The 72,089-nt window shown below is 38.3% G+C and overlaps 2 pseudogenes; both read right to left on the reverse strand.

Annotated features, from left to right (window-relative positions):
- Window positions 1–30,789: 30,789 nt before the first annotated feature.
- LOC118650437 lies at window positions 30,790–31,665 on the reverse strand (annotated as a pseudogene).
- Window positions 31,666–41,376: 9,711 nt separating this feature from the next.
- On the reverse strand, window positions 41,377–41,975 carry LOC118651529 (annotated as a pseudogene).
- Window positions 41,976–72,089: the final 30,114 nt, after the last annotated feature.

Here is a 72,089-nt window from a genome sequence, read left to right on the forward strand (position 1 = left end):
ACCACTGAGCTATGCTAGCAGGCTGAATGTAGTGTTTTAAAACTCCAAGCATTATTTGAAGATTTTCAACAAATGTTAAAGGTGAAATGGTAATTGAAAAGATAAAACAATAGATATTCTTTGGCTATTTTCCTTTCCTATTAATAGCAAAACCAAAAAGTTTTATTATACTGGTGAAAAAAGATTCTAATAAAAAACTAAAAGGAATGGATCATGCCTAGATTTTATATCAGCTCTACCTGTGCTATAGTTTGTGACTTTGATTAAGGTACTGTAATTTCTCTATATTAGTCTCTCTCTCCAATGTCTTTATCAAAATATACAGTATTGTGAAGAAATGCCAATAACTCTTTGGAAAATGTCTTTAACTACATTTAATTCCTCATATCTGCCTTGGCAGAAATATTATTTTTCAAAATAATATTTTATTTAAATATTGCCTGCCTCTAAAAACCAATGTTAAGCTTTATTTACTCATGAATTATACAATATTATGTTAAAGAATTAGATCCATGCTTTAGTCCCTAATTTTCAGTAATGTTTAAGTTGGAAGACTCTGTAGTTTACAATTCAATATGTTGCCACATGGAAATAAAATGATATCAATCCTTTATCCTCACAAATTGTGATACTAAGTAGAAATATGTCTGAAAGTTTTAAATGTCTAATTAACTATTTATATTTACCTGCCACAAAGATTAAAGTCTTTGGGTGCATGTAGGTGAGAAGAATGATTGTCTCTGGATTCATAATTTATTAACTATAGAATGACTTTCAATTTTACTCTATTCCCTTCATTTTCAACCTAATATTTTAAATAACATGTTAACCTTTTCTTCAAAATGAGAAAGAAACATTACTAGTCTGAACTCATTAGGCCATTATCTTCTGATATATTTTAGTCACAAATGACAGGGTATTTGTGACCAAGTTGAATGAGTCCTAAGAAATTCTGCAAAAGATTTTATTCAAGATAAAAACACATGGGGAAAAAAGAAGGTGAGTCTTATATAAAAAAAGAAAATTTCATTTTTGTCTATATCCCCCTTTTGGATAGAATTCTATGATTTGATGTTAGGGACTCCAATCTTCTAACTAGTATTAATTTAGTAATAAATTAAAATATTAAATTATTTTAGCAGCTATATTCAACATTTCTTAAAACAAGAAAATATTGGTTTACAGAGCTAAAACAGTCTCACAAATATACACGTACATATAGGGTATGCAACATATTCAAAATAGCAATTTACTGAATTGGTCTAGCAGAAATTTATTGAAGAAGGAGTAATAATGTCATTACAGATTTCAGTCTATTTTCCCTTTAAATAGTAACTATCATCTCATTACATGAATTGATATTACAGGTCAATAGGACATACACACATTTTAAAGATATAAATCCAGGGCACCCAAAGGACTAATTTTTATTTATTTGGATATGTAGCTATTCACATAGAAAAATGATTGTTTGGATGATACAGTAGGAGACTTGCAAATCAAATGCATATAGAAAAAAATTTCTCCATCTCTGTTAAAAGTGTTGTCTCTTTATCATTATTGAAAACTATGGCCACAAAGTGTCTATATGTATGTATCAATACATCCATTTGAACAAACATATATACTAGAGGCCTGGTGCATGAAAATTTATGCACTGGAGGGGGGGCCCTCAGCCAGGCCTACCCCCTCTCACAGTCCAGGAGCCTCAGGGTTGGGAGATGACCCAGCGATCAGGGGAAAGTGATGCTCAATCACACCTCTGCTGCCGCCACTGCTGGCAGTGAAAGCCTCGGCTGGCCCTGGTTACCTGAGCCTCGGGCCAGCCCTAGGAGGCTGGGCAGCCGCCATCCAAGGCTTGCCTGTGCATAGGGCCAGCGTGGGCAGCTAGGCAGCTGCCATCCGAGGCTTTCCTGCACCTTGGGCCAGCCCTGGACAGCTCCTTCCACCATCTGCGATTTGCCTGAGCCTCAGTCAGTGGGGGGTGCAGGAGGACCCAAGGCCTCTGGCGGGGCTGAGGGGACTCCAGCTGCAGGTATGCAGAGCAGCCAGCCCCGGCTGAGAAATGGAGGATACCCTCAATGACCTGGGTTATAACTTCCAATTTGTTGGACACCACAGTCAGGCTTCAGCTTTGGGGGAAGGAGGAAGAGAGGGATGGGCAGCTCATTGGAGGAATCTGGGCGAGCTGTCAGTCAGTGGGGGTGCAGGAGTACCCAGGTCCCCTGGCAGGGCTGAGGGGACTTCATCGCAGACATGTGGAGCAGCTGGTCCCACCCCTGCTGTGGGTGCCTGCCATCTTGTGATGGACTGATGGTCAATTTGCATATTACCTCTTTATTACATTATATATATGGAGAGATAAATATCATTCTTTTTCAGTTAACATAAAATCCTATAAGAATATTATTTCACTTTATCACAATTGTCAATATCTTTCACAAAGAGAAATTATATACTGAGTGGCCAGATTATTATGACCACCCCATTAGTACTTCGTTGGGCCACCTTTTGCCTTCAATACTGCGGTGATTCTTCTTGGCATTGACTCCACGAGATGTTGAAAGGTGATGTGAGGAATCTGACACCATGCCTGATGAATAGCACTGTCCAGTTCTGTGAGATTTGATGGTTGTGGAACCAGCTGCCTGATGGCTCTTTTAACTTCGTCCCACAAATGCTCAATTGGATTGAGATCTGGTGATTGTGGGGGCCACCTAAGCAAGGTAAAGTCTCCCTCATGTTCTTGAAACCACTCCTGCACAATATGGGCACCGTGGCATGGCGCATTGTCTTGTTAGAAGAAGCCATCTCCATTGGGATACGCCATCAACACTATAGGATGAACTTGATCAGCAACAATATTTAGGTATGTTGTGCTATTCAGACGTTTATAATGGTCTGGCCTTCTAGCAACTTCAGTGTGAAATTATAGCTAGTTTGCCTACAAATGTCAGGTGGTCATAATAATCTGGCTACTCAGTATATATGTGCTATTAATAAAAGCATGTAAACTTGCGACTAATAGATTCAACAGTTCTGGATATGAAATGCACAGCATAGTGATTATAGTAAATAATACTATATTATAAATTTCAAAGTTAATAATGGAAGGATTTTAGAGACAGGAGAGGGATTTTAGGGAAGGGGGGAGGAATGCATAGGTGAAGGGCAAGGACAGCCCCAAGTGGCCAGATTGTTTTCGAGAATGTTACAAGATAAGGGGAAGAAGAAGAGGGGGGGCACCAGGTGAGCTTTGAAACTTTGAAACTGATACCATACAGGGAAAAAGGGGAAAGTGGCCAATTAGGAAAACACAGCAGACATAAAATAAGGAAGTGTCTAATTAGAAAGTGGGGTGGACAGACAACAGCTGCTAGTATTTATAAACAAAGAGACTTGAGGGACTAGGTTTTTCCCAATTTAGAGAGAGAGCAGGTTTTTCCCATTTGGGGATTCCTTCCCAGGGCGAGTTTGTATATGCTTGCAATAAACATCAACACTTTTGCTTAAAATCTTTTAGTCCACATATTTTATTCTTCAAACTTCATAGGACAAGAACCTGCAAGGAGAATCTGAGCTTGTCATTCAGTGTATCAGTAGGGTAGATCTTAAATGTCCTCACCACCAAAAAAAAAAAAAAAAAAAAAAGGTAATTCTGTGACATGCTAGATGTATTAGGTAACACTAAGATAATAATAATATTGGAATATATAAGCATATCAAGTCAACATGTTGCACATCTTAAGGATGATTTTAAATGGCTGAAAAACAGAAAAATAAAATAATATTTTCTGGCAGGTAGAAATTATATGATATTCAAATTTCAGTAGCAATAAATAATTTTTTTTTGGAACACAGCCAAGTTCTTTTTTCCTTTTTTAAATTGTGGTAAGCACACTTAATATAATATAAGATCTTAACAGAGTAGAAGTGTGCAATAAAGTATATGCATACAATGTAGAAGACAGACCTCTAGACATTATTCACCTGGATTAAATGAAATTCTGTACCAGCTGAATAGGAACTCCACACTTCCTATTAACATCCAGCCACCATTCTACATTCTATTTCTATGAGCGTGTTTTCATACGTCTCTTGGCTTTCCTTATGTCTTCTTTCGAAAAGTATCTATCTCTGTCCATTGCCCATTTTTTGATTGGGTTGTTTATGTTCCTTTTTTTTTTATTCCTCTGGGTCTCGACATTCATTCCTTCTCCTTGATCTTTTTCTTTTTTTTTTTTTGTTTAAAGTATTACAGGTAGTAGTACATATGTCTTCTTTTTTTTCTCCATTGACCTTCCCCCGGCTTCCCCTATCCCCAGGCACATGCTCTCACCACCCCCACCCCCCAGTGTCTCTGTCTGTTGGTTATGTTTATATGCATGCATACAAGTCCTTCAGTTAATCTCTTACCTCCCCCCACCCCACCCCTAACACTCCCCAGACTTCCCACTGTAATTTGACAGTCTGTTCCATGCTTCTCTGCCTCTGTATCTATCTTTTTGTTCATCAGGTTATAATGTTCTTTATTATCCATAAATGAGTGAGATCATGTGGTGTTTTTCTTTCATTTCCTGGCTTACTTCACTTAGCATAATGCTCTCCAGTTCCATCCATGCTGCTGCAAATGGTAAGAATTCCTTTTTTATAGCAGCATAGTATTCCATCGTGTAGATGTACCACAGTTTTCTAATCCACTCATCTGCTGATGGGCATTTAAGCTGTTTCCAAATCTTGGCTATTGTAAACTGTACTGCTATGAACATAGGGATGCATATATCCTTTCTGATTGGTGTTTCCGTTTTCTTGGGGTATATTCCTAGAAGTGATATTACTGGATCAAATGGCAGTTCCATTTTTAAATTTTTGAGGAAATGCCATACTGTTTTCCACAATGGCTGCACCAGTCTGCATTCCCACCAGCAGTGAAGGAGGGTTCCTTTTTCTCCACATTTTTTTTGGTGGTTTTTGTTGTAGTTTATTTCTAATATTATGCCATTGTGGTTTGAGAAGATGCTTGATATGATTTCAATCTTCTTGAATTTGAAGAGACTTTACCTGTGACCCAAAATGTGGTCTATCTTTGAAAATGTCCCATGTGCACTTGAGAAGAACGTATATTCTGTGGCTTTGGGGTGAAATGTTCTGAAGATGTCAATTAATTCCATCTGATCTTGTTAGTCATTTAGGATTGCTGTTTCTTTGCTGATTTTTTGTCTAGACGATTTATCCAGTGATGCCAGTGGGGTATTAAAGTCCCCTACTATGATTATATTGTTGTCAATCTCTCCCTTGATATCCTCCAGGAGTTATTTTATGTATTGGGGTGCTCCTGCATTGGGTGTATATGTGTTTACCAGGGTTGTATCCTCTTGTATTAATCTCTTTAGTATTATGAAGTGGCCTTCCTTATCTCTCTTTATGACCTTCACTTTGAGGTCTATTTTGTCAGATAAAAGTATAAGCTTTTCTTTTTCATTTCCATTTGCCTGAAAGATATTTTTCCATCCCTTCACTTTCATTTTGTGTCCATACCTATTCCTGAGGTGGGTCTCTTGTAGACAGCGTATATATTAGTCATGTTTTTTTTAACTATTCAGCCACTTGATATCTTTTTATTGGAGCATTTAGTCCATTTATGTTTAAAGTTATTATTGATAGGTACTTGTTTGTAGCGATTTTTATTTTTTGTGCCTGTGTTCCTTCTTCCCTTTTTATTTCTTCTTTTTACACCAGTCCCTTTAGCATTTCTTACATTGCTGGCTTGGTAGTGATAAACTCCCTTAGCCTTTTTTTGTCTGTGAAGCTCCTTATTTCCCTTCAGTTTTGAATGATAGCCTTGCTTGAATTCCATCCCTTGCTTTGCATCACTTTGTAAATTTCCTTCCATTCCTTTCTGGCCTGATGTGTTTCTGTTGAGAAATCATTTGATAACCTAATGGGTAAAGTATATATTTTTAACAATTAAATGTTAACTAAATAATCAAGATTGCAATATTTTTAGCTCTGGCTGGTGTGACTCAGTGGATAGAGCATAGGCCCTGTGCCTGAAGAGTCAAAGGTTTGATTCTCAATCAAGGGCACATACCTGAATTACAACTTCAATCCCAGGCCCCTGGTCAGGGCACTTGAGAGAGGCAACCAATGGATGTGTCTCTGTCACATTTCTCTCTCTCTCTCTCTCTCTCTCTCTCTCTCTCTCTCTCTCTCTCCCTCTCTCTCTCTCCTCTTCGCCTTTTTCCCTTAAACTATTGCTAAAAGTCAATAGAAAAATATATCCTCAGGTGAGGATTAACAAAAAACAAATAAACAAAAAGATGGTGATATTTCATATGTGCCGGGGTCCAACCCCAGCAGGTCCAGGGGTCCCCAAAGGTGTGGACGGAGTTGGCGAAGAAGGAATGACACGGAGACAGCGTTCAGTTGATCAGCAGCCTATCCAGGATCTCTAGCCAGGATCTCCAGCCAAGTTCTGGTCTGGATCTCCAGCGAAGTTCTGGTTAGGACCTCCAGCCAGGTTCTGTGTCCATGTTCTCTTGCTAGGTTCTCCAGGTTCTCCAGCCAGGTTCTGTAGCCATGTTCTCCAGCCAGGTTCAGTTACCAGGTTCTAGTCAGGTTCTTCTGCCAATTTCTGTAGTCAGGTTCAGTCCAGGATCTTTTGCCATGTTCTCTCGCTAGGTTCTGTCTCTAGATTCTGTGTAGGTTCTGTGTCTAGGTTCTGAGTGTAGGTTCTGTCTTCTTAGTTCTGTCTTCTAAGTTCTGGCTCTTGCTGTCTTGTTGCATCTGTATTTATACCAGTTGATTCAATCCTATCAATCTCTATTACAAAGGTTAGGGCGTTTCTTATCTTCATTCCAGGGAGTAAAGATTATGTAGCTTAAGCATGATTGTTCGTAGTTAAAGTGATTAATTACCCACCTGGCACTTAGTTAAGAGGTTTTATTCCCTCCCTAACTTCAGGGGAAAATCCCTACCTGGGGAAACAACCTTTCTCAGAGAGGAGACCTTGGTTAAAACACATAGTGCCAAGAAGGTGAGCAAACATATTAAGAACAATATGCCATATATGCCAGGTCCCTTGAAACAGCAAGGATGGACCGGCTCCCAGCAAATTCCCCCTTTTTTATTTTTTAAAAGCAGGCATTAAAAAGAAAAAACCCAAATGCTCTCTTGTATCCATTTTAAGAGTAGGATTGGCGCTTTCCGCTATTACCTGAGTCCTGATCTATCACCCCAGGGAGAGCTTGCCAATCCTGCACTTTCCCAGGGTGGAAAGGCTGCAGTGGGGTTAAGGATAAGGCTCCTTGGGCCTACCTTCTCCCATGCCTTTACATTTACCTTTCCTTCCTCAGAAAAGCATGGACATACTTCTTGTATAAAACGTTCTGTCTGACTGGGAGTAACCTTAATTCCTCTGCTAGCAAGCATATGTGTTAAAAGATCAATACAGAGTCTTTTTTCTTTAGACTCAGTATGACACATCTTCTTAATCTAAAGATCAATACAGAGTCATCTTTCTTTGGACTCAGTATGGCACATCTTCTCAATCTAAGAATCAATACAGAGTCTTCTTTCTTTGGACTCAGTATGGAACATCTGCTCAATCTAAGTTCTGTACTATCCACCTTCTTACCCTACTTATCCTCTATAGGAGGGTCTGCAGTACCCTGGTGGAGTCCTATCCGTCCAGAGTGTGGGGGTTCTCAATGGGGGGGGGGGGGGGGCTTACCTAGGGGAATCCTGTTCCAGGGCTTCCCAAAGGTGGGGACGGAGTCGGCGAAGACTATCCACCCTCTCCTATGGTGGAGTCCTATCCATCCCGAGGGTGGGGCGCTTACCTAGGGGTCCCTGTTCGGGCACCAGATGCCAGGGTCCAACCCCAGCAGGTCCAGGGGTCCCCAAAGGTGTGGATGGAGTCGGCGAAGAAGGAATGACACAGAGACAGCGTTCAGTTGATCAGCAGCCTAGCCAGGATCTCTAGCCAGGATCTCCAGCCAAGTTCTGGTCTGGATCTCCAGCGAAGTTCTGCCGTTTATTGTCTTGTTGCATCCGTATTTATCCCAGTTGATTTTAATCCTGTCAATTTCTATTACAAAGGTTAGGGCGTTTCTTATCTCCATTCCAAGGAGTAAAGATTATGTAGCTTAAGCATGATTGTTTGTAGTGATTAACTGCCCGCCTGGCACTTAGTTAAGGAGTTTCATCCCCTCCCTGACTTCAGGGAAAAATTCCTACCTGGGGAAACAACCTTTCTAGGAGAGGCATCCCCTCCCTGACTTCAGGGAAAAATTCCTACCTGGGGAAACAACCTTCTCGGAGAGGTGACCTTGGTTAAAACACACAGTGCTAAGGGGAGCAAACATATTAAGAACAGTATGCTATATACGCCAGGTCCCTTGAAACATATGCTGTGCAGATGTTTCTTTCCTGCAGCGACTGTGTCAAGCAGCAAGGATGGACCGGCTTCCGGCACATATGCAAATTCCAAAATCATTCTGCTAGGAAATATCTTCAATGTGAAAATGCATTTGAATTTGCCAAGCATTTGCAATTATAAAACTATCTATCCTATGTTTATTTATTATTGAATATAGTTTTTTAAATATATTTTTATTGATTTCAGAGAGGACGGGAGAGGGAGAGAGAGATAGAAACATCAATGATGAGAGAGAGTCATTGATCAACTGCCTCCTGCACACCGCCTACTGGGGATCAAGCTTGCAACCCAGGCATATGCCCTTGACTGGGACCAAACCAGTAACCCTTTAGTCCTCAGGCCAATGCTCTATCCACTGAGCAAACTGGCTAGGGCTGTTAAATATATATATTTTTTAATATTTGAAGGACTTGAGTGATATGGCCTAGGCCAAAGGATACCCCATTCCAGTTCTCTAAATTCTTCTTCAATTCCTCTAACATTCTACTCTGTAGCAACTACTGTGTAGGTTGCACAGTTGTAGAAGAATTAATATAGTAGATTAATATATCTGTGCTTTGAGTTGCTATGCTGTGATAAGATCTCTAGAAAAAAGTTGACTTGTCAATTTGCAATATCTCTATGGGAATTTTTCAGTTCATAGAAAGTCAAACTAGTAAGTGGTAATGTCCATGAATAACCAAGTTTAAATAAAGCTAACAATATAAGCATCTGGTGTATTTCAAATGATATTATAATAGTATTGCTGTTTGATTTAAAATCTTAAAATTTTAACATAAAAATTCACTTTCTCTTTGATAAAAATAAAAGCTTATATGAAGATCTGAATATAGTTGAAAAAATTTAGTTTCTCTGCCATTTCCATAATTTGATTTTCTCTTTTATTCTTGGATATATGATACAAATGTATCTTAAAATGTGTATAGTCCATCTCTTTTGTCTCCTGAAGTATTCAAGAATATAAATATGAAGTCAGCCAATAAAAATATGTTGCTCTAGGTCAGTATATGGGGAAAAGAGAGTAGAAAAGCAAATTAGAAAAGTGTACATATTTTGAACAATACTTAAGAGAGTTCTGTGTTTATTCATTTTAATACTACCACAGACTACGTGACAACTGATGTTATAACTGTGAAATGAATATTTAGTTTTCTTCTACTTTGAAATGGATATATTACAAAAGGCACTGTTTTTGTCACAGCTAAAATTTCATTCCCCCTCCCACCGCCACACACACACACTCATTAAGTAAGCACTAATTGATTTAACAATATGCTGACTTTAAGAAAACAGTGATGATGAACCCTTAAGCCTTTCCCTCCAGGAAAATATTGCATAGTGTAGTACTAGTACAGTAGTGGATACAGAAACTGGTGCAAATAAGTAAATTTATGAAATGATCAAAGCAGCCATTATAAAAGTTTGCATAGTGTCTAGATGAAGTCAATAACAATAAGCAGTTAAGTTTATCTATGAGTAAGAATAGTTGTCTTTTCTATGACAACTATTCAGTGTTGTATATATACTGAGCATTTGTTACTCAAGGCATGCGTAAATATAAATAAACCACATGAAGGTAGAATTCTCTAAGGGAATATTAGGTACTATTTCACAACAGAGCTTTTTGGATTCTGACAACATGGGTAACAAACTAGCTATCATTTCCCATACTGGCATTATTTTTTAATCACTTATGCTAAATTAAATGCCAAGGTAGATCTCCAAAAACATAAACAGATATGCTTTTTAATCAAAATCATAATATAATTTTAATGTATTTCCTCATTGATCTGTTTTATCTTTTTTTCTATAAAGTAATAAGTATGTTTATCTTGCATGCTACCTATGATCTCTTCTATCATAATTATTTTTCCTGCTCATACTCAACTTGATATTTCCCTAATCCTTAATTCATCCTCTACAAATATATATTTTTGCTTGTGATGATGTCTTCCTTAGTCTGATATTTTTCCAAAGCCAAAGGGAAGAAATAAGTTAAATTCAAAGCTTAGAAATAATTCTACCAATACTATAAACAAATTTGAGTAGCATTGGCTATATTTCTATTAGAAAAAAAAAATACTTTAAATCAAAAACTGCCACAAGAGACAAAGAATAACTTTATCTATAATAATAAAAGGCCAGGCATCACGACCAGAACAACCAATCGACCAGTCGCTATGAGGTGCATTGACCACCTCTTGGTTCCTCTCCCTATCCTGCAGGCTCCCATCGCTGGATGGCCAACAGGGAACCATAGGAACCGGGCTGGGTGGCAGCAGAGTGGGACTAAGGACTGGACTCACAGGGCAGCAGCAAGCATCACAGAGCGTCCCGGGGCAGCAGACATGGCCGTGATTGCAGGCTAGGCCTAAGGACCCTACAAGCGCACAATTTCGTGAGCTGGGCCTCTAGTATAATGATAAAAATCAATTTTCTATGAATATATAAGATATGTATGCACCCAATCTCAGAGCATTTAAATATATAAAGTAGATATTGCCAAACTTGAGGAGAGAGAAACAGCAACACAAGAATAGTGTATAGGAGACTTATACTACTTTCAATAATGGATAGAACTTCAAGACAGAAAGTCAATAAGGAAATGTTGGATTTAACATTATAGACCAAATGTACTTAACCAGACATAGTCAATACATTCCACCCAATGGTCAGGGAATATAAATTCCTTTGAAGAACTGACAGAACATTCTCCAGTAAAGATCACATATTAGCTTTTAAAAAAGTCTTAACAAATTTAAGATTGAAACAGTAAGAAGAATCTTTTCCAGCCATCATAGAATGAACTAGAAATCAATAGTAGAAGGAAAACTTAAATATTCTCTAATTAGAAAATTAAATCACATGCTGTTGAACAACCAATGGGTGAAAAAGATATCATAGGAAAATTAAAAGTATCTTGAGACAAATAAAAACAAAACCCTACATACAACTGTCAGGGCCAGCCTGACAGGGTTGAGCTGGGCTGAGGCAGGGAGGTGGGAATTGAGAAAAGAAAGAAAGACAGGAAAGCGGGGTCGGGAGGACCCCAGTTCTCTCGATGAACTGAAGCGAGTTTATTAGCTATACAATCCTATTTATACACAACACACTGAATCGGAGGTCTGTCAAGAGGAATGTATTCTTTGTTCCTCTTAATCTCTAAGGGAGAGATACAGCAGAAGGACAAGTTCTCAGTACAGCATATCTCAGTAAATAGTTACAGACTTCTTGGCAAGCTATGAAAGGCTGTTCTCATTCTACAAATGTTACTCCCATTCTACTGATAATCGCCATCCAAACAAGTCTGGGAAAACTGTGTGGGTAAGGGTCCTAGCCTTGCTAGCCCCTACAGGTGCAAGGACCTTGCCAGCTTACATCTGGCCCCCAACAGATACCCCTTCTTTGTTTTTTAGGCGAAGTTCATGTTTCAGTGTCCGACAGTTTTTTATGTGTACATGTCAGCAGTAATATTTCAGTTCTGGATGGTGGACAAATGGTGGCAATGTAGGTTCGACCCTTTCTGGTTTGGTGCTGGGCAACCTGCAGCGATGCACAGCTGCTGACTGCTAGCATGATAAAGCATTGTCACCGTCTTCATTTCTGGACTGCTTCTCTTCTTGTTGTCTCACGGGGCCACTGCTATTCTGTGGCTGGAGCAGTCCTGATAATTCCTCTCTGTTGCAGGAATCCACATGGTCTTAGAGTTGTTTTCTGAAAATATACAAATGTATTCTCGACCAAAGGTTAATAAAGGAATCATATCTATAATTTAGACTTGGGATTCTTTTAATTTTTGTCCAAATGATTTTCCTTTGGCTTATTTTGACATCACGTATGTTTTTCATGGGTGTCTTGCTATTAGCATTATAAATGAAAAAATTAATTTTCAAGTAAAAATATTAAAGCAATTAAAGCATTTACTGAACAGGTTATTATTCCACTATCCCCCCTTTTTTATTTTTTAATATTAGGAGGTTTTAGGGAATTTTTTAGTGTAGTCTTGATAACTTTTAATTTTAATTTTTTGTATAAAAATATGACTGCTTTAGGTTTATAGTATGTCAAGCAATTTGTCTATGAAATGAAAATTTTGGTTAATACTTCTTGAGCTAGTTTTAATTAATCTGAAAACTTGACTATTATTTTACTGTTAAATTTAATACTTTAATAACAATCTCTTTAAAGTTTATACTGTAAATATTAATGGAAAGGATTATTTTGTATCCTTGAGAAGGCCCCGAGCATTCCTGGTGTTAAGCTGGATTTAGATATAGGGTAGTTGCTGTTAGCCAAGTCTCTGTTATCTGGGTACCGATTTCGGCTGGGCTAAGTCTCTTTCTGTTATCTGGGTCCCGATCTGAGCTGGGCATGGGAAGCGCAGCAGCCATGGGGGCAGGAGACCTCCCTCAGAAGGGGCGAGTGTTCAAGCCCCTGCATAGTTGGGGGGGTGAGGATCTGTGCCCCACCTCTGTTGACCCCCATGTTTTCCCCTAAGGCCCCCCTGCGACTGTGCCTGTCTTAGGTTGCCCCTCCCAGAGGGGTCTTACCCGTCGTTGACTAACCAGCCATCCTCTGGGGCCAAGCAGGGTGATGTGAGATTTAGTTTTGTCTCCTTGGTAGCATATGCCCCTGTGGCCTCCATGCCCAGTAACTGCCTTGGGATCCCCTCACCAGCTGGCAGGGCCCTGGCATTGATCATGGGGAACCCAGGTTTGTTCTCCAGAGAGGGCCCAGCTTACGCCATTGGGCAAGAGACAGATCCATGGTACCAGCTACCATGAGGCTTCAACCTCAGTATGAACAGAGAGCTTAGGTAACAGCTGTGGGCAATCGGAAGAGAGACCCCCTTTGGTAAAAAGGGTCAAGAGAGGTCAATATAGAATGCTTAAGTGCCTTCCCAGGGGGCCTTCCACACAGTGGAAGGGATAAAATCCTTTTATGTTCTTATTAAATTCCTGCCAAACAATTAGTTTGTAAGCTCGTTTGGAATAAATGTTAGTATGCTGTTGTAAAATATTAAAAATTATTAATGAGCTTTTGTTATTTTAAATTATATCTTAAAATTCTACTGCTGTATTTTAAGAAATATTAAATAAGATAACTTGTTTTGCCCTTTCTTAGAGGCAAAAACTTAAAATATATATTTATTAATATTTATTTGATAAAGCTTTCTATGTGATTTCAAGTATATTAAATTGGCTTTATTAAAAAATCCTTTAAGAAAAGAGAATAAACTTTTGAAAACATTTCAGGGCCCATGAAATGTCCTAAAGTCATTCCTTGATTATAGTTTTGAAATCTAACTTAAAAGACTATTAAATATATATGTGTATATATGATTTAAAGATTATATACTATTTATAATTATTAAGAGATATCAATTAAATTAAAACTGATCTTTGTATTTAACAATTTCGGTTGGGATTATAGAATTTATCCTCTTTTTTTAATTAGATAAATGTTGAAATTTTATTATAATTATATGATTTCTCCCAATTTATTTAACCAGAACTTTAAACTCTTAGCTGGAAAGTTAAATATTTAGCATTTTTTAATCAGTAACATTTTTAAGAATAAACTTTAAAAATACAAGACATAATCAATAGATTTAATTCTGTCCTCTAGATTTTTTGTGAGGGACATTTAGATTAATATTTTAGCATTTTGTTATTTCAGAATATCTAATATAATTTAGCAAATTCCTAAGCCTTGGGGTGCCATTGACTGAAAACAGGTAACCATTAAAATGCAAATTAGTTAGATTCTTTCTATCAAGGATGGAAAACTGAGAAGCAAGCCTCTCTTTAAAAGTTGTCACTGGTAGGAAATTTTTGGCCTACCTGCTCTGTTGGGGAAAGGGAGGCTAGCCCTTCCTCTATTAGAAACTGCTTTGGGAAGCCAGCCTTAATTAAAGGGAGTAGCCGTCTTTTACCTGGGCTACTTAGATTTTTATAATTAATATATTTTAATAATTTTTGAGATTTAAATCCAATTTATTATTTTAAGGCATATTCTTTAGCAAATTTTCCTAACAGAGATAATTTTACTGAATTTCCTTTTTAGCCTTGAAATTAACTTTTTAATATTCTTTATTAGTATTTAAAAACTGTCCTTTATTATGGAAATGCCAATCCTGCTGCTAGAATCTAGCCAGCATCTTTTTTTCTTTGGGTTAAATTTCCCATTTTTCTTAGGAAATAATCAGTCTTGGGTTTTATTTTGTATATTTGTAAAGAGATTTCAGCTTGAAACTGTATCTAAATGTCCAAAATCAGACAATGCGTGCCTTAGTTCCAAGCCAGTTTTCTCTTTACACGTGCACAGAAATCCAAGACGCATTTTTAAATTTCAGATCTGGTGGCATCTGCTGTAGCTGTATCAGAAATGCAAGGAAATCATCATTTCTTCTCTATGTGGGAGGTTTTAAATCTAATGATATTTTGTTTATTTCAGTAGGCAAGGCAGCACCCAGGGCAGACAGAATGTCTTATTCCTATGGATCCAAGGTCCAGCCCGGCACTTCCAGGGGTTGATCTGAATAGCTCTTGTATCTATTTTGCTCTCTGGGGCGGGCTGGGTGCTGTGCAGCCTGCTGGCCTTGAGACGGCACAGGGACAGGAGGGTAAATAGGCAATGCCCCTGTTATTTGCCATGGCTGGGCTGGTCCCTTTTGGTAGTTTCCCAACTGGTGTCGAGGCAAAGAATTTCCCTGAATATCTGTCTTAGATTTACACTCATTTGCCCAATGTTTTCCTTTTTTACATTTAGGGCATAGTCCAGGTTGTTTGGGACCTCTGCCATTTCCTTTATTAACCCCTTTATTAGAAGGACACTGTTTTGCCATGTGTCCTGTTCCTCCACAAGTGTAACACTTGTATGTTTGACTTTTCCCTGTGCTAAATTGTTGCTGAAGAATTCCCTCAATGGTGGTTCCCTTTAATGCAGCCACAATGGCTACTCCTTGTATATGAGGGACCAATATCTGCGCAAATGCGGATATAATCTGAGAGAGTCCCCTTTCTTTGATAGGGCCGCAGTGCAGCTGGACAGGCAGTGTTGGCGTTTTCATATGCCAACTGTTTAACTATCAACATGCCAGCCTCTCCATCCACCACTACTTGGCCAACAGCCTGTAATAGCCGAGAGACAAAATCCTGATACTTTTCATCTGGCCCTTGAATAATTTTTGAGAGCTCCTCTGTTTTCTGACCAGAGGTGGGTAACTTTTTCCAGGCTCTGATCCCAGCTCCATTAATCTGTCCATAAGCTTCCTGGGGGTATTGAATTTGATTGTGGGTATCAGCATAGACTCCTTCACCTACCAGCATTTCATAAGAAATATTAATCTGGGCAGCTCGATTACAAAAAGCTTGTTCCTTAGCCTTTTCATCATATTCTGATTTCCACAAGAGATAATCCCCTCCTGACAAACAAGCCTTGGCAATAGCTCTCCAATCATTAGGTGGGAGAGCCTCTGAGGCCATAGCTTCCAAGATGGTTAAAGTATAAGGGGAAGTGGGCCCATACTGAGCACAGGCTGTTTTTAACTCTTTTAAGGTTTTAAAAGGAAGTGGGTCATAAGCACGCTCACGCTGTCCCGTGTGAGGGCTCACCCATTCCATAACAGAGAAGGCGTGAATGCCCAATTCCTCACCACACTTTCGTGCCTCCTGCAAAGCCATCTGGAGAGGGGAAAGTGGAACTGGTGCTGCACAAGGCAGCGGAGAGCGGCGGGAACGGCCCCCGCGTCTTCTCTTTTTCTTGCCAAGAAGCTTTAATAATTCTAAAAAGCATTCTAACACATCCTCTATATCACTGCCCTCTTCAGTTCCAGCAGAAAAACATTCTTCCTCCTCTTCTGCCTGAACAACACCTGTATTATCATCATGACAGAGAGCAGCAGCTTCCTCAAGATCCTCCTCATCTTGAGGAGTTAAATTGTCTTTAAAAGTTACATTATTTCTGTTTAATATACTGTCTTTTTTAGACTCCTGTTTTGTGCTATCACACTGCTTCTCCTTTTTTTCTGGCTTAAGAGATGGTTGATTATGGTCATGCCTGGGATCCAAACAATCCCGTATTAAATTCGATAAGGAAATGCAGACCTCCTGAATGAATTTTAAAAAATTTTCCACTTGCTTGTCATTAACCTTAGTTCCTCTACTATTGAACATAAACTTTAACATTTGCCCATAAAGGGCATTTTCTCTAGATTCTAATTGCCCCATGCTTTCCTCCCGATTATCAAAAAATTGCTCCTCCCTTACCTTAACGAGTGCACTCTTTATCCGGAGGAGATCCTCACGGTCGTCTCTCCAGGCCCAACGGAGTTCCTCACCGTCTTTTTCCCAGTTCCTCAGTCCCTTAGCTCGGGCGCCAGATCTGTCAAGGCCAGCCTGACAGGGTTGAGCCGGGCTGAGGCAGGGAGGTGGGAATTGAGAAAAGAAAGAAAAACAGGAAAGCGGGGTCGGGAGGACCCCAGTTCTCTCGATGAACTGAAGCGAGTTTATTAGCCACACAATCCTATTTATACACAACACACTGAATCGGAGGTCTGTCAAGAGGAATGTATTCTTTGTTCCACTTAGTCTCTAAGGGAGAGACACAGCAGAAGGACAAGTTCTCAGTACAGCATATCTCAGTAAATAGTTACAGACTTCTTGGCAAGCTATGAAAGGCTGTTCTCATTCTACAAATGTTACTCCCATTCTACTGATAACCGCCATCCAAACAAGTCTGGGAAAACTGTGTGGGTAAGGGTCCTAGCCTTGCTAGCCCCTACAGGTGCAAGGACCTTGCCAGCTTACATCTGGCCCCCAACAACAACAACTTATGGGATGAAGTGAAACCAGTACATAGAAGCAAGTTTATAGCTATAAATACCTACAAAAAAAGAAAAAGCTCAACTAAACAACCTAATTTTTTATCTCAATCTATTAAAGAAAAAAACAAAATAAGTTCAAAATTAACAAAAGGAAAAATTAAAAATTGGCCCAGCTGGTGTGGCTGAGTGGTTGAGCATTGACATATGAACCAGGAGGTCAGGGTTTGATTCCCAGTGAGGGTATGCACTTGGGTTGTGGGTTCAGATGTGCAAGAGGCAGTCAATCAATGTTTCTCTCTCATCATTGATGTTTCTGTCTCTCTCTCCCTCTACCTTCCTCTCTGAAATCAATAAAAATATTTTTTTAAAAATTGCAGCAGATATAAACAAAATAGAGAATAGGGAAATAATAGGAAAAAATGAAGCTCAGTTATGCTTTTTAAAACAATAAACAAAATTTACAGAACTTTTGCTAATTTAACTAGGGGATGGAGAGCCAAGACTCAAATAAATAATATCAGAAATAAAAGATGAGACATTACAATTGATGCCACAGAAATAAAGAATTGAAGGAGACTACCATGAACAACTATATGCCAATAGATTGGATAACTTAGGAAAAAATGTTTAAATTCCTAAAAGACACAACATACCAAGGTTGAATTATGAAGCAATAGAAAACCTGTATAGTTCAATAATCAATAAAGAGATTGAGTCAATAAAAGAAATCTTGTAAAATAGAAAAGCCTCACTGCTAAATTCTACCAAACACTTAAAAAGAAGTTTTAATGCCAATCCTTTTCAAACTCTGCCAAAAGAAATGTTATCAAACTCATTTTATAAGGCCAGATTTACCTTGATACTAAAGCCAAAAAAACACACTATAAGAAAAGCAACAGGCTGATATTCCTGATAAGCATAGATGAATAAATCTTCAGCAAAATATAAGCTCACCAACACTTCTTATGCCAGGTCCAAACAAGGTTTATCCTAGGAATGTAAGGATAGTTCAAAATTTGCAAATTAATAAACATGATACAACACATTAACAAAATAAAGGCTAAAAAAAATCACATGATTATCTCAATAAATGCAAAAAAAAAACACTTGATGAAATTCAATGACTTCGCATGATAAAATCTTTCAACAAATTAGAAATAGTATAAAATTTAAACAAAATAATAAGACCATAGAAGGAAACCCATAGCTAACATCATACTCAATGTTAAAATACTGAAAGCTTTTCCTCTACAATCAGGATGCCCCTTCTCACTAACTCTATTTAATATAGTACTGAAATTCCTAGCCATAGAAATTGGGCAAGACAAATATATATATATATATATATATATATATATATATATATATATATATATTTATATATATATATATATATATATATATATATGAAATTTGGAAAGGAAAAAGTAAAATTATCTGTTTGTAGAAGAAATGATTTTACGTATAGAAAACCCTAAAGTCTCTACCAAAAAACAAAACTAAACAAAACAAAAAACCTGTTAAAACTAATAAATTAGTTCAATAAAATTGCAGAATATAATAATAACGTACACATGTAACATCAGTACACATTACTCTATACTAATACAAACTATCTAAAACAAAATTAAGAAAAAAAATCCATTTAAAATAGCATCAAAAAGAATAAAATACTTTAGTACAGGTATCAGTAAGGAGATAAAGATTTGTACTGTGAAAATTATGAAATGTTGAAATAAATTACAGGAGACAGAAATAAATAAGAGACTATTCCACCTTTATAGATTGCCCCAGAAACAAACACAAGCATATACTATACACTACTCTTTAATAAGAGTGCCACCTATCCACAGTAGAGAAAGGATAGTCTCTTCAACAGTGTTGGAAAAACTGAATATCCATTGCATTTCCATAGAAAAAGTAAATTCAAAATGGATTAAAGACTTACATATAAAACCTGTAGCTACAGTCATGAGTGATTTAAGGAAGGAGATACACTCTCAGAAATGTGTTGTTAGACAATTTTGTCATGCAAAAATCATAGAGGGCACTTGCACACACTTAAATGGTGTAGTCTACTACACACCTATGCTATATGGTATAGCTTATTGCTCTTCAACTACAAACCTATACAACATATTACTGTACTAAATACTGTAGGCAATTATAACACAATAGTACGTATTTGTGTATCTAAAAATAGAAAAGGTACAGTAAAAATCTATAATAATCTATAATAATAAAAGCATAATATGCAAATCAACCAAACAGCCAAACAGTGGCAAACCATCCTGCCGACCTTCCGGACAAAGCTGGGGCTGTGTGGGCCGAGGCAGCCAGGGCTGAGAAGGCCTACACTTGCACAGATTTTGTGCATCAGGCCTCTAGTATGGTATAAAAGATTAAAAATCAGTACACTAGTTCAGGGCATTTACTGTGAAAGTAGAGTTTGCAGTATTGAAAGTTGCTCTGGGTGAGCCAGTGAGTGGGTGGCAAGTGAATGTCATGGCCTAGGACATTACTATACACCACTGCAGACTTTATCTGTGCACTTTGGCTACATTAAATTTATAAAATAATATTTTTCTTTCTTCAACAATGAAATAAACTTGGCTTACTGTACTTTTTACTTTATAAAATTTTTAATATTTTTAACTTTCTGACTCTTGTGTAATAAAACTTAGTTGAAAACACAACACACTGTACATCAGTACAAAAATATTTTCTTTCTTGTTATCCTTACTAGAGGCCTGGTGCACAAAATTCATGCACTGGGGGCAGGGGGTGTCCCTCAGCCCAGCCTGCACCCTTTCCAATCTGGGACTCCTCAGGGGATGTCCGACTGCAGGTTTAGTTGGACATCCAGCAGTCGGACATCCCTCTCACAATCTGGGACTGCTGGCTCCCAACCTCTCCCCTGCCTGCCCAATCATCACTCCCAACAGCCCTCCCATGTCGGCCTGGTCGCCCCTAATTGCCCTCCCTTGCCTGCTCAGTGACCACTAACTGCCCTCCTCTGCCGGCCCGGTCTCCCCTAACTACCTTCCCCTGCAGGCCTGGCTCCCTCCAACTGCCCTCCCTCCCCTGCTGGCCCAGTTGCCCCAACTCCCCTCCCCTGCTGGTCTGATTGCCCACAACTTCCCTCCCCTGCTGGTCATCTTGTGGTGGCCATCTTTTGACCACATGGGGGCGGCCATCTTGTGCAAGGGCTTGATGGTCAATTTTGCATATCACCTCTTTATTATATAGGATATAACCAGCAGCACAGTAGGTTTGTTTGCACCAGCATCAGCACACACAGGTGAGTCGTGTGTTAAGCTATGATGTTATGGCAACTATTAGGTCACTAGATGAGAGGAATTTTTTGGCTCCATTATATTCTATGGGATCACAGTTCGATATATGGCCTGTTATTGACCAAAATGTCATTATGCGATTCAAACTGTACAAAACTTCTATAAAACACACACACACACACACACACACACAAAAAAACAGGGATAGAACTTCATGACAATGGATCCTGGCAATATGTTTTGTGGTTGTTGTTTTTACAATACCAAAGAACAGAAAATAGAAGCAAAAAGAGACACATGAGATTACATTAAACTAAAAAGCTCTGCATAGAAAGAAAACAATAAAGTAAAATGGCAACCTATGGGATGGGAGAAAATATTTGAAAATCATGTTTCTAATTGGGGGGTTATTGTTCAAAACTTTAAGAAAATCCTTCAACACAATAACAACAACAACAAAAAGATTAAAAAGAAAAACAAGTATAAACCAAATAATCTGATTAAATAATGAGCACAAGACTTTAATGGGCATTTCTCCATGGAGGGACATACAAATGGCCAACAGGGAAATGGAAAAAAAAAAAAAAAAAAAAAAGCTCACAATTTTACCCTAAACAAAGGAGTTTTTGTTTTAATATTCTAGTCTATATTTGTTTTAGAAAGAAATGAAAATCTCCAAAATGAAAAATTAAAAAAGAAAAAAATGCACAATATCACTAATCACCAGAGAAATGAAAATCAATATCATATTTAGATGTCTCCTCACACCTGTTAGGATGGATATTATATAAAAACAAACAAACAAAAAACCCCACCAAAACCTAAGTGTTGGCATGGATATGGAAAACCTGTAACCCTGTATACTACTGTTTGGAATGCAAATTGGCAGTCGCTAATGGAAACAGTATTGTGCTTCCTCAAAAAATTAAAATTAGAACTCTCATATGATCTAGCAATTCCACTTTTATGTATGCATCCAAAAGAACTGAAATTGGGATCTTGAAGAGATATCTGCACTCTGATGGTCATTGCAGAATTACTGACAATAGCCAAGGTATGAAAGCAACTTAAACAATCCATTCTTAAAATAAAAAGCAGAGACCAGGCTTGAAATTGCACTAAGCAGACAAAATCAGGTAAGCCATATAAACAAAACTTTAATTTAGGTCATTTTGCAAGACTAACTTGACCTGGGTAATTTCTTTTTTATGCCTCAGTAACCATAATAAAACTGGGAATCAAACTGAAACCGTGGTTTCTTCTCAGCAGGATGAAAAGGTGATTTCTTTCTTGGGTGGATTGGAAGAATGAAGCCAGAGATAATAGGTGGCAGATGAAAAGGTGGAAATGTATTAGAAACAAGTACAGACTCCCATGTAGGGAGGGGGTCCCAAAGGAGATAGCCCACTAAGTGCCTTTTTCCTAAGGTTTATTAAGGCTGCAGTTCTTTGTGTCCTGATATTCCCTTCTGATTGGTCACTATAGCAGCTTCAAAGCTCAAACCCCACGTGAGGCCCCCCTCTTTTTCTCCCCCTTCAGTGGTACAATTCTCTATCCCCTGTGAAAATGTGTTTTCCTCTTTCTTCCCCTTTTGTCAGCATTTCTCTACCCCCTGTGGCTTTCCCTTATCTTCTGTGAATGGGTGTCTTCCTCTACTCTTATCCTTTTGTTCTCTGTGAATATATACCTTTTGGCAGCTCCAAGTCCTCAGCCAACTATGCCTCCCTCCCCCATGGATGCCCTAATTCCTAAAACTCCCTAAACCTGGCTATTTTATCCCTAAAAACTTCTCTCAATAAGTAAAACAAACTGGTAACTAAGATTGATATTCCATACCCTAACCAATCCTTATCCTACCTAATAAAAATGGAATATGCAAATTAACCATCACTCCACCCCCCCATTCTCCCACCATGCATGAATTTTGTGCACCAGACCTCTAGTCATTTAAGAAAATTCTAATACTGTAACCAATCTCTGTGCAGGTTAAACAGTCAATGCCTTCTCACTATATAAAGTGCTTTATAACAATATATCCATGTTTTGGTTTGGGTACTCTCATTCTGTGAACTGTGTGCACCCTAACTTTTACTAATTACTACTTCAATGATTGACTTATGCTATGTCTGAACTTTTGACACCATCCATGGATGAATGGTGTCAACTAGAATTCCTATACCTATGAAAAGGACTAATGTAACATGTAGCCAAAATGACTCAACAAGGGGACCTTTGCAAACCTTTGTTATTGGCAACTCATAGTCTGGCATAACAGTGTTAAGATAAAAACATTCAAACCTGTAAAGAGTTTTTGTGAGTTTATTTGAGCCAAACTGTCAACAACTGCCAGGAAGAAGAACCTCAACAGACTGAGATAATGCTCTGGAGAATGGCGGTGATACCGAATTTTTGGACTGGAACCTGGATTATTTGTTCGCAGGAATCGAAGAATGAATCCACGGACAGAAAGTGGTATAGCAAAGGTGGAGTTTTATTGAAGAATAGGTACAGACTCCCACATGGGGAGAGGGAAGAGTCCCACAGAACGGACTCCCAAGGAGGGAGGGGGAAAAGGTCCCACTGAGTTCCTTTCACTATGGCTTATAAAGGCCTCAGATTCTGGTGTCTAATATCCCCTCTGATTAGTCAATATTCTCCTTCGAATTGGTTACGATAGTGATTCCTGAGGCCCTCCTCCCTCATAGTCCTTCCATTTCTCTGGGCTTTCTTCTTTTCCATCTGAATGAAGGGTTTCCTTCTCTTTATTTTGTCAATATAGACCTTACTTGGCTACTTCCAGTTCCCATCTTATGTAAATGCAACTTTGTGCTCCCTTGTTTTATGGACATGTAACTGCACCTGGCTTCGTGGGGTTATGAAAGTGTACCTACTCCCAGTGTTTTTTTCCATGGACCCCAATTCTAAAAAATCCCTAAGCCTGCATATATTTCCCTAAAATTCCTGCTTCAGTGGGTTACATCTATATTTATACATTGCAACCAAAGGAAGGGACATAAGTAGGTTACATGAAATTCATTGGTGATAGACTAGAGAAGCAGGAGAAAGCAAAGTGGGGAAACCCCTGGGATTGGATAAAAAATTAAAATGATAGACATATACTTAGGTGGGTGCAGGAACAATTAACACGATAACAATGAAAAATTTGTGAAGAATCATTAGGTTGTGCCCCAAGGGGTCCAGAAAAAGGGAAGTTACAAGTTACCCAGACATTTCAAAGTATATGTTATCATAGATGCAAAACAACAGATAGGAGAAACCAAGATGGAGGCATAGGTAAACACCTGAAATTTCTGCCTCGCATAGCCACTTCAAAAATACAACTAAAAGACAAAACAGACATCATCCAGAACCACAGGAAGGCTTGCTGAGTGGAAATTCTACAACTAGAAAGAAAGAGAAAAGCACACTGAGACTCAGAGGAGTTGCGGAAGTAAAGTGCAGAGGTATGGAGGCACAAGCAGAAAGGGCTGGCAACTGAGGACGCAGTTGTCTTTTTCAATCAGGAGAGAGACACAAGATCCCAATGGCCCTAAACTCCAGTTCTGGGTGAGTCTCGGGGGACCTAGACTCATATGGGGAGACACTGGATTATCTGGCAGTGGGCAGAACTCGAGGGCAGCTTTCTCTCAGAGGTGCTTGCAGCAATTACCATGGGAAACTGAGACCTGGGGCCTCTTAGGACAGGGCTGAGGATCAGCCATAGCTGATTGCTCCACCCTGTTGATTCCCTGATACCCTGCCCCACCCAAGCTGTGCGCAGAGGCTTTTGCATATGAGTGACCTGGCCCTTTGCAATCTAAAATTACATAACAAACTGCAGCTGGGTCAGAGAGACCCAGAACATCCAAAAGAAGGCCCAAGGCCCCACAGAAGCTTGCGTTGCTTCACAGCTGGGCCTCATCTGGGCACCTCCAAACCCCAAACAAAGAAGAGGAATCTGCAGATCTCTCTATAGCTCCTGCTGGGTAGCCTCAGCCAGAGGCTAAATTAGCACCTCCTTAGAGATCCAAGTGCCAGTGTACCCAGTGGTCAGAGTGGGACCATCCAGATTACAACTCCTCATATCCATAAGGGACACACTCAGGGGGCAGACTCAGTGACCACCAAAGCCCCACTGAAGCAAGTCTTGCCCCATAAGGGTGTCTCCAGCACAGAAGTTCTCCCACCGTAAACACAGCTTATTCTCACAGCCAATTGGCCTGGAGGTCAGTTCCTCCCAGTGATACCAACTACACTCTAGGCTTAACTACAACAAGACTGTGCACACAGCCCACAAAGGGGTGCACCAAGAGTGTCCACCTCAGGTAATTGGGGAGGCTGAGCCACTGGGCCCTATAGGACACCTAGCACATAAAGCCACTCTATCAACACAGGGAAGCAGCCAAAATGCAGAAACAAAGAAACAGGTCACAAATGACAGAAATGGAGGAAAGCAAACGACTGGATACAGAGTTCAAAACCACACTTTTAAGGTTTTTCAAGAATTTTCTAGAAACTGCCTTATTGAGGGTCTCAAATTTAGTAAGACCCTCAATAAATCTAGTGAGACCCTCGAGGATATAGAAAAGGACCAACTAGTAATTAAGCATACACTGACTGAAATAAAGAATATTATACAGAGATCCAACAGCAGACTAGAGGATCACAAGAATCAAGTCAAAGATTTGAAGTATGAAGAAATAAAAAACACCCAACTGGAAAAGCAAAAAGAAAAAAGAATCCAAAAATATGAAGATAGTGTAAAGAGCCTCTGGGACAACTTCAAGCGAACCAACATCCGAATTATGGGGGTGCCAGAAGAAGAGAGAGAGCAAGATATTGAAAACCTATTTGAAGAAATAATGACAGAAAACTTCCCCTACCTGGTGAAAGAAACAGACTTACAAGTCCAGGAAGCACAGAGAACCCCAAACAAAAGGAATCCAAAGAGGACCACACCAAGACACATCATAATTAAAATGCCAAGAGCAAAAGACAAAGAGAGCATCCTAAAAGCAGCAAGAGAAAAACAGTCAGTTACCTACAAGGGAGTGCCCATACGACTGTCAGCTGATTTCTCAACAGAAACTTTGCAGGCCAGAAGGGAGTGGCAAGAAATATTCAAAGTGATGAATAGCAAGAACCTATACCCAAGATTACTTTATCCAGCAAAGCTATCATTCAGAATTGAAGGTCAGATAAAGAGCCTCAAGGATACGAACAAGCTAAAGGAGTTCATCACCACCAAACCAGGATTATATGAAATGCTGAAAGGTATTCTTTAAGAAGAGGAAGAAGATAAAAAAGGTAAAGATAAAAATTATGAACAACAAATACATATCTATCAACAAGTGAATCTAAAAATAAGTGAATAAAAAATCTGATGAACAGAATAAACTGGTGAATATAACAGAATCAGGGGCATAGAAAGGGAGTGGACTGACAATTCTCAGGAGGATAGGGGTGTGGGGGTGTGGGAAGAGACTGGACAAAAATCGTATACCTATGGATGAGGACAGTGGTGGGGGGGTTGGGGTAAGGGCAGAGGGTGGGGTGGGAACTGGGTGGAGGGGAGCTGTGGGGAAAAAAAGAGGAACAACTGTGATAATCTGAACAATAAATATTTTCAAAAAAATAAAAAGAGAGAAAGAAAGAAAAGAAAAAAGACAGATAGGCTCAGTTAAGGTAAAGGTTGACCTTGTCAGTGAAGATACTGACCTAGGATGTAACTACCCACCATAACTGCTTTTAATTAAAGTTTAATTTCAGACCATCTGTTGTGGTTACTTTAGGTCTCTGAGTTGGCAAGACTGCCATACAGGCTTTCCCTGAGCTTGTCAGGTTAGCATGTGGCCCCTTTTGTCCACAATGGGCACATGAAAGACATGGCCCTTGTGGCAGCCATAAAGGTAATGCCAGGGCCCAACAGCATTGACTTATGCTAACAATGCTAGCCTAGCTACTGTTAACCAAACAGAAAACAGTAGCAGGCTATGGCACCACCCCTTGAGGAAACCAACAGCAGCTTGGTGATAATGAACCCAGGTTTGTTTTGTTTTTTTCTCAAGGAATAGGTATGTATTAGTTATATGTATATTTTTACTTCCTGCACAAAATCAGTATATCCAATTTATTTGACCTAGTAGCATCAGATTATACTTAAACTTGCATAAGTGCAAAGGATCTTCTTTACATGAAAAATGTACAGAAATAGGTTCATGACCATGAATTCACTGATCTTTACTTCCAGGTTTGATAGCTATTCAAAGAGGAGTTCTTTGCACCAACAAAACCCACACCCTTGTCATCTGAAAGGAAAATTGTGCCTAAGAAGGGCTATGAAAGGTCACAGGATCAAGTTTTCACTGATTGTAAATTCAATGTGTCTCCCCAACAATGTGTACAAACTTGAACAGCAAATAACTGTTAAATGAAAATGAAATGTATTTAAATAAACACTGCCTTGATAATTATTCAAATGTATATGTGTACACTTTTGGGGACACCCTGTATAATCCAATTGCCGTGATACTTTTTTACATGAACATTTGTTGAGTGGAAGAACTATAAGGAAATGTAAGCCTTTTCTAACAATATGATTATATCCCTCATTAGACCTTTTGTTTTTTTAGACTGGGGAATGACATTCATTTCATAGTCAACAACAGTGTATTGCATGCCTACTATGAGTTGGGCAATGTGATAGTATCTGAAGAAAAAAGAAAATTATGAGCTCTGATCTTTAATTTCTCAGAACTAGTGGGCTCATCCATTCATTTGCCAATACCTGTAGCCCATATTCTTACATGTACTATTCAATGACCAGATCGTTTGCTTACTTTCATAGAGTGTCTTATATAAAGTTCTAATCCTCTGGGTGTTAATCTGTCACTAGGAACAGTTTCAATCATAATTTTCTTGCTCTTGATCATGACTCCCCATATGACACAGCGAAACAAATTAGTGTTCTTATTTCATTGATTTAACCTCTGGGTCTTTATAGATCTTACTTCTCTAATTAGTCTGCAAAGAGAAATAGCAATATATAGATTCGAAGAATACATTAAGACAGAGGAAACATTTTTACCAGTTTGGAACCCAAGGGGATTTTAGATCTGTCAGTGTGATGAGTTGGGTTTAAAGTTAGCTCGTCTATATTATAATAAATAGTGTTATGACAACACACTCTGCTCTAGGCATTTCAAAATCACTATAGTTTTGTTCTTCACAAATGCTGAAATATACAGTAAATGAAAATTTATATTACATTTTAATATTATAATATTGAACATTCTATTATTTTCATTCTTAAAACTATTATCCTATTTCAAGTAAGTACTAATCATTGCTTGTCTGTACAAGTTCAACCACTTGTCACATGGTCTTTGTTACTGGGGATCTGTCCTTTCTCAGATGATCTTCCTATGAAACAATATGTACTTTACATGACTTTATACGTCCACTTCTCACTATGATGGACTAATTGGTACTGGAATAACCCTCCATATGTAAACCAATATAAACTGAAAAAAATATATGAAGCAACTGCTTTTAAGCATTGAACAGTAGGCAACATAATACTGCAGCCTCAGAGAAAAAAGTTTAAGTGTGTGAATAGGCACTAGAATATCTGCAACGAGCTAAACACATTATGTTGTTTTATTGTAATAAAATGTGCATATACATATAATATTTTACATTAAATTAATCTATAAATCGTGTATTTCCTTAGGTGCATGTAAATGAAGTGTTAGCCATTTCTACTTTTTTTTTTAATATATATATTTTATTGATTTTTTACAGAGAGGAAGGGAGAGGGATAGAGAGCCAGAAATATCAATGAGAGAGAAACATTGATCAGCTGCCTCCTGCACACCTCCTTTGGGGATGTGCCTGCAACCAAGGTACATGCTCTCGACCGGAATCGAACCTGGGACCTTTCAGTCAGCAGGCCGACGCTCTATCCACTGAGCCAAACCGGTTTCAGCAACCATTTCTACTTTGAAAAAATTATAACAATGGTTATTCATGTTTTATTTTCTATTTCATTTTAATAAACTTTCCATTCATTTGTAAATAATTTTATTTTAATACTTCCAAATAAAAGTTTCATGCAGAACCCAGTCTTTCTTGTCTTGTATCCTTCTATATCCTTATACCATAGTCCAAGGTCTGGTACTTTGTAGGTACTCAATACACTTATATTGAGTTTATGAATGGAAGGATACTTGCAGGTTTCTTCTCAACTAGATACCCAGCATAATACTATAGATAAAATGTTTTTCCTATGATGATACTTTAGTAAATATGTTAATATCACCAATATATGTATATTTATACAGTATAATAATATATTAACAATACTTGCATTGCATGTAAATATCTAAAGTACCTCAGGCCTCTCAACCCTTACATCTGTAAATGAGCTTATAATCTTAGAATATATAGCCCTATAATTTTAAAGAGCATAAGAAGTTGTAATAGAAATTATAAGTGAGTTGGCTATATTTATATTTTAGAAAGCTATGTGATTCCTTTTTCTCTTTGAAAAGTTTGTAGAAAAACAAGTAACAAAAATTAAGTCAGGTAAAAGGAAAAGAAAGTATAAAACATTGTTATTTTACAGAACAAGACATATGACAGGCGATGGATGCAAGTTATACAAAATAGGAAGTGGAAATCTAAATGAAACCTTTTTCTATAGTACATACAAATCAATGTATTATCATTTAGAGCAGCATTAATTCAAACAGTATTTTGTGAGTACCCACTGTACGCCAGGAACTATGGAAGGAACTTAGCCTATACATGTGAACAAAGCAAACATGCCTGCTTTCATGGAATTTATCTTCCACTAGTGGGAAATATGTAATAAGTAGTAACTGGACATAATAAATTGAATATAATGTTGAAGATACTATTTTGTAAGAACAGATATAAAGAGAGTTCAGGAATATTAGACACAGGAGTAAACTGCAGTTATAAATAGAGTATTGAAGGTAGAGTACTATTTGAGCCATAAAAAGATATTTGAAAAAAGATTTAAGTAAGTGAGAGTGCTGGCCACATGACAATCTTGGTAAGAAGGATTTTAAGTGAAGAGAAAAAGATGTGAAATTCCCTAAAATACAAGTAAAATTTGGTGTGTTCAAAGATCATCAGGGTGGTTAGAGAGGATGCAAGACAGTGCATGCGAGGCAGGGGAAATATTGATATTTTACAGATATATTTCACACTTAGTAAGGTTTATTGTGTATTAAAGGGACCACAGATAGACTATCTACTCTAAGGTTTGAAAATTGAAACTTAAAAGAAGAAATTGTTACAGATATTATGTAAGAGAACTCCATTTTGTAGTCTTTGGTGGCAAAATGGGACGTGACAATAATGTAGCAACTTTAGGTGCCTTTTAAAAGAAGTACTTTCTATGTAAGGCACTAACATCCTGCAAGCCATAGTTGGTGGCAGAAGTTAAGATGCTGCTTTTTAAAAAAAAATCTAAATCTTTAATCCCTCATAGTACTTATAAAAGTAAGAACAACTGGATTCTTTGATTTGTGAAAGTGAAAGCCCCATATCCTTTTATTTAGTAATAAGTGCCTCATCACATTTGATCTGTGATGAGGCACAAAAGAATAGAACTTCAATATGAACATCACACAAAACCCTCACCATTCGTTTTTTTGTTCCATGAGGCCACTCGCTTCAGCTGTTAAAAGTACTTCTTTTAAATCATTTTCTGAAGTTGTTACCTTTACTGAAAAGCTTTCTAACTGTCCACGAATTTTGCAACTACCGTAAACCAGGTGACAGCTTAATCCTAGAAAATGTTCTTTTGCTCTTATTATTATTTTTTTTTATAGTGCCAGATGTTTATTCCCACCCCCAAGTGGGACTGCTCGCATACACAACACACAGGAGTTGGCACCAGGGAGGAAAACAGCACCCCTGGCCTTCGGCCAGGACAAGGCTCTTTCCCAGCCCTTGGCCCATGTACGAGATGGGAGAGGAGGATGGCTTCTCTTTCCTGTGAACAAGAGGGGACTGAGGGACCCATGAGCAAACCCCACTCTTCTGCCTCTCAGTCAAGGAGAGCCATTTTGGTGACATGTTTTGTTCCAATTATTATAGTAAGTGGAGAAGGGATTGTCCCAACCATTACAGGTGTACATGGTAAAGGAGAAGTAAAGTTTGGATTAGGACATAAGAAGGGGCAGGTGATATCATCAGAAGCATGTGTGGGGCAGGGAGAGGGAGGAGCAGTCATTGGGCTTCTGAGCTTCACAGTCCTTGGCATAGTAGGAAGGGCAGAGAGATGGATTTGGGGCGTATTGTTTGGCATTGTTTATGTCCTCAAATTCAGGCTTGAGGGATGCACTACCCACGAGGAAGCCATCCATGTCAGGCTGGCTTGCCAGCTCCTTGCAGGTTACCCAGTCACAGAACCTCCATAAATGATGCGGGTGCACTGAGCTACTGCATCAGAGACATTGGACTTAAGCCATCCCCAGAGCTTTTCGTGTACTTCCTGGACTGCTGGGGTGTTGCAGTCTTGCCTGTACCAATGGCCCACACAGGCTCATAGGCCAGAACAACCTTGTTCCAGTCCTTCACGTTATCTGCGATGACCTTGGTTTGTTCAAAAACCACCTTCTCAGTGATGCCAGCTTCCCTCTCATCTAGCTTCTCCCTAAAGCAGGCGATCACTCCAAGTCCCTCAGCCAGGCCATGGGCCACTTTCTGCTCAATCAACTCATCTGACTCCCCAAAGACCTGCCTTCTCTCCAAGTGCCCAAGGGCTACCCATGTGGCTCCACAGTCTTTGATCATGCCAGGGATGATCTCCCCAGTAAAAGCCCCATTAGTCACTTTGTAGCAGTCCTGGGCAGCCACAGCAATCTTGGGATCTAGCTTCTGCCTGGCGAAGTCAATGCAGGCGATGGGGGGTGCACAAACCACCTCTGTGTCGGCTGGCACCATGGCGGCCTTCAGAGTGGTGATGAGTTCCCCCAGAGTCCTCTTCCACCCATTCATCTTCCAATTCCCCTGATTAAAAACTTCCTGGAGGGCGCCATGGCACTTAAGCTGACCGACTGAAGGTCAGTATCCTGCTCTTATTATTCTTAAGAACATCAAGGACCCAGGATAAAATAACAATACCATCACATAGAGACCCTACCAGAAAAATTATATAAGTGTACAATTTTTTCAGAATTCAATCGGTAATCATATTTTAACTTCATAATTCTCTATGTTCAATAAGATAAAACTAATATAAAATTGTTTTATATATTTGCAGGTCTATCATTTGATGCATACACATTTAGGATAACTATGCCTTCTTGAAAGCTTGTTTCTTATATCATAATATTATATTCCTTAATGCCTAAGACAATCTTATTTGCTCTGAATACTACTTAATTTGACCACCACCTATTCTTTTTTTAAATTAATATTTTTGTTATATACCTTTTCCATCATCTTACTTATAATCTGATTATCCTATCTAATAATAGAGAAACATGGTAATTAGCCATAACTTCGCTACCCTTTCCATTGGCTAATCAGCGAGATATGCAAACTAACTGGCAGCCAAGATGGCGGCCGGCAGCCAGGCAGCTGAAACAAACATGAGGCTTGCTTGCTCCAGTGACGGAGGAAGCAAACGTTCCCCGCCTGCCGCTGCTGAGCTCTGAGCTCCAGATGCAACTATGTTGCAATTATAGAACCTAAACAAACCCCAGAACCTGCTTTCAGCCAGCACGGCCTCAGAGCTTAGAGCGGCCAGTGATGGCAATAGAGTTTCGATTATAGAATCTAAACAAACCCAGGTACCTGCTTTCAGCCAGCAACGGCCTCAGAACTAAAGCCAGCTCTCAGCTCCAGTGACAGCCATAGAAGGTAAATAAATCCCAGAAAAAAAAAAAAAAAAAAAGGAGAGGCTGGGAGCTTCAGTCGCCCACCAGCCTGAAAACAGCCCTCAGCCCCTCACCCAGACTGGCCAGGCACCCCAGTGGGGACCCCCACCCTGAAGGAGGTGTGACCAGCTGCAAACAGCCATCATCCCCTCATCCAGGCTGGCCAGGCACCCAAGTGGGACTCCCACCCTGATCCGGGACACCATTCAGGGCAAACTAGCCGGCCCCCACCCATGCACCAGGCCTCTATCCTATATAGTAGATGGGTAATATGCAAACTGACCCTAACAGCAGAAGGACTGGGAATGATTGGTCACTATGACACACACTGACCACCAGGGGGCAGACGCTCAATGCAGGAGCTGCCCTCTGGTGGTCAGGGTGCTCTCACATGGGAGGAGCTCTGCTCAGCCACAAGCCAGGCTGATGGCTGCCAGTACAGCGGTGGTGGTGGGAGTCTCTCCTGCCTCCTCAGCAGTGCTAAGGATGTCCGACTGCAGTTTAGGCCTGCTCCCCGCTGGCAAGTGGACATCCCCCAAGGGCTGCTGGGCTGCCAGAGGGATGTCTGATTGCCATTAGGCCCAATCCCCAGGGGAGTGGGCCCAAGCCAGCAGGTGGTCATCCCCTGAGAGGTCCCAGACTGTGAGAGGGCACAGGCCGGGCTGAGGGACACCCCCGCTCCCCTGAGTGCACAATTTTTTGTGCACCGAGCCTCTAGTCCTATCTAATAAAGAGGGAATATGCTAATTGACTGCCCTGCTCTCAAAGATGGCAGCGCCCACAGCCACAATATGGCTGGGCCCAGTCCCCTCAGCCCCGCTGCCTGCCTCCGGAGCTCCCCAGTCCCCTCAACGCCCCCAGCCATCCAGGGCCGCCCAAGGCTCAGGTAACCAGGGCTGGCCGAGGCTTACGCTGGGTTGTGATAGGGAGTCACCTTCCCCTGATTGCTGGGTTGCCTCCCACCCCTGAGGGCTCCCAGACTGTGAGAGGGGACAGGCCTGGCTGACAGACCCCTCCTGCAGTGCATGAATTTTCATGTACTGGGCCTCTACTCCTATATAATAAAAGGGCAATATGCAAATAGACTGAACAACAGAACAACCAAACAACCAAAGTGTAATATGCTAATGATATGCTATGGCTGCTCAACTGCTTGCTATGATGTGCACTGACCACCAGGGGGCAGACATTCAAGGCACAGGCATGGAAACATGGAACAGACTGATAAATCTCAGAGGGAAGGGGAGAGGGGAAGGCAGGAAGAGATTAACCAATGATCTTATATGCATACTAGAGGCCCAGTGCATGGATTCGTGCACCGGTGGGGTTCCTCAGCCTGGCCTGTGGTGATCAGGCTGAAACTGGTAGTCCAACATCCCCCAAGGGGTCCTGATTGTGAGAAGGTGCTGGCCTGGCCAAGGGAACCCACCAGTGAACAAACCTGTGCACCTGGCCTCTAATGTCCTTATATTTGAAGTTAATGTATTTAGTGAACAGATAGTTAGATCATGTGTTTAAATTGACTCTACTGATTTCTGTCTTTTCACTGGTGTATTTAAATATTTACATTTAATGTAATTATTAATATCTAGGGTTTAATTTGGCATTTTATTTTTGTTTTTTTTTGTTGTTGTAGTTTTTGTTCCTGTTTTATGTTACTTACTTTCTTGTGAGCTACCTAAACATTTGTTAAAGTTTAATTTCTAAATTAAATTATATTTTATTTGTTTACAATGTTTATTAGAATTATATTTGTGTAGCATTTATATTGTTTTAAAATTTATTCTGGCTATTACTATCCAATATATTTTAATCTAATAAATTAGAGGTATGGAGTAGAAAATAAATACCAATATAATCTGTTTTGCTAATTGTATAATAACCTAAACAAATTAGAACAGAGAACGCCCCATACAAAACAACACAAAAATAATTTAGAGATACAGGTGTTTGCTTAGGCAAGGCTGAAGATTTCAGTCTCTGGTATTTGGAATATAGGCTTTAGTCTTTATCTACTGGGTGGGATAAAGAGTGTGTGGCACTTTATAGTATAAGTGGACCCACACAGTTCAAACTTGCATTCTTCAAGGATCAAATACATTGTATGTTAAATAAAATTTTACATATATAATTTTAATGTTTTCATCTTCCTATAATTAAACCTTTGAAAAATTACTTTACCTCATTTGGTAGTAAAAAGTGAACTTAAACTATTTGTTCAACTTCTTATTTGAAGTAAAACCTGGGAAATTGTAAAAATTTAAAGGATGTACCATCCAAAATATTTAAGAAAAAAACTTTTGTTTTGTTATGCTAATTGCAAAGAGAACACTTTGATAATTAGTTAATTTATATTGGGTGCCCATAATTGTACAATGTAGAAAAAGTGCAGCAAAAAGGTAAAAAGATTCTGAGATGAAGTTATAAATTAGCATTCTCAAATCAGATATTCATTTATCTCTTACTCAATAGCATAAGTTAAATGAATAGCATAAATGGGATATTATTAAAATGTTATATTATAACTTGTGAAAATATTGTTACATAAAAAGAATAACTAGATAATGCATAAATAATGCAGGGAATGGTGGTAAAACAATTATTTTGTAATAATGTATTTGAGAAGTTCTTGCTTATTATTTTTTGTTGAAAAGCTTTCTAACTTTCCTGATAGTTTTATAATGATAACTAGTTATTTTCTCATGTGTATTTTATTAAGGATGTAGTTTTACTCATGCTATCCATATATTATTTTAAACAGTAACCTGAATATATGTTTATACATAATTTTTTTAGAATTTAAAAAAATGCATAATCATGCATTTATGTTTCCTAAAATGCTCAATACATATGCCTATGCATAGATTTATACACATGCATATATGAATGAATACATTTATGTTTATGCATGTTTATAATTCTGCTCATTTAATAAAAATATCACTATACAATGTGTAGTCACTGCAACTTTCTTTTTTATTATCACTACATTTTATTTTTAGATGCATTCTAAATCTGTATTTTCTCTGCTCTATGATATTTGATATGCAAATATGCTACCAAGTATATAGCCAGTCAGTGCCTGGAACAGTTGTTATTCTATCACTGTAAAAACATTAGTATCCCTATGAGGAATCATTGGTAATGAAGTGCAAAAATTTCATAAGCTTTAATACTCTAATAGTGGAATTACTGCTTCGTGGGATATACAGGGTGAGACAAAAGTAAGTTTATAGTTGTTCATACGGAAAATAATACAATAATTAATGGAACCAACATCAAAAGTCCAAAGCATACATTGATGTACATAATATCCACATTTGCAAAAAACATTTATTTCTACTTCTTTCACTTTCAAATTTTCAAGTAGATTAAAAATTATAAAATCAGCCACAAGTGTTAATTTGTATTTTATATTTTTGTAATTTTTATAATTTTATGATTTTTTCAAATCCCAGTAATTACTAATAAATAGAAGTAGAAATGCATTTTGAAGTGGTCCTTCTCAAATCTGTACCTCTAAATTCTAAATAAATTCCAATATTAAAACTGTAAACAAAAAAGTATAAGTTAAAGTTATATTCTATATTGCAATTCATAGCTGTTTTCATTTACTGTGACATAAAAATAAAAATATGGAACTATGACTTTTAACCATGTGGCAAGGTAAAACTTTGGTACTGCTTAATCAATCTAGATGACTTTTGGTAATTTCGGAATGAGTGGGGACGGGGAGGAAGAAAGAAAGAGAGAGAGAGATTTATTGATGTATGTAATATTTTAGGGAAAAGATTTTCTTAAATGAATCATTCATCTGCAAGACACAAAACATAATCAATGGAGCTGAAATAAAAATATGGTTTCATATAAGGATAAAATGTGAAACCCTTAGAGATAGAAGGAAATAGATTTGAATCCATTCTGAGCTGGAGAGTCACTGTGAAGCTTTTCTCTCCTTTTCTCTCCATTATCTTCTTTCTTTAGTCTCTTCCCTATTTCAAAGTGCCAATATTTAATCTTCTTTCTCTGGAGACTGCTTTAACTGTTCATTGAATGGCTTAAACAAAGTCTATTATGATCACACCAAAGAGAAAACCTCAGCCATTGGAAGTTAGTTATCTTTTTGCTCAGTGCTGCAGTTACCTGTCTTTGTGTACATGTTCAAAACATTGATACAGACTGCAATTGTTCTGCATTGAGCCAAATATACCACCAGATTTCCATGAGTTGTAGAAGTCAAAGCTATTTCAGATCTCCTATTCTACAACTGAGAGTACGGCTTGTTCTCTAAGAAAAATTAATGTACATGAGTGAACAAAGTTTTTTAACACCTGCTAAAAACTCTTAGGTGGTCCTGGCCCAGCGTGGCTCAGTGGCTGAGTGTTGTTCTATGAAACAGGAGGTCACAGTTCAATTCCTAATCAGAGCACATGCCTGGGTTGTGGGCGCCATCTCCAGTAGAAGGCGTGCAGGAGGCAGCTGATCAATGATTCTTTCTCATCATTGATGTTTTTATTTCTCTCTCCCTCTTCCTTCCTCTCTGAAATCAATAAAAATATATATATTTTTTAAAAATCTCTTAGGTGGGTTAGAAGTCATAAATTATTTTTATTTCACATAAAAACTGATACATAAAAACTATGTTTATTTCTCAATTTGCTAACCACATTGAAAATAGAATATGTATTTTGAAAATGACAGTTTGTCTGCTAATATATAGTACTCTCATATGCTTTTAATCCTTTTATTTCATATTATAAATTGCTATACATTAATTTTATTTTAACTACTTAACCTATATATTTTTTTAATATATTTTATTGATTTTACAGAGAGGAAGGGAGAGGGATAGAGAGTTAGAAACATTGATGAGAGAGAAACATCAATCATATGCCTCCTGCACACTCCCTACTGGGGATGTGCCCGCAACCAAGGTACATGCCCTTGACCGGAATCGAACCTGGGACCCTTCAGTCCGCAGGCCAACGCTCTATCCACTGAGCCAAACCAGCTAGGGCTTAACTTATATTTTTATTTATTTTTAAATATATCTTTATTGATTTCAGAGAAGAAGGAAGAGGGAGAGAGATAGAAACATCAAGGATGAGAGAGTAACATTGATTGGCTGCCTCATGCATACCCCCTCTTGGAGATCAAGCCCACAATCCTGACTAGAAATTCAACTGTGACTTCCTGGTTCATAGGTTAGCACTCAACCACTGAGCAATGCTGCCAGGCTACTTACTTACCTATATTTTGTTTCTCCAGCCTTCTCTAGTTCTAAGTGAGAGAGTGAAATTAACACTTTGTGTCAAAATCTCACTAAGAGAATTGTAGGAATTATTATATTATATACTTTTCAAATAAAGAACTGGAAAATAATTATATATAAACAACTTATTGAGCACATATATTTCACTTTGGCAAAGTTTATTATTTTACAGTGTTACTCAACTTTTCTATATGAATTATTGAACAAATTGACCCAAAATAACTAGTATGGTATTATAATCATCAGACTTTTCAAATGCAAATAAGTTAAATTAATAACCATATCAAGGGATTACTACCTTATTAAAAGTTTGGTATTTTAAATAAGAGGATATATGATTAATATTATAATCTGCATGTTAGGGATACAAACTCCCTGTTTCTTCATGATATCAAGAACTATAATTCAAACATATTTGGTATAGTTGAATAAAAGGTTTAAAAATTATCTTGTCTAAATGGGAAATGTTGGCTTGTAAAAATAAAAGCAAATTAAATATATAGTAGGATAGAGTTTACCAGCATAAAATAAGTGACATTTAACATTGCATCATTTAGATCTGTTTTGACATTCTGTTCAGCTTGGTTTTCAGCATGGCTATGTATTCAATTAAATATGTTGAATGTACTGTCTTACAGTGAATATTTATTCATGATTAAAAAATCACAAATGAGAATTTACAGAACAATAGTGCTTAGAAATGGGATTGTGTCAATACAGGTTATTCACAATAGCAGCGAGTCTCCCAAGAGATTACTGCTTATTCTCCTCAGAGAATGTATTGAAGAGATTTAGTTACCTTCAACAGGAAGCTATAAGCTCAAGGGAATAATTTCCACTATGAGAAAATGTTTGAAAATGTGTTATTCATTACCAAAGCTTAAACACTAAATAGATTCATTAAGGACATTAACTACATGGACAATCAGGTGTTCTTTTGGAATTGCTTAATAGTATAATCTGCATGTTAGGGATACAAACTCCCTGTAAAATAATTTTTACGAACATGTTGACTCTGTTGTCATTTCCATACATTACATGCTTCAATGATCATTGGACATTTATTGAATATTGGAGGAATATACAAAACTATAAGAAACCAATTTATATAGGAATTATTTATATTAATAAATTATTTGTAATCTAAATGTGGATATTATTTGAAAAACATGATGCTGACATGGTCATTAATACTGAAGACAGTTTATAATGTTAAAAGAAAATATTCATTGGAATATTTAGAACACTTTGGAATAATAATTTTAAATATGTGTATAATTATGGAGGTCAATTTCTGATCTAAATTTTAAATGTATTCAGAAATGTGCTTGTTGACAAATGGATTATATCACTGAAGTAACTGACATATATGAAAAGAAATATCTTCCACTTGCCTAGGAGATATCAAACTTGACTTGTACATTTCATCACAATTGATTTTATTTAATAAGCTGAAGCTGATAAAGAACATCTCAGTTCAGGAAGCAATAGGAAAAGTTTAATCGTTGGTGTATGAATCTCTATGTTAAATACATAAAGTTTTAATGTTTGGTGCATGAATCTTTATGGTAAATGCATAAAGAGCATAACCACCAACAACTCCACCTTAAATCCCCTGATCATTCCCCTCAGTGAGCAACACAGCAAATTTCTGCTATAGCATGCTTTAGCTTTCTTGGGTTTTTATTAGGCTAAGCATTATAAGCATTATCTATAGCAGATTTTATCTTATTCTTTGACAGTATGTCCATTTTTTCATATTTTATTATTTTCATATTTCTGTGTGTAAGACTGTGATTAAGTGATTTTCCTATTCTGGAACGTAGGCATCATCGAAACAAAAGAGCAACATAGACAAACTTAGTATGCCCTGGTATGTTAGCGGTGCGATTCTTCAAACTCAGATACAAAGAACAAAATGCCAAATGGGAGGGGGTTTCGGGGAATAGCTGGAAAAGGTGAAGGAATTAAGTAACACAAATTTCTAGTTATAAGAATAGTCATGGGAATGTGAAGTACAATATAGGGAATATAGTCAATAATACTGTAATATGTATTGTGTGTGATGGGTACTAGACTTATCAGGGTGATCACTTCATAAGGTATATACATTTCTGATCTCTATGTTGTATACCTGAAATTAATATGTCAACTGTTATTTAAAGTTCTAAAAAAATTAAAGGCTCTTTTGCTTGAGTAGGAAGGTTATAATATAGATCATGCTTCTTTTTCTACAAATATCCTTTAAGCCTACGTCGGAAGCTCTGTCCTCACGATCTTAGCATTTCATGTTAAGAAAAGATAAAACAAAAGGAAAAGTATAAAATTTGGGGGAAAAATAGGTATGTACTCTCAAAAGCCTAGAACAAACTTTACTCAAGTGAAAACATATTTTTTAAAAATGTTCTTAATATTATTCAAAGTCAAAATTTATGGAGATCTACCTCCATCATGCCACACAAACTGCCTGCCCTGATGAAAAAGCATTATCGTTCACAGTGTGTTTCAAAACTCTCCTTTTCAAATAAAACTTTAAGTTTCACACAATCATATATTGATATTCAGCTGTAAAAATAACACAGAAATGTCCATATCCCCTTAACCCAGTTTCTCCCAATGGTAACGTCTTGAAAACTGATGGTACAATATCACATCAAGGGGATTGGCATTGAAACAAGCAAGATACACAAATGTTCCATCACTGCAATAATCATTTACCAGATATTGTCACTTTTTAAAATCAAATTTTCAGGGTGACAATGGTTGATAAAATTATATAGGTGTATAATTCTGACAAACCATCAGTATATTACGTTGTGTGACCACCACCCAAATTCACTGCTGGTGGGAATATAAACTCATACAGCCACCATGGAAACAGTATGAGGGCTCTTAAAAAAATTAAGAATTAAGTTACCATATGGCCCACAACTCCTCTTCTGGGTATATACCAGAAAAAACTCGAAACTATTTATTGGAAAGATATATGCACCCATATGTTCATTGCAGCATTTTTCATGGTGGCCAAGACATGGAAACAACCAGTGTCCTTCGGTAGATGATTGAATAAAGAAGATATTGTATATATACAATGGAATACTGCTCAGCCATAAGAAAAGAAAAAATACTGCCATTAGCGAAAACATAGATACTGGCACTTTTATGGACAATCCCATTCTCTTTTGCAAATGTTTCAGTAATTGGTTCTCCAATAGACATTTTTTTTTCTTTTGTAGGTCTAGCTGCTTCAGAATTATTGAGTAGATTACAAAATTTGAGTCTTTCCTCTTGTAAAAGATTTCATAGCTTTGATAATTATAAACTAAGTGTATTGATCAGAAGCTATATTTTGGTGATGCAAAAATATGGGGTGTTGGCAGAAGTCTGAGGCAGGAAGGTAAACCCAGATTCAAACTATGTGTTATTTTTAGTCAGTGCTATCCTATCCTCCACATGACTAAAGGAGCCAGGAGTAAAAGTAAATCTGAATGAAACATGGTTTAAATAAGTAAGATAATTTATTTTTCTTAGGTGAAAGTAGGCCAAGGTATTTATTTGTTTGTTTGTTTGTTTATCTAAAATAAACACCTTTATTACCTGAGCTAAGATAGGAGGAAGAGGATTTACTTGCCTTTCCGGGCCGTGATTTTCCTCAGACAGAACCCCAGCTCCTTGCCCTGGAGCACATAGCCCTCCGCTCGGCCACACTGGCCTGGTTGAAGCCATGCATGCAAGAAGCTTGCTCTGCTGGAACTGCTCCTCGAGAAGACTGCTGATTTGGGCATTCTTTTTCCTTCCATCAGATTTCTTCAGGATTTTCTTTGATCGTTTTTTGTTTAAAATCTCTTCCTCTTCAGCTTGGCCCCTTTCTTGGGGCCTAGGGGCAGTGCATTGTGGGACTCCTACCACTGTGGGTATGGTGTGCTGTCAATGAGCAGGATGCAGTTTTTTACCAGGGTCTTGGTGCGGACCAGTTCGTTGTTGGATGCATTGTAGACAACATCAATAATCCTTGTTTTGTGCATACAACACTCTGAGCCCCAGGAGAAGTTGCCCATGTCCAGCCTCAAAGCTCGGTACTTCTTGTTGCCTCTGTGCACTTGGATTGTGGGGTCCAATCTTAGTGTTGGACGTCCCAGCTCATATTTCGCTTCTTGTGGTAGAGCTTTCTCTTGCCCCCAGTCTTGCGGTGCTTGTGCCAGTTGTCCCAAGAGATACCCATAGCTTGGCGCTAGCTGGAAAGAGAAAATGCCTATTTATTTTTTATTGTAATGTATTTTAGTTTTTATTATTTTATGTTTATTGTTGAGAGTATTACAGATGTTCCACATTTTCCTCCATTACCCCCCTCCACCTGGCTCTCATCCCATCCCAGGTGTGCACTGCTCCATTGCCTATGTTTATGGGTTATGTATACACAAGAATAAATTTAAAATGGATAAAACACTTAAATGTAAGTAGTGAAACCATAAAAATCCTAGAAGAAAACATAGGCAGCAAAATCTCAGACATCTCACATAGCAAAATTTTTACCAATACATCTCCTAGGGCAGAGAAACAAAGGAAAAATAAATAAATAAATAAATGGGACTACATCACACTAAAAAGCTTCTGCACAGCAAAAGAAACAATCATCAAAATGAAAAGGGACCACACTATATGGGAGAACAAATTTTATTTCTTTTAATTCTCACCTGAAGATATGCTTAATGATTTGAGAGAGAGAGAGAAACATCAATTGGTTGCCTTCTGTACACTCCCCTACCAGGGATCAAACCCACATCCTAGATATGTGCCCTGACTGGGAATCAAACCCTCAACCTTTTAGTTGCACAGGGGTTGACACTCCAATCAACTGTGCCACCCAACTGGAAGCCAAGGTATTTAGAGAAGCCCTTTACTACAAAAGCCTAAGACTTCTATAAAATTACATGAAGCCATCCTTTGCCTGAAGTTTGTTGCCCCATCGACATAGCAAGGCTCTTCCACTTCAACATTATATCTATCTTCCAGACCTAGAAAAGTTCCAAATGGCACGTGCCAGTGAATTGTTTGCTATTTCAGAGAGTGAGGAAGCTAAAAGGCTAATTCCAATGTAACAATGATATTTGGGTGGGGCTAGCAATCTGAATCTGTGCCAGCAAACCCCATGTACATTCTTGATAACCTATAATTAAGTCACTGCCCCTTTCTCCACAAACTGGTCTTATAAAATCTGTTACCTAAATGCTCTCATTTTACAGAGGCCATAAACCATGACACAGCCCCCAGAGGGGGGTTACCAGCGCTGGCGCCAGGCCAGGCCCTTAGGTATGGTCTCAAGCCCCAACACCTGGGGTTTTTTGCAAAGCCCGCAAAAGGTCCGGAAGTATAATCCATATTTGGGGGACAAAAATACCAAAAGGGGAGAAAGGTGGGGCTTCCACCATATCGGTTTGCTCAGAATTTGAGAGGCAACCTCCTCTGAGTCTGCCGGCATAATAAAACTGTGTAACTCCATTTCTCTAAGCATTGCTCGATTTTTCTCCAGTCTTCTATAATAAGAGGATTCACAAAAGTCTCTCCCAGTGAGTTCATTTCTATTTTATTATATAACTGTGTCACCTTAGCTGCAAATGAGCTGAAAATATGTTTTATTTATTTTTAAGTTGGATATTAATGCCTTTTTAAAAATTAGGGGGCTTTTCTAGTGAAGGAGAATCATCTTTGGCATTATGACATTACCTGTGAATGCCACACAGGGCAGGTGAACTCATTGGCCATGGCATATATATTCCTATAGATCCTTATTTTGTGTCATCACTTCTAGGCAGAGTGAGCAATGAAGATGTTCTCCTCAAAGTCTCTCTACTCGGAAAAATGTATTTCCTCATGATGCTTCAGGAACATCCCTTTGTGGAACAAGTTTAGCCTGAAAACCAATATATAAACCATGCCAGATCTTCTTCCTTTTCAATCCCGCAGACATAGTGAAATGGCTTGGAGAAAGTAAGGCAGATTTTTCTAAAGGGAATTGATGATGGAGGGCTGCTTGAAATGTTTGTTTTTATACTATACTAGAGGCCCGGTGTATGAAATTTGTGCACTTGGGGGGGGGATCCTCAGCCTGAGCTGGCACAGGCCAGGCTGAGGGACCCCACCAGTGCAAGATTAGGGCCAGGGAAGGACGCAGGAGGTTGGCCAGCCAGGGAGGGACCGCAGGAGGGCTCCAGGGTGTGTTCGGCCCATCTCGCTCAGTCCTGATTGGCTGGACCCCAACAGCAAGCTAACCTATCGGTCGGAGCATTGGCCCACTGGTGGTTAGTGCATTTCATAGCGACTGGTTGACTGGTCGACTGTCTTCCCCCTGGTGCTCATTGCATGTCATAGCAAGCAGTTGAACTGCCTTAGCATATCATTAGCATATTATGCTTTGATTGGTTAAATGGCCAACCGGATGACTGGACACTTACCATATTAGGCTTTTATTATATAGGATAGAACAGCTAATGTCTTATTTACCATAGGATGTATTTCTATCAGGACCACAGGTTGTTTATAAAACAGATAATGGTCAAGTCTAAAAGAGAATAAAGATTTTCTCAAAAATTGAATGTATATAGTGGATAGTCACTCTAATAAAATTAAAAGCATTCCTAATACAAAATTCCATATGAAAGCATTAAAAGGTTAAATTTGTGCCCTAGATTTTTTTAAAAAGTGAAAGGAAATATTGGGATTTCTTGACTGTCAATGTATAAAGAATAGTTACACTATTCCTCAAAAAGACTTGCCCAACATTTCTCAAATATCAGTGTCATTTCAATGTTGAGAAATAAAGAGCAGTAAATGTCTTGCATAGAAGGTTAGCTCTCAAATTTTTAAGATAAATTTTAGGCTGCCATATTATAAAATTATTTGAAGTGAAAGTAAAACACAACAACGTGGTACTTGATGAGTTTAGAGATGTATGTTACTAATACTTTGTACTAATGTTTCATTTTCCAATAAGTCAATGATCAGTTTGCAGTGTCAGAAGAATTAACTTTCTTGTATAATCTGTAGGAAAATCTACAATTGAGAATATTTTCAAATAAGTGAAAAAAATACCACTCATTCAGTACATCTAGAATTGTAATATACTACATTATAAATGATAGCAGTAAAACATGTGTAGTAGAATAGGGCTTAATTGGACACATTTATACATTTTGTGAAAATACAATGTATTTAAAAGTCTATTGTTATTAACTGTGCAATTTATCAGCATATATTTGCAGAAAATATTTGAACCTATCATATGTTTTGAACCAGTAATGTGAATGGTGAATTTCATTCACTGTCATGAATTCACTTTGAGAGTGGATTGTTGTCAGAAACAGAAGCTGAACATCCTGCTGAGAGGATTTAGAGATAAAAGAGGCAGTTGGGGTAGGGTCCATGGGGAAGGAATGCATTCATGATGGGTGAAGCCAATTCCAAACCACTAAAATGTTTATCTTATAAGCACAGAGGGTGGCAGGCTATTGCAAGAGGAGGGGGTGGCACCTGGTGAGCTTTGACATTTTGAAACTGATACTAAACAGGAATGGGAAAATCAGCCAATTGGGGAAAAACATAAGGGGACATAAAATAAAAGAAGGATCCAATTAGAAAATAACATAAACAGACAAAGAAACTGCCAGCATTTATAAATGCTTAGACAAAATAACTCACTGGTTCCCCGTTTGAGGACCCTTCTCCAGGAATAAGTTTATATATTCTTGCAATAAATTTCCATGCTTTTGCATAAAATCTTCTAGTCCGTGAATTTTATTCTTCAAACTTCATAGAACAAAAGCCCCGAAACTCCAACTTGTCATTCGGATAACATGCACAATGATTAGTTTAATTAGTAGCAGTAAGAAATTAGGACCTTTTAGAACAATTATCACATTTGCCATTTATGATTTGTTTACCTTTTGAACATGGCATCAGACTCAGGGTGAAATCTAAACACTTTCCCATTGTTTATATGCCTCTGCTTATCTGTTTTTTGCCTACTTTTCTAAATCGCATTTTGTACCATTAGACAGACAACTTGTACACTACCTATTTCCACATTGCTTTTCATCTTTAGTAATTCATCCTTTCCTTAGGCAGTGATGGCAAACCTATGACATGCGTGTCAGAGGTGACACACGAACTCATTTTTTTGGTTGATTTTTCTTTGTTAAATGGCATTTAAATGCATAAAATAAATATCAAAAATATAAGTCTTTGTTTTACTATAGTTGAAAATATCAAAAAATGTCTATATGTGACACGACACCAGAGTTAAGTTAGGGTTTTTCAAAATGCTGACACGCCAAGCTCAAAAGGTTCACCATCACTGCCTTAGAACCTTTTGCCTTAATCTTTCTGTCTCCTCAGAAAATCCTTTTCCAAGAACCATCCCAATGCTGCCCATTCCACCAATCTCTGTAATATAGTATCTCCATATTTTTTTTCAAAAGGCTTATTATATTAAGTAAATGTAGAAATTTATTGTATATTTATTAACAATTGGTCCCCATTTTTCTCTTGTGAAGACACCTTTAAAATAATATTCTTTTCAATTAATGGATTAATTCATATATTTCACAGTTGTTATATTTTATGAATGTTATAAATTATGAGTCAAGTGTTGTTGTTTTTTTTGTTTTTTGTTTTTTTTTCTGAGCAAGATGCAAGGGTGATTTCTTTCCTGGGTTTTTATCCAGGTGGATTCGAAGAATGAAGCCACGGACAAAAGGTGATAGATGAAAAGGGTGGAAATTTATTGGAAACAAGTACAGATTCAAAGGTAGGGAGGGAGATCAAGGGGGTGACACACAAAACTCCTTTTTCCTAAGGTTTATACTGTAAAGGCTGCAGTTCTTTGTTTCTCCATGTTTGCTTCTGATTGGTCACTATATCAGCTTCAAAGCTCAAACACCACGTGGTGCCCCCATTTTTCTCTCCTGCCTCAGTGGTAGAATTCTCTATCCTTTGTGAAAATCTGTTTTTCCTCTTTCTCCCATTTGTCAGCATTTCTCTATCCTCTGTGAAAGTTTGTTTCCTCTTTCTCCCCATACCTGTAGCTTTTCTCTATGTTCTGTGAATGGATGTCTTCTGCTCCCCTTATCCTGTGGCACCTTTGTTTCTCTGTGAATGTCTGCCTTTGGGAAGCTCCAAGCCCCCACTTTTGGGTTCCAAGCCTTCTTCCCCCATGGACCCTCTTTATTTTGAAAACTCCCTAAATGTTGGGATCCAACCCCATCAGGTCTAGGGACCCCCAAAGGTGTGGATGGAGTTGGCGAAGAAGGAATGACACGGAGACAGTGTTCAGTTGATCAGCAGCCTAGCCAGGATCTCTAGCCAGGATCTCCAGCCAAGTTCTGTCTTTTATTGTCTTGTTACATCTGTATTTATACCAGTTGATTTTAATCCTGTTAATTTCTATTCCAAAGGTTAGGGCATTTCTTATCTCCATTCCAGGGAGTAAAGATTATGTAGCTTAAGGGTGATTGTTCGTAGTTAAAGTGATTAACTACCCACCTGGCATTTAGTTAAGGGGTTTTATTCCCTCCCTAACTTCAGGGAAAAATCCCTACCTGGGGAAACAACCTTTCTCTCGGAGAGGTGACCTTGGTTAAAACACATAGCGCCAAGAAGGTGAGCAAACATATTAAGAACAGTATGCCATATACGCCAGGTCCCTTGAAACATATGCTGTGCAGATGTTTCTTCCCTGCAGCGACTGTGTCAAGCAGCAAGGATGGACCAGCTTCCAGCACCTAAACCTGTCTGTTTTATCCCCTAAAACTCCTTTCAATTACATGTTCTTAAAAGACTGATTAATATATATTTAACAATATAAAATAAAGGATAAGTTACATTCTACTTGCTAAAACTTGCAAGTCAGAAATAAAGAAACTAACACTTCTGTACCTAGAACATAAAAAAGTCACCTTGATTTAACTCATAGCATTTATTTATCACACATTCAATTATCTTTTGTACTTTGTGTTTTGTTTCCTTTTTAATTCCTTTGACTTATTAATCCTGTTAAACCGACCATAAATATGATGTGAGGATAACAACAGGTCTTGAAACAAATAAACCTGTACAAAAATAAAGTTTTGAGTTTAATTGGCTGTTACTGTAGAGTCAAAAGTTACTTTTGTAAATCTATGACTTATCATTAGTGATTCTGCTCTATTTGAATTTAGTTACACTTTCCACAAGTAGAATTATAATTGGTATTTCGCTTTTAATTTAGCTGCCTAGGACTTGTCCTTATTGACCTTCACCCATGGTTTTAACCCACCATTTATCTAACTTGTCAAGATCATGACCCCAGAGAATACTATGACAGAATGTAAAATTTCTGCAGTAACAATAATCCCTTAGGAAAGAGTTAAGAAAGATACTAGAAAACTCTGACTCTTAATCTCAAGTTTACTTGGTTTCCCCATTAATCTAAAAAGCCTAGAGTAAAGAAACAATGTGCCACCTTTATAACATAGACACACACACATGATGTGCTGATACATGAAACATCTAGAAATGTGTATCAGACAAAAAATGACCAGAAAAAGAAACTGCAGCTTATGAGCTTTTAGAAATAAAATCTTTTACAATATGTAGATTTTTACATTATATATATATATATATATATATATATATATATATGGAATTATGCCATTATATATATAGGCTTTGATCAAATAAAAATAAAGTTAGAAAAACTATATAAATGTTAGGCACTTAAAATAAATTTTTCCTATTGATATTCAAATTATTATGAAAAATTTTGCTCAGCCTTTTAATATGCACTTTCTTTTACTTTGGGTATATTTTTAAAAAATAAAATACTGAGATATTCAAATATGCATTTAGGGTATCCACTAATGATAAGAAGTTCAGTTTTACTGTTAATAAAATATTGGTTTCCCTCCAAATTAAAACAGCTAAGAGAAAACATATAAATTTAAAATGAATATTTAAATTTTATAGTTTTGTATAATTGCATTTGAAACAAAACACTCTTACTAATTGCATGCTACAAGGTATTAACATGTTAAATGGTAAAATACTTGGGATTATTATTAACTACAGAAAATCTGTGCTATCTCATAGTCTCTTTCACTATCTGTGACCTAAAAGGAAATTGTTATTTAATAGAATCAAAACCTATTCAATTTGATATTAAATATTGGATATGACTTAGACAGACAGGAAAGTGACATAGCCCAAATCATATTCACAATGCAACTTCATGTACAGTATTCTTTGAAGTTATATTTTAGATGAAGAACAAGCTATTGATACTCGGAGTTGGGGCACAGTCTCTTCCTGTGGGTTTTTGTCTCACAAAGATTGAAGAATAAATTCCCAGACCAAAAGATTTTTAAGCAACCATGTGGAAGTTTATTGCAAGCATATATAGACTCTCCCTGAAGAAGGATTCCCAAAAGGGAAAACCCTGCGCTCGCTCTCTCTCTCTCTCTCTCTCTCTCTCTCTCTCTCTCAAGGGAAAAATGATCTAAATCCTGTTCTGAGTCTCTCTGTCTCCAGGTTTATAAAGGCTGCAGCTCTTTTTCTCTTCATGACCCTTTCTAATTGATGCTTCCTTAATTTATGACCCCTGTGCTTTCCTAATTAGTCATTCTTCTGCAGACTATCAGTTTCAAAGTCCAAAGACCACTTGGTGCCCTCCCCTCTATTTTCTCCCCTTTATCTTGCAACATTCCTCTATCCTCTGTGAATGTATGCCTTCCTCTTATAATATTTCTTTATCCTCTGTAAAAGTAAGATAAACATTCTGGCATCTTGGAGCTATCTCCTTCCCATCACATATGCTTTCCTCTTCCGTGGACCACCCACCCCCCTTTTTCCCTAAAACTTCCTGTCCTGTCTATAAAATTTTTTTCACTAAGAACTTTGTGTTATAAAAATCAAAATCAACTTAGTATCAAAACTCAAATTTGTTAAATACTCAGTGTATTATTTTAGTTAAATATTGATCTTATTTTCCTCATTTAAAAATAATAATTATGTATTCTTTAGTGTTATTATGAGTAATAAATTAATTAATTAATGCCAAGTATATAATCACTATGAAGTACTTATTATTTTTAGGAATTAGTAATTTTCATTTTTTCCTTATTTATGGTGCTTAGTTCCAGATACATTTAGAAAGCAACATGAGTTTCAAATGACATCATCTAACTTAATTAGAAAAATTTTGTCTTATTCCCCTATGATAAATAAATGGTGCAAATATATGAAAAATTCAGATGAGGGTTGGAATTATTGTTGGTTCCAACAGTGAGACTCAGAGCTGTATTGTGGAATTCTGGGCCATGAACTAAAGAAACCTGTCCAGATGGGTTCAATCTAATAAGATGTAAAACCACCACAGATGATTACTAGAAGTGAATCACAAATATTCTTTTGATGATAGCCCCTCTAACAAGGACTATGCTTAGTGTAAAGAAAAAATACTAAGGTCAAATATATTTCTCTTCTCTATATTTTTGCATTACCCTCCCACCCCACCTCCCATTAATGAAGCAGGAGTTAACAGTTCAGATTCAACATTGCAGTCAGTAATTCATTTTTTATTTCATAGGGTTACAAAAAACATGAAATATAATAACAAAAATGAATAAAGGAAACTGCAGTGTTCAAAATCTAAAAGTTGTCATACTGAGATGTCACTGTTGTAAAAAATAAAATATTTATAGCATACAGTTTTTGGTCAATTACAAGCCACAAGATCATAAAGGAATGCCAGTTTGCTGGGCTGGTAGCGTGGCTCTGCCTTCGGGGATGAACTAATGCTCCCTCTACATTAGAATGTTCCCCTCAGCTTGACTAAGCTTATGTTTTTATTGAATATATTTGATATATAACATTGTGTAAATAAAGGTATGCATGTACATTTTTTATTTTGTGTTATGATTGCTGTTGAAGTTATATTTGGCACCTTTATCACATTACATAATTATAATGCAACATTATTTTCTATATTTTTATACTATGCATTAGATCTCTGTGACTTATTTACCTCTCATTGCAAATCTGTCCCTTAAACTACATCAATCTTATTAACACCATCCATTACCTTGCAACCACCATTTTACTCTGTTTTCTATGAGTTTGACATTTTAGACTCCACATATTAAGTAATATTATATATTACTTATTTTTCTCTAAGTTATCCCACTTACCATAATATGATCCAAGTCCATCCATGTTGACTAAACTTCCTACAGGCTTTTTTCTAGTTATAAGCCCACTATTTCCCTTTTTAAAAATTAAATGTATTGGGGTGATATTGCTTAATAAAATTACATAGGTTTCAAGTGGACGATTCTATGATACATCATCTAAATATTGCGTTGTATACCCACCAGCCAAAGTCAAATCTTCTTCTGTTACCATATATTTGACCCGTTTACCCTTTACTCTCTTTCCAACCGCTTCCCTCATACTGTTGTCATGTCTATAAGTTTTGTTTAATTTTCTTGTTTGTTCATGTGTTGCTTTCAGTTTTATATCCCACATATAAGTGAAATCATATGGCTCTTGACTTTTCTGTCTGATCATTTTGCTAAGCATAATATTCTCAAGATCCATCCATGTTGTCGCAAATGTCAGCACTTCATCTATTCTTATGACTGTGTAGTATTCCATTGTAGTATTCCTCCCTTTTCTGAGATCATTTACTTTAAACTACTTAAAATGGTTTATTGTTTATTGGTCCTTTGAAATGTAAATATTCTCGCTTCTTACTGCCAGGTTTATAACCGAGGCACCATCTTTCTAAAGAAACAGGGGTTCCATCCCTTTTGAATGTAAGGGTTAGTGCTCCTATCTCCCAGTTTGGGGGAGGATAAGCTGCCTTGAGTTGAGGTGTGAAATTATCTGCTGTAATGAAGATATAAAAAAAGTTTATTTTTCTTTCGAGTAAAGCCAATTAACAAGCATAGATGGCTTAGGATTACCCTACCCTACTTTTAAAAATGTCCCAGTTCTAAACAGCCCAAGTGCCCATCAGTAGATGAGTGGATAAAAAATCTGTGGTACATTACACCATGGCATACTATGCAGCAGTGCAAAAGAAGGATTTCTTATCCTTTGAGACAGCATGGAGTGACCTGGAGAATATACTAATGCTAAGCAAAATAAGCCAGCTAGAGAAAGACAAGTATCACATGATCTCACTCATATATGGAATAAAATGAACAAAACAAACTGTTGAACAAAATAAATCCAGAGATATAGAAGCATGGAACAGACTGTCAAATCTCAGAGGGAAGGTTGGGGTGGCTGGGAGGAGATCAACTGAAGAACTTGTATGCATATATGCATACCCTATGGACACAGACAATACAGTGGTGAAGGCCTGGGGAGGGGGGCAGGGTACAGGGGAGTTAGAATAGGTCAGTGGGGGAAATAGAGGAATATTACATATTCCTAAGGGAATATGTAATACTCTGACCAATAACGATTAAAATAAATAAATAAATTACAACTTTCCAGTCCTTGTTTCTCTGAAGCTGAGTTCACACTTAATTCTTGCCTCTCTCCTCTTTGCAACAGCCTTGAATAAAGTTAGCCCAGCTTTATCTATTGCCATGATTGCTTTGACATTGTTTACTAGGAATAGAATTTAAGTATCAAATTTTGACTTTTAATAACTAGAAATGTGCCTCTTTCATAGGTTTTTATGTGCCTAATTTTATTGAGACTTAAAAATTTAGGCTAATCAATACATTCTAAAACAGTGTATAATTTTCCTTTTGCAGCCTGTCTTGGCAGAAAAATTTAAAGCAGTCTAGTGTCACTAGAATTTTAGAGTCATTGTTATAAGAATTTATTCTCCTAAAATGTACAGTAAATTCTGAGTCAGACATTTCTCTGCACAGCAATACCACTAAGTAGTCTCAATTCCAGCATGCATTTATAGCTAAAAACAAGCAAATAACTTTATTGATATATCCTTGATGAATGACAATTGTTTATATTTAAGGTATACCATTTTATATTTAGAGATATCTATGCATTGTGTAAAGATCACTCCAATCAAGCTAAATAACTTATCATTACTTTTACATAGTTACTGGTGTGAGTGTGGTGTGTGTGTGTGTGTGTGTGTGTGTGTGTGTGTGTGTGTGATGGCCATTCTCTTAATAACTCTTTAGTTTTAGCCCTGGGTTTTCAAATTTATTCATGTAAACAAAATAAGCTAGCCAGAGAAAGACAAGTATCACATGTTGTCTCACCAAATTGTCTTAGAATTTTTGAAATAAAAAATGAGGCCCATATACAACAAATATGATGTATTAAAATTACAGATGTCCAATAAGTTCAACTTTCCTTATTTTCCATTATAAAACTTAGTTTCTGTCTCTAGCCCACATTTCTTCAAGTGACAAGAATTTACTATATCCTATTGTACATTAAATTTCTTCTCAAGACTTTCAAACTTATCCTTTTAAAGTTCAAATGTTTCACCTTTCTCTTTATTTTGTGGCTGATTCTACATAGGGGGAGATGTGATGAGGAGTTTAGCTTGTGCAGGGTTGTGGCAACATTGGGCACTATGCTTCTCTTTCCCATGCTGTTCCTTTTTCCATATCAATCCACCTGGTCTTGGTGGTCACCAATAGTTAAATTATTTAATTATGTATTTGTTAATATATATATTCCATTCAGCAAATAGTTACTTATTCTCTCTTGTTTGGGATGATACAGTCTATAGATAACATATCTCTGACCTCATGTTACTTCTCACTTGCTCACTTCTGCATCTATATTATTCCTCCAAAACCATAGTATTTCATGCAACTCTAAAAAAGAAAAAGTAGTTCCTCCATTATTATACATTCCTTTGAATATATTTTTTCAAAGCATAAACACTGATTTCTTTAGAATATTTTATTAAATAAAATTCACTAAAATTATTTTATTAAAGAAAAAAGTCATTTCAAAATACTTTGAACAGTAAACAATACACTTAGAGTTTAACTGTGACAACTACCCTATTAAATTTTAGGGAAATATAAGAATATTGTTATTATTACTTTTAGTATAGTCCAAGAAAAATAGAGAGGTTTAAATAATGTCTAAGGAATGAGAAATAAGCATTAGATTAAACAGAACAAGTAATCACAATTAGATTTCATGAAGGTTACAAATAAATATATAGGCCATCAAAAAATTCTCTGTAAGTAATTAATAACAAGTTATAAAATATAATTAAAAATAAAAAAACAGCCAGAGAAAAGAATATAGCAGGTGTATATCAGATTTTCAACATGTGAATTCTAATATTTTTTAAAAAGAAGAGACAAAGCATTTATATCAATAGAGGTATATTATGTTACTTAACATGAGCTGTTACTATATGAAATTATAAATAATTTCTAAAGGAGCTAAAGCATAAAACAACTGATATAAAATTTTCTAAAATTGATGACAGTAGTAAAACTTTTTCTAGGTATAATATGACAGAGTGATAATATTAGAAAATAATACTCTGCCAAGTAAAATAATAAGAATTATTTGAATTCTATTGAAGTATTTAAAACACATGTAAAGATGGAGAAATAGTCAAAACTATAAAGAATTTTAAAGGTTAACTATGATACAGGTAGGAATATCTCTTGACTGCAATGCCAAACTAGGTCAAAGTTAAAGAAAAGATCATTTTAGAAGTAAAATGTAGATTAGACATAGCTTATTCATATATCTGCACATAAAGTAAAAGTTGTCTCAAATAGTGTAAGTAACCAGAGCCAACTGCGCTCACTGAGTGGAGGTGGGCAAAGGGGGAGAAGATAGGGGACATCTGTAATAGTGTCAACGATAAAAAAATAAAATTAAGTTTGTGGTAATAGTTTTGGGGACTAATATCGAAGTATTAAAATTTCTGTGGATCATATCATTGTTCAAAGAACAGTTTAGTTTGAAGATGAATACCTATGTCTAGCCACTATCACCTGGGTATTTCAGCCTTGCTTATACTAACAATTTTAAGCTTCAAGGAATTATCCTAATGAGGCAGCATGCTGTGACAGTCTGCCAGCTAAGCTACTGCCTGCAGACCAATTGCATTATTTTTAATACATGTACCTTGCCTCTGAATGCATGATTTCCATTTTACTCCCGTCTCATCAAGGTTAGGTATAGACTCATAAAAAAGCAACCCAGATTCCTCAGAATCATCTAAACCTGATTTTAGCTTTGCGTTTATAAACTTCTTGGCTTTGTATTTGTAATTGAATTTGCTGATAAGCACCTGGGACACCGTTTTTTACCCTAAGATTAGTAAAGCTTCTTTTAACAATGTGCACCAGTGATAGCTGTTATCTGTTTGTTCTCCTTTACTTTGCTCATGAAATAATTTATGAGAAGCTCATTTCCTTATATCTCTCTGCTTTAATACAAACAGATTAGCAAGGGAAAGAAAACATTGCATTCACACTAACCTAATTTTAGCAAATAACGCCACAAAAACTGTCAGTAGTTTTGTTCTTTTTATCTTGAAAAAACTGGGATTTTAAAATAGTGAACTTTCTCTGCATTCGGGCTCTAGAGAAGAGTCAGTGTATACGTGACAAATCATTTTGCCAATATCTAAATCAGAGGTGCTCAATTTTTTTGAGAGATGCATACTAAGAAATTCATTTCATTATATATATATATATATATATATATATATATATGAACATTTCTCTAAAATATAACAAAACTGACTGTTGGATTTCATTATAACTGGCTCTAAACAGCTGAAACTGAGAAAATACCATGTATATGAATGGTGTGAATGAACAAACATTCACTTACTAAACCAAACTAAAGATACCTTCATGACTAAAGGACAATACAGCCATATCAAGTCATTTCATTTTACTAATGTTCTCGTTTCCACACTTACCTAGAACAATCACCATGATTTCCCCCCTTCTTATCCACCTCAGCAACTTACTCAGCACATGTCTTAACTGGTGTGTGTTCCCTGGTTTGGAATATTAATAGATACAGCTATGTAATTATTATTATTGTGGTGGTAGTGGTCATGATACTGTTGTAATTCACTTAGTTTTTAATAACAGGAAAGGAACAAAGGGAAGGCCAAATATGATAGGCATGTCATTTGGCCAGCTTCACCAGAAAGCTAAAGCTTTACACTCTCCAGGTAGTGTATTCCCTGCAGGGGGCTGGGGGAAGGGACTGGACAAGGAGGAGAACAGACTCATGCCTAGTAAAGTTGGGTGATGTTGGGAAGGCACATGCCTATCAGTCATACCTGCGAACCAGTCATTGGCCAGAATGGGCATGGTCCCTGCACAGGCTCTAAATTTGGAATATTTGCTCCCCTACACAAAGGAGTTCGCTCTGTTGGTTGCTTTTGGTTGCCCTTGACATGTTGCACTTGACTCCTGGCTTTCAGACTCCCTCACCCCTGCTTCCTGGCATTCTCCTATGTGGCCCATGGTCACCTAGTCCCCACACACAATGGACGAATGGACTGCTGCTAGCCTGATGCTAAACTGGACACGGCTCCAACATGGAAAGAAAACTCTGGACACTGGCTTTGCTTCTAGCTCTACTGAAACCCCAGCAACACTTTAATGACTGGACCAAGGGAAATGGGACTTTGGAAACTCAGGAATGTAATTCCAGGCATATAAAAATCACTCATCCTACCGTGTGAGTCTCAGAAATTTTTTATTTTTTAGATATTTTAAGGACCCCACCGACAGCAGAGTGGGGAAGAGGTTACCCCAATTTCTCTAAAAGCAGTCGTAGAAGTAGTACTTTAGCTTGGTGTTTTATTCTCAGACTAGAAGCCTGATGCATGAATTTCTTGCAAGAATAGGCCTTCACAGCCCCTGCTGCCTTGGCCGCCCTCACAGCTCGGGCTTTGTCCGGAAGGTTGTCCAGATGGTCGTTCTGCTGTTCAGCTGTTCAGTCAATTTGCATATTATACTGTTATTATTATAGACATTCTAGAAGTCCCACCTAAATTACCTCCTTAGCCTCATTTACTGGCGCTAGTGTTGCTGGACTTTTGCACAGGAACAACAGGCTTCCATGTGCCTTTGGTGCTCAGTTTGTGTCTTCAGTGATCTCGTGCTCTAGGTGAACATTACAGTGGTGACTGACTGAGATCTCATTTATTCTTGAGCCCTCAGAGTTTATTTCATTAACTGAGATTGTTTGAGGTATTCTGACTCTGAGTTGTTGCTTATGTCATCTGCCACTAAGCTTTCAGTCTTATTTTGCTCCCCTTTTTTCCTGTACTTGTTTTGGAAGATAATCTTACTTTCTTTGGGGGGGATTCTTAAGTTTGTATTTTTACTGCCAAAGGAATAATTTCTTTTTTTAATATATATTTTATTGATTTTTTACAGAGAGGAAGGGAGAGGGATAGAGAGTTAGAAACATTGATGAGAGAGAAACATCAATCAGCTGCCACCTGCACACCCCCTACTGGGGATGTGCCCACAACCAAGGTACATGCCCTTGACCGGAATCAAACCTGGGACTCTTCAATCCACAGGCCGATGCTCTATCCACTGAGCCAAACTGGTCAGGGCCCAAAGGAACAATTTCTTGATCTGTTGTGTGACAAACATAGGCACTGAAATGGTGAAACATTTACCACAGCTTTGACCCTTTTCATAAGGCTATTTCAATTTTATAACATTCTACCTTTGAAATTGTTTTTTAAAATCTGTCATTATGTTAAAACACTCTAGGAATATCTAGCCCAGGTCTATATAATAATAAGTAGAAAAAGAAATAACTAAGCCGATAAGACCTCTTAAATTTTATGGTAGCTCTGGTGCTAACTATAAGTTTATAGAAAGTTATAAATACTCATATACTTTTATAATACAACATAAAGATTTCTAAAGAATTTTTTAAATGAATTACTAATTTTAATGCATTTGCCTTCTAAGAAAAACTCTGGTTGTCTTCAATTATGGGAAAAATCTAAAACAAAAACAAAAAATTCACTGTAATTAAGGCTTTGGTTACTTATCTCTTGACTAAGAGATAGTAAGACATGAAACTCATTCAATGATTAAATTGTCATATTATGTAAAAAGAAATAAAATGTATCTAATCAAGGTGAATTTTTAAAAATTAATATTCTGACTTTTCCAAGATTCTATCATAGTATAAAAATGTCAGTTTAGTATTCTAGGTTATGAGAGTCTTGGTTTAATTTCTCAGAGAAAACATAAATAAAATTAACATCCTAAATATTTTATCCTGAAAAAAATGTTGTTTTAATAAATGTTTAAAATTTTAAAAACTGTAACATGTAGGTTCAACTAAGCTCAATTATAATAATGAATGATATAATGTCAATTATTATATTGTTATTTAAGGGTAACTTTAATTTCTAAACTTCTAATTTATTTTGAAATCTTAAAAGTTTTAACAAAAATTTTATTTCCAAAATATATTGTAAGGACATCAGAAATTTGAAAGTTTTTTTTTCATTCCTCACCTGAGGATACAATTTTATTGCTTTTTTTTTTTCTTTTTTAGAGAGGAAAAGAGAGAGGAAGAGAGAGAAAAAGAGGTTGAGAGAGAGAGAAGTTTCTATGTGAGAGAGAAATATCAGTTGGTGGCCTCTCATACACACCCTGACCTGGGATAGAGCCTGAAATCTTTCGATGTATGGGACAACACACCAAACAACTGACCCACCTGGCCTGGGCTGAAAGCTTTAAAGCATCGTTATTCCTCAGGAATACTGTAAGGACGTCAGGATTTCTCTGACTGACAACAAGTATAAAACAATTATTTTTACTTACTAGAGGCCCATTGCACAAAGAGATCGGTGCAATAGGCCTTTCTTCCCCTGGCTGCCGGCACCGGTGTTCCTCCAGCACCCGGGATCCAGGTCTCTGGTCCGCCTGCAGTGGAGAAACCAGGCCTCTTCAGTCTTCAGTCTTCACTCCGGCAGGAGCCTTCAGTCTTGTCTCCATGCCTGCGTATTCAAATTAACCACCATCTTTGTTGGGTTAATTTGCATAGTCACTCTGATTGGCTGGCAGGTGTGGCAGAGTGACACCAATTTGTATGTGTCTCTTTTATTAGTGTAGATTTTATTTTTATATATTCACATATAATATTTTACATATACTTTTACTTCTCTTATAATACTGTTAAATACTACATGGGCATATTTGTTGTATATAAAGCTTAAATCAAAATGGTAGAATTAATTTTTGCATACTAGTTTAATAAGGTTAATTCTATTCAAGATTAAAATAGAAAACTTTTGCTGAAACCGGTTTGGCTCAGTGGATAGAGCGTCGGCCTGCGGACTGAAAGGTCACAGGTTCGATTCTGGTCAAGGGCATGTACCTGGGTTGTGGGCACAACCCCAGGGGGTGTGCAGGAGGCAGCTGATCGATGTTTCTCACTCATCGATGTTTCTAACTCTCTATCTCTCTCCCCTCCTCTCTGTAAGAAATCAATAAAATATATTTTTTAAAAAAATAGAAAACTTTCAAGATATTTTATTCTAAAATTGTCCAGGATGACTCTCTGTATATGTTTAGATAGATTTCATATTTTAACAGATATTGGAGGGCTGACAGTTAAATGAAAATTATGAACTTGGAATATATATTGTGTTCTCCATGTATACTTCTTCCTGTGCTCCTAGATAATAGAAAAGGTAGTAACTGAAAGGGTTTGTCACTGAAGGAAGTTCTAATACTCATAATCAGTATGATTATTTTTCTGCAATATTACTACAACTCAATGATCACTCTGATTAATGAGTCACCCAAGACAATACAACTCTTCCTTGAATTTTTAATCAATGTGAACTGATACCTCATTTTGTTTTTGCTTTCACGTCCCATACTGAAACTATTAAAATGTTTTTTCACCATATTATTTTTGATATTTTCTGGACAGTTCCCTGACAAATCAGAAGTTTTAATCTTTTACTTTTACCAAAGGAAAAAAAAATATTAAATTTGTAAATTTTGGCTAGCATTTTCTAATACTTAATTTAAAATTATTGTTAGAAGTCTTTTTTTTTTTTTTTTTTGAGGGGGAGAGTAAATTAAGAATAGTAATAAGCCTAACAAATCTGAAGGGAAATTTTGACCTTGTAGCTTAATTAGATAGAAGTGACTTCATTGTCATGTAACTATGTTTCAGTGAATGCATTCTTTTCAGCTTTAGAAAAGCATAATCACATTGATGTAAAAATCACACTGATACAAGTAATGTCTACAAATTAATTTGTTAGGACAGGTGTGTTTTCTAAATTTAAATGTCCTTATTGTCCAAAACAAACAATAGCTTTTTATGTGCAGTCATGTTTCACTTGATGACACATTTATGTTCTGAGAAATGTGTCATCAGGTGATTTTGTTGTGTGAACATTATAGAGTACACTTTCACAAACCTGGATGGTATAGCCTCTTCTACTCACTTATAAAACTATATATCATGTTACTGTTCTAAATATTGTAGGCAATTGTAATACAATAGTGTTTGTGTATCTAAACATAGAAAAGGCACAGTAAAAAATGTGGTATAAAAGATTTAAAAAATGGTACATCTGTTGATAGCATTTACCTTGAATGGATCTTGAAGAACTGGAAGTTGCTCTGAGTAAGTCAGTTGAGTGAACAGTGAGTGAATGTGAAGGCCTAGGACATAACTACTGTATCTTAATGCATTAGGCTGCAATGTTATGACCACTATGATGTTAGGAATTTTTCAGTTACACTGTAATCTTATGGGACCACTGTCATATACGTGGTTAGTTGTTAAAAACAAACAAAAAACACATTGTGTCCAGCTGGCATGGTTCAGTGGTTGAACCTCAGACCTATGAACCAGGAGGTCATGGCTCGATTCCCAGTCAGGTCACATTACCGGCTTGCAGGCTCAATCCCCAGTGTGGGACATGCAGGAGACAGCCGATCAATGAATCTCTCTCATCACTGATGTTTTTATCTCTCTCTCTCCCTCTCCCTTCCTCTCTGAAATCAATAATAATATATTAAAAAATAAACAAACACATTGTTATGCAGCTCATAATTATAAATTTAAAAAGCAGTAAAGATTTGTCAGTGCTTCCATTGTCCAGTTATTACCCTAAGATGATTATTGATCAAATCCTTATAAATTGATTTCTAAAAGCAATTCTAATTTCCTCGACTCTGTCATTATTTACTACTATAACAAGTTCACTAGACCACTTTTGGTTTAACAACTATAGGTATTTTTAAGTGTTGTTTATTTCCTTCATCTTGGCTGATTGTCTCTGCTATAAGCTTCTCATTACTAAATTTGCTATAAGATATATAAATAAACCTCAAAGACTCAGGAAAGATCTTATGTATAACTAGGAGCCCGGCAGGCAATTCAAAATCGCGTGACACCACCCAACCTCGAGTCACCCTCCCGGCCCTGCCTCGCTCTCCGGCTCTTGAAGCAGCAGTGGCCGCTGCTGATCAGGCCCTCCCACAGCACAGGCACATGGAGGCCCCTGCCACTCCGCCCCCGACGCTGTGCGCAACCTCCTCCTGTCTGGTGGAGCTTCTAGAGCATCCCAGTTAATTAGCATATTTCTCTATTATATATAGATAATTACTAAATGAAAGGACATTAGTAAACATTGTTGTTTATCAAGTATATTGTTACCACAGTCTTTTTTTTTTTTTTTTTTTTTTTTTCTGGCTTAAAGAGGTGGTTTTATTTTTATTTTTTAATTAAATCTTTATTGTTCAGATTATTACATTTGTTCCTCTTTTTTTTCCCCCCATAACTCCCCTCCTCCCAGTTCCCGCCCCACCCTCCGCCCTCACTCCCCACCCACTGTCCTCATCCATAGGTGCACGATTTTTGTCCAGTCTCTTCCTGCATCTCCCACACCCCTTTCCCCCCCAGGAATAGTCAGTCCATTCCCTTTCTATGTCCCTGATTCTATTATAATCAACAGTTCATTCTGTTCATCAGATTATTTATTCACTTGATTCTTAGATTCACTTGTTGATAGATGCATATTTGTTGTTCATAATTTGTATCTTTACCTTTTTCTTCCTCTTCCTCTTCTTAAAGGATACCTTTCAGCATTTCATATAATCCTGGTTTGGTGGTGATGAACTCCTTTAGCTTTTCCTTATCTGTGAAGCTCTTTATCTGACCTTCAATTCTGAATGACAGCTTTGCTGGATAAAGTAATCTTGGTTGTAGGTTCTTGGTATTCATCACTTTGAATATTTCTTGCCACTCCCTTCTGGCCTGCAAAGTTTCTGTTGAGAAATCAGCTGACAGTCGTAGGGTATTCCCTTGTAGGTAACTGAGTTTCTTTCTCTTGCTGTTTTTAAGATTCTCTCTTTATCTTTTGCTCTTGGCATTTTAATTATGATGTGTCTTGGTGTGGTCCTCTTTGGGTTCCTTTTGTTTGGGGTTCTCCGCGCTTCTTGGACCTGTAAGTCCATTTCTTTCACCAGGTGGGGGAAGTTTTCTGTCATTATTTCTTCAAATAGGTTTTCAATATCTTGCTCTCTCTCATCTTCTGGCACCCCTATAATTCTGATGTTGGTACGCTTGAAGCTGTCCCAGAGGCTCCTTACACTATCCTCGCATTTTTGGATTCTTTTTTCATTTTGCTTTTCCGGTTGGGTGTTCTTTGCTTCCTCGCATTTCAAATCATTGACTTGATTCTTGCGCTCCTCTGGTCTGCTGTCGGGAGTCTGTATAATATTCGTTATTTCAGTCCGTGTATGCTTAATTTCTAGTTGGTTCCCCAATATAAGATCGAGGGTCTCATTAGTTTTCTCGTAGATCTCATTAAGTTTATCGGCGGCTTCTAAACAGTTCTTGAGAGACCTTAAAAGTGTGGTTCTGAACTCTATATCTTCCATTGACAATTTTGTCCTGTTTCTTTGTCTCCGCATTTTGTTATGCTTCCTTGGTGCACCCCCTAGTGGTCTTTGTTCGCAGTCTTATAGTTAAATCTTGATCGTTGTAGCTAATTCCAGGGAGGGTTTGACCTCCAGGCCAAGTGGCTATGAGAATCAGCTGTGTCAGCAGTGAGAGAACTTCTGTCCTCTAGGGAGGTGCTAATCTAGCCTTTGCCTGAGGCTATCCGGCAAATGCCTGTGTGCAGGGCTTGGGCGGGGCGGGTCGAACAGGATCAACAGGGTGGGCCGGAGAGAGCAGTTATGGCAGCTCTCAGTCCTGTCCCCAGGGGCTCTGCCTCTCTGAGTCCCAGCACCCGCTGCAAAGCTCAGAGAGAAAGCTGCACTCGCTCTGACCGAAGCCAGACAGTCCCGCTTCTCCCGTTTGAGTCTGGGTCCCTAAAGACTCGCCCGGATCTGGAGCTCAGAGTCTGCGACTCCCTCCCGATTGAAAACGCCAACCGCGCCCTCCGCCGCCAGCCCGCTCCGCGCACTCCGCACCTCAGAATTTGACTTCAGCACTGTGCCTCCTCTGAGTGTCCGTATGCGTTTCTCTTTCCTCCTAGTTGTAGGACTTCCACTCAGCCAGCGTTCCTGTGGTTCTGGGTGATGTCCCTTCCGTTTTTTGGTTTCACTTTTGAAGTAGTTGTTCAAAGCAGCAAACTCCGGCATTAACCTATGCCGCCATCTTGGTTCTCCAAGAGGTGGTCACCACAGTCTTATAGGTTGTAGTCATTATCTTGTAAATTGATACATCAGATGATTGTGCATTAAAAAATAGAATTTACTAGATAAATGCAACATTATCTATTAAAAAACTAAAAGCATGATAAAGGTGTGCATTAAGGAAATCAAATTATCTGTCATTCTTTTGTGTCATTATTCTATTGCCTCAGTCCCAGAGAGCTTAAGGAAAGGGCTGTAAGGAAAAGTTTGCTTATGTTGAACAAACAGCAGCACTTGCCTAGGAAATACCAAAAGTGACTATTTTGTTTTAGTGCCACTGGAATTAATCAGCTGAAACCTGTGAAGAACCATGCCCGTGGAGCAACTCTGAGATTAGGAACCCTTACTTGCTATAAAGTGAATCCTGTTTCCTGAACAATGAATAATGGAACTCATTTTGTTCAAGTAAGCACAGATCAATGGACTTATTCTATCCTCTCCAGAATACCAATTTTTAATACTTAGTTAGCCCCAACCTTCATGAACTCTCACTTTCTAGTACTTAAAAAAAAATGACTTTTTGCCCTCTATAGATCGTTCAGTAGTTTTTTTGATGGTGTATGTACTATTTTCTGCAGTGAATAGACTCAATATTATAAACATTTTTATCTCTGGTAGAGTGTTTAATTAACAGACAGTGTATAACTAAAAGTAAATATACAAGACAATTATATTACTCTAATATGTTCTGATATTTATAATTAATCTTTTATTTTTTTTAAACAATCTTGGTGAAGAAGCATAGTTAACATCATAAACTATTAATAGCTTATGGCTTGCATTTTGTAAAATATATTGATATCAATTTTCTATTACTTGTATTTATTATACAAGACCTTGGGTCAGGCTGATACTTGCGTCTCTGCTCCCACACCTCATAGCTTTGTTACTTTAAAAAAAATGCATAATCCATGGACACAGGCAATAGTGCAGTAAAGGCCTGGGGTGGGGCAGGGGCAGGATGAAGGGGGATAATGGGAAAAAAGGGAACATCTATAATACTTTCAACAATAAAGGTAAATTTTAAAAATGTATTTAACCATAAGTCTATGTCATCATATGCAAAATCTGTTCTTAATAATAGCCACACCATAGGAGTTTTTGAGGATATGAGAAACTTTGCAAAGCATGTAACATGGTACCTAGAACTTATAATTCTGTAAAAATGTTATCATAATTACTACTATAGAATCACCACCAGTGTGATTAATATAATTGCTAAAATTAATTATAATAATCATTTTGTGAAATTCTTATCCTATATAATAAAGAGATAATAAGAAATTGACCCTCATGCTCTTGGGTCACAAGATGGCCTCCCCCACATTGTAACAAGATGGTTGGCAGGGGAGGGCTGTTTGGGGGGGCCAGGCCTGCAGGGGAAGGCAGTTGAGGGTGATCAGGTTGGCAGGGGGGCAGTTAGGTGTCAGTCAGACCAACAGGGGAGCAGTTAGGGGCAATCAGGCAGCCAAGCAGGCAAGTGGTTAGGAGCCAGCAATCCTGGATTATGAGAGGGATGTCCAACTGCCGGTTTAGGTCCGATCCCTGCAGGCAGTTGGACATCCCCCAAGGGGTCCCAGATTGGAGAGGGTGCAGGCTGGGCTGAGGGACACCCCCTCCTCCCAGTGCACGAATTTCATGCACTGGGCCTCTAGTATTAAATAATATTATTAATTAGAAAGGATATTCTTTGTATGTAAAATCACAAATACATATCAAAAAAGGTAATTTAAGTTTTAAGTGAATTATATAAGGGATTGACTCATTATGGATAATTTTTTGAAAATACAATAATTTTAACTGAATCGTAAAGGTTTGGCTGAGTGTATATTAAAACCTATTACATTCTCTCTGGGACTATACAAAAGTTCTCTTATTAATGTTGAATTGTTAAACAATAAAATGTAAATAAATAAGTCTATTTCCTTTTGGCATCCTTTAAGCATGTTGAGGAATTATTATTGCCATGGTAATAATATGTGATATGCTAAATTATTCTTCTATATTTTTTTTTTTTACCATAAAGCATCTAACATCTATTATTTGGGATGTAATGTATGTAATTCCCAATGCAGCTCCTGCCTGTGTAGGTCAGATATTTAATGCAGTTTCTGGTTATGCTGCACATCAGGGTATTTTTAATTAAGTAGGAGTCAGAGCACTTACTCCTCAACCCTGCTCACCCTGTTCACTCTGCCAATTGTGGGAGCAAATTCCTCCTTGATTCTGCTGGACTACAGCAACTGTGAGAGCCTCAGACCCTCGGACCACTGGTATTAGACAAAGAAGATAGGAGCAGTCAGAGGAATAGAAGAGAGACTTTACTGCAGACCAAGTAGCTATTGCTAGCAAGGAGCCATCAGACAAAATAGTTCTTCAGAAGAGCCCCACAAAGCAGCTGAAAATATAGGAGCCATTGCTAAAAAAGTAGCCTGACCAAGCAGCCTTCTGCCGGCTGGTCAGTAACACATCTTTATACTAACCTAGACAAAAGAGGCTTCTTGCAAAATAGTGACATCACTATTTGGATTATAGAAAGCTATGCTTGAGCAGTGCATACAGTAAGATTGCTGTGTCCTTGCTTTTGCACCTGTGTATGGCAAATTGGCTTGAACATTCCACATACTCTGATTAGGGTTCCCACAGTAGGTAATGGAAGAAATGGCTAGATAAGGTAGATGAAAACATTTGTAAAGTTAATGAAATTAGATAACATTAATATATGGCTAATAATCTATACTAATAATAGCCTAGGGCTGTCACGACCAGGATGGATGACTGAACAGTAGGGCCCAGCTGCCGAGGCACGCAAGCGGGAAGGGTCTGTGGGCTCTGGGCCTCTGAGAAGTCAGGGTGGCGACAAGGGTCTGTGAGCTCTGGGCCACTGGGGCATGGTGGCTGGAGCAATCTGTGGGCCCCAGGAGTGATCTGTGGTCCCCAGGAGCAATCTGTGGGCCCCAGCTACTGGGGTGTGGTGGCGGGAGTGATCTGTGGGCCCAGGCTGCCAAGGTGTGGTGGCAAGAAGGGTCTATAGTGGCCAGCAGGGGAGGGCAGTTGTGGGCGATCAGGCCAGCAGGGGAGGGCAGTTGGGGGGACCAGGTCTGCAGGGGAGGAAGGGCAGTTGGGGGACCAGCTGGCAGGAGAGGGCAGTTAGGGGTGACCGGGCCGGCAGGGGAGGCCAGTTGGGGGTAATCGGGCTGGCAGGAGAGGGTAGTTCAGGGTAATTGGGCCAACAGAAGAGCAGTTAGGCATCAATCAGGCTGGCAGGGAAGCAGTTAAGGGGTGATCAGGCTGGCAGGCAGAAGTGGTTAGGGGCAATCAGGCAGGCAGGCAGGCAAGCCGTTGGGAGCCAGCAGTCCTGGATTGTGAGAAGGATGTCCCAGATTGGAGAAGGTGCAGGCTGGGCTGAGGGACACCCTTCCCCCACCAGTGCATGAATTTTATGCACTGGGCCTCTAGTCTGTTTATAATATACTGGAAGCCCGGTGCATAAATTTGTGCACAGGTGAGGTCCCTTGGGCTGGCCTGGGGAGATCAGGCACCAGCTTGTGTCCCCAGCCTCTCAGGCCCACAACCCCAACTGGCACCCCACCCTTTTCGCCACCATGCCCCAACAGTCCAGATCCCACAGACCCTTCTTGCCACCAGGCTCCAGTGGCTCAGGTGCTGCCCCCTTACCTGCTTCACCATCCCGCCTGTGAGGCAGTTGATCAGGTCTGGGTCCCCTGCCTGGATCCCTCAGCACCTGAAAGCCAGGCAGCAGCCCTGCCACCCACTGCCACCGCTGCTCACCATCTGTGGTATGATGGGTCAGGGCCAGGCCCCTCGCAGCCACTGCTGGTCACTATCTACGGGTTGATTGGTCAGAGCGATTGGACCCCTGCTCGCAACCACCTTGGCCTGGTGCTGCCCACTCACCTGCTCCACCATCCTACCGTGGTCCTGCTCTCATAGAGGCCCATCAGGGCCAGCAGCACCTCCACTGCCACCTGCTGCCAATGCCACATCGCTAATGCCTGCCATGTTCCGCACCACCCCCCGGTGTTCAGCACACATCATAAGCGCTCAAACTCCCGCCAAACAATTTGCCTATTAGAGGCTTTTATATATACTAGATGCTCGGTGTATGAAAATTTGTGCACTGGGGGGTGGGGACCTTCAGCCCTGCCTACCCCATCTCACAGTCCAGGAGTCCTCAGGGGATATCCTACTGGTGGCTTAGATCCACTCCCTTGGTGACTGTTTCTTCTGGCTGTGCTGTGGCCCTATTGGCCGGGGTGGCTGAAGCCTTGCCCCCAAATGCACATAGTATCTGAAGAGGCAGGCAGGAAGCCAGAAGCTGAAAGTTGGAGCTGAGGAGGCCCAGGAGCATTGTGTCCGCCATGGAGCTGGACGGGGAGCAGCTGTTAGAGTCGGATGGGCTGCACTTCCTGCATGTCTGCGGTGAGTCCCCACAAGCCCATGGCGCACCAGCCAGGCTGGGCAGAGCCTGGGGAGGCCTTTCCCTCCTGGAGCTGTTCCCAGTGTGGCAGCTTCGGACCACTATTTTCTTTCCAGTTTATTATTTATATTGGAAAGCAAGCTCTGGGCTTGTGGTTCTTGGGATCCTTGGGCCATAATGTGTGCCTCCAGGCCTCACTATAGCCCCTTCCCCCTCCTCCTCAATTGAGCATCTGGCCCCTGGCATCATAGCAACTGATCGACTGGTTATTCTGGTTTTTCCACCATAATGGTTGCTGGGCTTTTATTATATAGATAGATTCAAGAAGAACAAGCCAAATGGTTAAATATAAAGCTAATCCTATATAATAAAAGGCCAATATGCAAATCAACAGAACAGTGGAATGACTGGTTGCTATGATGCACACTGACCACCAGGGGGCAGATACTCAATGCGGGAGCTGCCCCCTGATGGTCAGTGTGCTCCCACCGGGGTAGCGCCGCTCAGCCAGAAGTCAGACTCACAGGCTGGTGAGCACAGCAGGGGTGGTGGAAGCCTCTCCTGCTTCCACAGCAGCACTAAGGATGTCCGACTGACGGCTTAGGCCCTCTTAAGCCGTCAGTCGGACATCCCCTGAGGGCTCCTGGACTGCTAGAGGGTGTAGGCCAGGCTGAGGGACCCCCCCCATCCCGAGTGCACAAATTTTGTGCACTGAGCTTCTAGTTATGAATATACAGAAATTGGTTAAATCAAATCAGCTGATGGAAGTCAACTCCTTTAACATACATATCCGGGGTGGAAAACCCCACTGGATAACAAAAATATATATATATTTTTTTTTCAAATATATTTTATTGATTTTTTACAGAGAAGAAGGGAGAGGGATAGAAAGTCAGAAACATCGATGAGAGAGAAACATCGATCAGCTGCCTCCTGCACGCCCCCCAGTGGGGACATGCCTGCAACCACGGTACATGCCCTTGACCGGAATCAAACCTGGGACCCTTGAGTCCGCAGGCCGACGCTCTATCCACTGAGCCAAACCGGTTCGGCAACAAAAATATATTTGATCCTAAGACATAATGGATCAATATCAACCCTATAAAATATCTACATTTTTAACCACATATCTTTTTTAAGAAATTACAGTGTTGACAAGTGACATGGAGATTTGCCTGAATGTTTTTTATATAACCACCCTTGTAAACAAGGCTATCTTTATTCTTATTATACTAGAGGCCCAATGCACAAAAATTTGTGCACTCAGGGGAAGGGGGGTCCCTCAGACCTGCCTTTGCCCTCTTGCAGTCTGGGACCCCTCGGGAGATAACGACCTGCTGGCTTAGGCCTGCTCCCGGGTGGCAGAGGGCAGGCCCAATCCCTAGGTGCAGCCCCTGGTCGGGCTCAGAGCAGGGCCGATTGGGGAGTTGGGGCAACGCCCCCTGTCACACACAGAGCAGGGAGGATCAGCGGGTTGGGGCGCCGCCCTCTATCACCCACAGAGCAGGGCCGATTGGGGAGTTGGGGCGCAGCCACTCTCATACTGAGGGCAGGGCCAATGGGGAGGTTATGGCTCTACCCCGTCACACACAGAGCAGGGCCTGTGGGGGGCGGGGGGGTTGGGGCCCCACCCCCTGTCACACACAGAGCTGCAGGGTGATCAGGGGGTTTGGGCGCTGCCCCCTGTCATGCTGGTCCCGGTGCCAGGAGGCCTCGCGGCTCCGCTGATCCCGGTGCTGGGAGGCATATTACCCTTTTACTATATAGGATAGAGGCCTGGTGCATGGGTGGGGCTGGCTGGTTTGCCCTGAAGGGTGTCCTGGATCAGGGTGGGGGTCCCCACTGGGGTGCCTGGCCAGCCTGGGTGAGGGGATGATGGCTGTTTGCAGCTGGTCACACACCCTTCAGGGTGGGGCTCCCCACTGGGGTGCCTGGCCAGTCTGGGTGAGGGGCTGAGGGCTGTTTTCAGGCTGGGACTGAAGCTCCGAACTGCTCCGTTTTTTCTTTCTTTTTTTTTATTCTGGGCCAGCTTTAGCTCTGATTCCTCGGCTGCTGAAAACAGGTTTCTGGCCTTTGTTTACCTTCTGTATTTGATACAATGTTGCGGTCCGGCTGGCTGAAGCTCTGCTGAGTAAAGCAGGTTTCTGGGGTTTTTTTAGCTTCTTTATTCGCAACATAGTTGCTTACAGTTGCAGCTGAGAGGCCGGCAAGTCATGCGGGGAACGTTGGAGTCCTCCGTCACTGAAGCAAGCAAGCCTCCCTGTTCGCATCAGCTGCCTGGCTGCCGGCCGCCATCTTGGCTGGCAGTTAATTTGCATATCTCGGCCCTACTCTGTGAGTGACAGGGGGATTAGCCAATGGGAAGGGTAGCCGAGTGACACTAATTACCATGTTTCTCTTTTATTAGTGTAGATTAGTGAATTAATTGTTTATATTATTTTGTTGAAGTAGACATAGACAACTTTGAGATCCTACATACAGGCAATTTGGGATATTATACCATAGTTAGATTTTCAATGCATTTAAATTTTAATAACATAATACATATGCTCTAATATTAGGAAGTAAAAAATTATTCACTTAAGCTCTTTAAAGCAATAGTTTTAAAGACAAACTGTTTAGCTATAATCATATTTCTATTTCATTAAAGAATTAATTATAATAATACTTTGAATGTTTGAGATCGTGAATGTTTGTTTTCAACTGTGAATAACAACTAGCCTTGACATTTAAATTTATCTATTATAAGCACAAACTAATCCCCATAGATCAAACTTTTTTTTTTTTTAATATTGTATAACATTTGTTGAGCTATCTGGGATCACCATGGGGGTTTTTTTCCCCTTCTTTTTAAAAAAGGTCTAAGTTTATGTTGAGGTTTGAGATCCTTGATTATTTTAATTATATAAAACCTCCAAAGCTTTCATTTTTTTATATTTATTTTTCAGTTTAAAGGTTAATAAAATATTTCTATCATGCTTTCAAAGAACCAATAGTACTCCTATCTATATTTTGTATTGTTTGGAACAGCTGAGTTTCTATAACACCCTTATGATATATCATTGTATCTAATTTTTAAAAATTTCTTAAAATGAATGTTAATTTAGTTGCATTGTATGAAGATTCCATGTGCTCTATAAGGACATAGATATAATTTCAAAGTTATTTTAATTATTAGCAATAAAGTGAAGGTAACTTTGTATATGATTATAAACTCAGTGATAAGGCAATGAAATTTGAAATCTCTGTTAAGGATCACTCAATAACTAAATGTTGAGAACCTGGTAATGATGTTAATTGAAAGCATTTCTAATGAGATACATGAGCTCTTACAAGATAAGAAACAAAGCAGGGGGATTTTATAAGCTTCGGATGTTCATAGAATAAAAAATTGTATGTTGGGTAAACTGGTTCCAGGCAAGTGTTCGAATGTTTGTAAAAATGTCTACATTTGAGTAACTTGTTCCTGCATCTACCTGATGTAAAATCAACATATTTTTCATTTTCTTTTTTAAAAGAAGCAGTTACTAAATGTTTAATCCAATTTGTTTCAAGAGAAAAAACTATTATTATTTTTTGTGTATATATATATATATATATATATATATATATATATATTGATTTCAGAGAGAAAGGGAGAGGGAGAGAGAGATAGAAACATCAATGATGGGAGAAAATCATGGATTGGCTGCCTCCTGCATGCCAACTACTGGAGATTGAGCCTGCTACCTAGGCACGTGCCCCTTACCAGAATCAAACCTGGGACCCTTCAGTCAGCAGGCCGACGCTCTATCCACTGAGTGAAACTGTCTAGGGCAAAAAACTATTATTCTTTATCTATCTATACATATTTTATGTATATTGTTGCAAAAAGTAAAAGTGAAAATTTCCTATTATGATCAACAATTACACAGATATGCCCAGTTTAAGCACTGCTATTCAATATTATAGTAGAAGTTCTAGCCAGAGCAATTAGGAAAGAAACATAAAGGCATCCCACTAGAAAGGAAGACGTTTAGTTACATATATTTCGAAATGACATGATCTTATAGGTAGAAAAATCCTCTAAGAAATCTACAAGGAAGTTACTAGTTCTTAAAGACAAAAGCAGCAAGGTTGTAGAGTACAAGATCAACACAAAAATCAGATGTATTTTTATACATCTGTAAAGAATGATCTGGAAATGAAATAAAGAAAGCAACTGAGTTTACAT

This window comes from Myotis myotis, unplaced genomic scaffold, assembly GCF_014108235.1.
Source record: "Myotis myotis isolate mMyoMyo1 unplaced genomic scaffold, mMyoMyo1.p scaffold_m19_p_3, whole genome shotgun sequence".
NCBI classification, from domain to species: domain Eukaryota; kingdom Metazoa; phylum Chordata; class Mammalia; order Chiroptera; family Vespertilionidae; genus Myotis; species Myotis myotis.